Source organism: Magnolia sinica, chromosome 13, assembly GCF_029962835.1.
Source record: "Magnolia sinica isolate HGM2019 chromosome 13, MsV1, whole genome shotgun sequence".
Classification (NCBI taxonomy): domain Eukaryota; kingdom Viridiplantae; phylum Streptophyta; class Magnoliopsida; order Magnoliales; family Magnoliaceae; genus Magnolia; species Magnolia sinica.
In genome coordinates this window covers 11,580,018-11,652,106 of record NC_080585.1, presented here as the reverse complement: position 1 = coordinate 11,652,106, position 72,089 = coordinate 11,580,018, and the positions used below count along the sequence as shown (strand labels likewise).

General features: G+C 39.6%; 2 protein-coding genes across 3 annotated transcripts in view; both read right to left on the bottom strand.

The window, feature by feature from the left end:
- The window catches only part of LOC131222803 (mitochondrial dicarboxylate/tricarboxylate transporter DTC-like), a 9,833-nt gene extending 3,668 nt beyond the window's left edge, over positions 1-6,165 (bottom strand). The window contains exons 1-3 of the mRNA XM_058218002.1: positions 5,941-6,165; positions 5,474-5,557; positions 4,060-4,121 (exon numbers count right to left, since the gene is read on the bottom strand). Coding sequence (XP_058073985.1) covers positions 4,060-4,121; positions 5,474-5,557; positions 5,941-6,057 — 263 coding nt within the window. The 5' untranslated portion in view covers positions 6,058-6,165. The remainder of the gene's footprint in view (positions 1-4,059; positions 4,122-5,473; positions 5,558-5,940) is intronic.
- Positions 6,166-17,736: 11,571 nt separating this feature from the next.
- LOC131222802 (THO complex subunit 6) lies at positions 17,737-48,441 on the bottom strand. Of its 2 annotated transcripts, XM_058218000.1 has the most exons (13): positions 48,236-48,441; positions 47,390-47,421; positions 47,136-47,246; positions 45,903-45,979; positions 43,772-43,817; positions 35,155-35,215; positions 34,298-34,351; positions 34,072-34,152; positions 27,958-27,997; positions 25,363-25,475; positions 21,583-21,693; positions 20,551-20,667; positions 17,737-18,034 (listed from the first exon to the last, which is right to left on the bottom strand). In XM_058218000.1, the coding sequence occupies exons 1-13, from the start codon at positions 48,431-48,433 to the stop codon at positions 17,945-17,947; spliced, it is 1,131 nt and encodes a 376-aa protein (XP_058073983.1). In that variant the 5' UTR covers positions 48,434-48,441; the 3' UTR covers positions 17,737-17,944. The 2 variants fall into 2 exon arrangements, with proteins under 2 accessions (XP_058073983.1, XP_058073984.1); XM_058218001.1 differs by lacking the exon at positions 21,583-21,693.
- Positions 48,442-72,089: the final 23,648 nt, after the last annotated feature.

Genomic DNA, 72,089 nt, shown 5'->3' with positions numbered 1-72,089 from the left:
TCCTGGGACCATGAAGCTACTTTTATAGAAAGGTTTGCAAAGTTTATAAAAAGAGAGGCAGGACGATCAATGAATACACATGAATCAATTAGAGAAGAAGAGATAACTAAAGAGAACATTAGAACTAGAATAGAAAAAACTAGAATTTAAGTTTACCTAAACTAGTTCTCACCCAATTATGCCCATCCTTGCCTTCATTTGATCACCTTCTCGTCTGTGTGCTCCTCAGAATCAGGGTTTTATTTTAACCCCCCCCTCCCCCACCAAAAAATAAAATAAAAGAAAAGAAAAGAAAAAAGATTTTTAATGTGTTTTTTAGTATGGGGAAAAAGATATAGCTAGGGTTTGGGCGGCGTCACTTTTACTGCGGCGCTATCTGCACAGAAAATCAGCACCAGTGCTTCTGGCACCGCCTGCCCACTCAAAAGAATTGACTGTGTAAGAAGGTCAGTGTTAGAGTCCTTGGCACCAAACTTCATTTCTAAGGATTAGCGTCAATGCCTCTGATGCCGATTGTCAGCATAGTTTGATAAGCTTTCCAACACATGCATCAATGTCCAAACGGCCATAGTTGGGGTGCACGACACACGCAACAACCTAAAATGCGATGCATGGTTTGACCTATACGTGACCCAATGTCTCTTGAAGGGGGGCTTTCCTTGATGCATTTTATGGCCTATGATCAAGGTGTGCTGTAACGACCGTCATGAGGCCACAACGGCAATCACGTAACAGTAATGGTGACAATTGCTACATGTTATGAGATCGTAACGATCTACTGCAGGTTTTTTCTATTTTAAAAAGAAAAAAAGAAAAAAGAAGAAGACATTAGCGACCATTATGGCCCGTATCGTAACAGTAACGGAGGTGGCCATTACAACCATTGTTACTGTTACGGAATACCAAGCCTATGATGATGCATGGAAATTTGGGGTTATACATGTGAGGGGTATGGAAGCAATTTAAAGAAGTGAAAAACATCAAAAATTAGAGTTCATCAGCACCGAAATTCAACGAAACTACATACTGTAAGTGATGCTCATTTTTTTCGTTGTAGGATGCCAAAACAGGAGTCTATAGCCCTTTGGCTCTATCTGGAAGTGCAGTCAGAGTTGATATACACTACAAGAGTGGCCATTTAAATTCGGGGACATTCTACTCAAAACTCTTGCATCTTATATGAGGCAGAACTGATACAAGGACATGTGATGACCTAATCCTAGATGCATATATAATTAGGTTAAAGAATGTTCAAATAAATACACCAATTAACTAACCGTTTTCAGTCAAAGGGATTAGGTAAACTTCAAAACAAAGATGAGGTTATTCCGTCAGGATCATGCACCTTCGCATAAAATCGTGTAAACGGTAAAAAAGGAGGACCTAAGGATATGATAATATCCCAGATCTAGCATAAGTCAGTCTACAGTCAAGTTTGGATCTGATTTTATTGACTAACCATCCATCTTTTCCGTTCAAAGTAGAAAGGGGATATCTAGAGAGGAACGAAAGGGGTGAAGAATGAAGGGTTCGACATGAAGAAAGTACAGGTTCTTTTGTCATCAAAAGAAAAGGAGGATAATTCTTACCTTTTCCTGCACCTCGAAGATCTAGAAAGAAGGAAACATAAAATCGAGGTAGAATCCTCAACACCCAAGGGTCAATCCTGAAACTCCAATCTCTTGAATAAAGAGGAAGAAAAGAGACAAATTTCTATTCATTTAATAATAATGAAAATAGGGTTTCTCACAACATATATATAAGCTATGGAAAAAGTAAAAGTGCACTAAAGCTCCTGAAAACAAGAAAAATAACAAAAAAAAAAAAAAAAAGACGAAACATAAAGAAAGTGCAATAAAGGCCCTGAAATAAGGAAAAGAATAAAAACGCCTAAAACTAAAATACCCGTGTGGTAGGATGTGAAATCCGATCCATTGATCTATGGTCAGGGTGCGGTCATGCCGCTCCTGCACTCATAGCGCACGTCCATCCACATCAACTCCTCCACTCCGGTACTCTGTTAGCGATGGTACACTCTAAATGATGCACCACTGATGTCTGCATCAAGAACTTATCATAAAGACAACAATCCAATCATGTTCGGCCCGTTCATTAAAAAAGCGGCATGTTCAACCTTCTTCGGTGTTGTGTTCGTGTTTATTCCACTCCACTAACCGATGATTCAAGCTATTGTTAACAGTCAACCATCACCTTTTATCTGGTTTGAGGTAGCCCGCCACCCATTGGTTCCATAGTCTAAACTATAAATGTAGCACAATCCCCACTGGATCACCCAACAAAAGGAGAAGGATAACCCAATCGAAGTAGATGATAATTGCCCAAATCATCCAAAAAAAGCATAACCCATTTTATAATTGAAAGGTGTGAAAAACTACCAATGGATCTCAACATTTTGTAAAAGGAAGCTTGATCTATCTTTTGTTATTAAAGAAGAATTGGAAGAAAATAAGGTCGCTCATTGAAACTATAATACCTACAAGGAAATAATGAAGTGCAAGTATTAATGAGGGTGTGGAGAGAGAAAGAGGGACAAAGAAGGTGATCTAGGGAGCCACAAATACAGAACTCTTTCTCCATAGAGGGTGCAGCTATCTTCGATGAAGACGACGGCATTGTACCCAATTTTGAGATGTCCGGTGTCTGTAACATGCATGATGACGCAGGGATGAACGTGATGAGGATAACTACTCCGAATCCACGGAGCTTCTCTGGACTCCTCACAGAGACTTCTCGAATCCACGAGGAAAGAAAGTAGAAAATAGAAATAAATTCTAATAAATTCGAAATTGATTAATTAATAATTGATGATGCTATAATGTGTGTCCTTACACCATTAATATAGAAAAAAAATAAACTAAAATTCGTAATTACTAAAAATAGTAAAATTCTAACTCTAATAAAAATCCTAATTCTAATAAAACTCTTCTAAGGCCTAATTTCTATAAAAAAAAAATTGCAAATAAACTTTCTTTAGAAGAGTCCTAGTATAACTAAAAGTTATTTCTAAAAGGAAAGAAAATCTAAAACTCTAAAAAATATTAAAAAATTCGGAATTATTAAAAATAGTAAAATTTTTCTAAAAATTCGTTTTTAAGCTGAAAGCGCATGTTTTCTGACGAAACGGACAAATGCGACCCACTTTGTGGGTCGGTTCACCTCGGATGGCCTGTTTCAGTAAAGATTGATAGGTTGTACGCCCCATAACGATACCCGGATCAAAGTTATGGTTAATTCACTGTCCATCTTCTGTTGGCTCAACCATGCTGGGAACGTATCTGTGATACGTTCTACATCACATGAGAAGGCAGTAGCATATGTGGGGGATCTTTTGGGCCCGCAATCCGCATCTGGGTCATGCTCAAGGCAATTTTGTCTTCTGATGCAGTTTCGGTACTTGGAAATGAAATAACTCATGAGATCTTTTTTAGATGGTCTGTAAAAGTGTTCTTTAACAATCACTTATAAGGAACACTAAAAAGCATCAAAACAACTGTTAAGAGACTCAAGATTACATTCAGATGAGCAATGCAGCAACAAAGTAGAGAGCCCACAGTTGCAACTATTTATTTTTGACAAAAATGTAGGAGAAGGTTTTCATAATCGTATAGATGAATCATTTCCAGGGCTTTTGTATTTATATCAATGAATCATTTCAGCAACAGCAACAAGTACCCAGTGTTCATACAGCTGTTTCAAACATAACCATGTCCACTAAATTATATCAAGAATAATTTGGAATAGAACAATGGTAAAGACGAGGAAATAGTACAGTTTATACTACACCGGGATTGTCAAACATGTTACAAAAAAAAAAAAAAAGAAGCGAAAACCTATAAGAAATTCCCTTACTAATGTCCACTTGCCTTACAATGAAGGCTCAAACAGGCCAGGCCTGAGCTGGTTTGGGCCTGAATTTTGAAAGGATCTGGCCATCTAGCTGGACCTATCCAAATTTTGTACCTTCCTGATCCCAGGCATGATCCATTTACCACCCAACTTATAACCACTTTATATACTTTGAAAAGAAGAAAATCTTACCTAAAAGACCCAAGTCGTGCAGTTGTGTAAGTAGCTTGGCGTAGTAACCCTGCTGATAAACCCTGTTCCAGGAAAATACCATTTTACAGACAAGAACAACTTTCTTCAACTGCTATATCAAAGGTTACTAAAAACTAGAAAGAATGAGCATGCTAATAAAATAAAGAAATCCTTATACTAGAAGAGTTAAAAATGTTGCAGCATGTTCCCATATTTCATAGAGTGATCATTTTGCCTGAATCATGATATCCGTAAACATGGCAGGTTGGGGCGGTGGATCCAGTCTGTCCACCTAATAGGTCTTATCCATGGAAAACACAGTGATTGGGTGATCCCAACAATCACCTTTCTGATTGGTTGTTGATTGTTAACCACCTCTATTACATAGTGTGTGGTTGAAGGCCACCAAAAGGATGGTCAGGATCGTCTTATATTGATTTTTTGCCAATTGCAGGCCATACAAGGATAGGACCCACTAGATCCAGATCATGCTCCATTCGCCACATGTAAGTTAGTGTGTGAATTAGTGCAAGTTGCAAGTGAAGCAATACAAGATCTTTAGGTCTTCATATAAATGTCGCTTTTTTTTTTTTTCCTTCTATGTTTTGTTCTTCAAAATAACAACCAAAGATGAAAATATACGAGCAGTGATAAAAGGATACCTCCACCACATAACATAAAACCACACTGTGACATTTGGACAATCCTAACCCTTCAATATGTGGATTATTTTCTGAAATAAAGGGATGGTCTATGTAACTTTGCCATCTTTTTAGAACCACCATGTTTCCTTCCCTGTAATGGTTAGGATTGTTTGATTGGTATTATATTTTGGTAAATGACCTATCCAAGTTAGGGTCTGCCCGATCATCAGCTGGATCATGTTAATATTTCTCACGTGCACAAGAATCTAGTCACTAATACCTTGTACAAATAAAATCCACAAAGTTTGTGGGAGATCCAAGCTTCCCATCTTGGTAGGCTGCATTGTATAGATCTTCAGGTCTAAAAATTAAGGCTGTTTGCCAGGCTTGAGTTCCCAGTTCCTGGGCCAGACTTGATTTTCCTGGCCCCAGTCAGAGAATATATTACAGAGGCATATTTGCTGCTCTCGGGATTCAAACACTTGATCTTCCACTCTAATACCATGTCAAATCACAACTTGCTCTAAAAGCTAAGGCTGTTAGAGGATGGTGATGGTGTATCAATGTATATTGAGGGACTTTAACAGTTAAGGCTGTCTGTAATGTTTATTTGTACACTGTAACCCATCTGATGATGGTAATGGCCTGATTTTGGAGGCAGAAGATTTAAACGTGTGGCCCACCTGATGGAAACCTCAGATCTATGCGTGCCATACACATGTCCTTGCATGCGAGCGACTGTGTGTGTGTGAAGAAATTGAGAAGCAGACCTTGTAAAAAGCCCCAGGGCCTTCTTCGCGCAGCATGGTTTTTGCCACGTGCAGTCCCGACCCCTGGCCCAGTTGAATCCGAACCTGATACAATCAAACGAATTGAGGTGAAACACATCGAAATGAAATTCTTGCAAAATAACAATCTCCATCAACAGCAATCCTTCAACAACGAAACCGCTCTCTCGAAACCAAATCCCTCTGTCAATTCCAAATCTAGCCATTCATTATCAAATCAAACTCATCCAAAATACACAACATCCGTAAACATCCAAACGCAAACAAAAGATAATCAAATCTTGCATCGGAGAATCACATCGAAGCTTCAGACCCGGAGAAATCAGAAACTAACGAAACCCAATTCGACTAGAACCATTTGAAGAAAACCCAACAACCCACATCAAGATTTCACAAACTGAACAAAATCAGAATACGAAAATGCCGGAAAAAGGAGTAAAGAAAGAGACCTTGATCATATCAACGGGTTGGATGACGCACGTGGCCAGCATTCCAGACAATCCACCGTTCGCGAATGGCTTCACGGTCGGCCAAACGGCTAGAGACTTGGGTTTTTCTTCTCCCATTTACTCAAAAGGATCTGATCGAAGAAAATCGGAGAGAGAAATGGAAGAAGGAAAAACCAAAGAGAGGGAGAGAGAGAAAACAGAGCAATGTGAAATGCATCTACTGATATTATAACAGGAGAGCGTTTGGACAGAGCATTTGGTTGGCGGAAGAAAATTTCCGACAATGCCCTTGGCAAAGGGAAAAGCAGGTACACTGCGGGAGCACTCTCAAATATGCTCCTTAAGATCTTAGACACGTGTCTGTAATGATCGGAACCGATCAAGAGGTGGGCCATCATTTTTATAATGCAAGAAGAAATTTCCTATTGTTTTATTGAACTCACCGTTCCATAAACGGAGTCAATCCATTGTAGACTTGCTAGTTGCACTCATTTGCCACACATGTGGAAATGAGTGATACGTGTGTAAGATCAGAACGGCTCATTGTTCTACCCTCTCTCGGTAGATTCTATGCATCTAAAGTAAGGAAATAAGACGATCTTAGGGGCCACACAAGTACAGAGAATTTAAAACCATCGGTAAATTTCTCTTACTTTTCATTTTATTTCTACGGACATGGATACAGAATACATGATCCGGCTTCTGAAGTATCGGCCTGTTTCTTTCTAGATATGTCATCTACGGTGTGGATCCTCTAACAAACATATCTGCTATTGCACGAGTGTGCCTCGTTCCTACGTGCGAGGCTGGACCAGTTGACATTTGGCATTTTTTGGTTCTGACCTCTGCTTCTTTTTAAGGGCCAGGAGCGTCCAGAGTCAGATAATTTTGGCCGGAACGTACAATTTTTGGTGTACCTGAGGTGTATGGTAATGGTTTGCAAGAAGTTAGATGTCAACAATCTACGGTACCCCACCGAAAATGACAAATTTACCACCGTGTATGGTTAATCTCGGGCAAATAGTGGTGAATCGTCCTCCTAACGTGTGGCACCGATGATCTGCTATCCATACCATCCAAATTGTAGTTACCACCGTCGATGGTAAATATCTCTAAAATCACACTGATAAAGCAATCTCCCCCATCCAATTAATCGTTATATAGTTGATGGTTAAAATTAAAATAGAGAGTGTTCCGCGGAAAATCCGATGCTTAGTTTTATAATATCTGTGCAATTTTTAGCTCATGTAATTTGGACGGCCTAGATTGCGGAAAACTACATGTGTCAACTTGAAGAGTCGACGCTAGCTTTTCCTTTCCAGATTCCAATGAAAAGTGTAGCAGAAAGTTTAGGATCTGGTCTCATGTTTCAATGATCCAATCCGTTTATATGATGGACCCCACCGTGAATGAGGGATACCAAAAGGAAGAAGAAAAAAATAACCTCAGAATGGATTATTTTGAATACCTTAATCATTTAACTACGGGCCATCTTGGTAACCGTTGTTTTCTCAGGTATTGATGGACGGTACAAGACATTCCAATCTTGAAGGTTTTTCAAGGCCGCCACCACGAGCTGTGTATCTCATCACATCAACAACTTGGATTAGCAGATATAGCCCCAGATCCAACGGCTATAGTTCCAACCTGTCATGCAACAATAAGTCGGGAGGTGTTGTACCAAACCCCAAGCAATGAGAAGAGAAGGATCAACAAACACGACTGCGGAACACCCAACCACTCGCCCACGTTTTCTACATTTGGTAATGCAACGTAAGCGGATTGCGTGGTGTGCCACACACTGTCGACCTCAGTGGTGTGTTGACATGGCAAAGTTAGGCTCCACCCCGATGTATATGTTATGTTCACCCGTCCTTCCATTCTGAGATGTCAGTTCAAAAATAAGCCTATAAATAAAGCAGACCCAAACCTCAAGTGGGGCCATACCACATAAAGCAATGGAAACTTTTTAGGGCCCATCTAACCTGTTCATACCATGTGACCTACGAAGGGAAAACACAAATATAAGTTTGATATAAAACCTCACTGGCTGGCGTTCAATCGGTTTGGTCAACTTAAGGTTTGGATCTGCTTCGGTTTTGAGCTCTTGCTTAAAATGATCTTGCAAAATAAATAAATAGTGTAGATATAATACATATAACATAGTAGGGCCACAAAATTTTGTGATGTCAATACACCGCCGAGCTGGGCTTCCATGCAACATCTTATCACGTGGGTGTAACTAGGGCCATACATGAGTCGAGCTAGCTCGAAAAGCTTGCTCGACTCAGCTTGGATTGATTCGGCTTGAATGGCCAACTCAGAGCGAGTCAAGCTAGTTTTAAAAAGTTTGAGTTGAGTTTGAGCCGAGTTTGAGCATGGTGCATATCAACTTGACTCGAAACTCGAAACTCGAACTCGAGCTGGACTTGGCTCGAGTAATAAATATTATATATATATATATATATATATATATATATATATATTTTTAAAGTAAAAATATTTTACAAACCCTACGTGACTCTACCTGACTCCCCATTCCTCTCTTTCCCTTAACCAACCCAACCCGCCAGTCACCATCTCTGCCCACCCGAGGAGCTCTCTATCCCTCTCTATCTCTCTCTTTCTCTCATTCTCCTGGATCTCCTCTCTCTGATCCCCGCCCAAGTCCCAACCTGATTCGAATTAGCCCACTCAGTGACTTCTCTCAACCTTGCGCCCGATCCTGACTTATATCAGGCTCAACCCATTCAGCCACCACAAAGGTATGTGATTAATATTTTTTAAAAAAAAAAAAAAAATTATATATACATATATCATGGATTAGTATGAGTTGGGTTGGGTTGGGTTGGGTTGTGTCGGGTTGGGTGCTAGGTTGAGTCGGGTGCAAGTTTGGGTCGGGTTGGATGTTGGGTTGGGTTGGGTCGGGTTAGGCGCTGGGTTGACATATGAACAAGCTCAACTCGACTATAACTACTAACTTGACTTGAGATCGACTCGAAAGCTTTAGCAAACAATTCAAGCTTCAATATTGAGCTCGAGTATAACACGAACGAGTCAAGCCAAGCTTGGCCCAGCACGACTCGACTCGATGTACAGCCCTAGGTGTAACTCACTTGGATCCAGCTCCTCCCATCCTGAAGGGAAATGGACCGGCTACTCCCCTTGCCACCAACCAATGGATGGTGGTCCGTGCTCTATGGGCCGTCATGATGTATGTGTTTCATTCATGTCGTCCATCTATTTTTCTAGATCATTTTATGATAGGAGACCAAAAATTAGGTATATGCCAATCTCAAGTGGACCACATTACATGAAATAGTGTTGAATAAACGTTGACCATTAAAAACTTTTTGGGGCCATAAAAGTTATGGATCAAACATGATCTTTGTTTTTTCCTTTCATTTGGGTCTATATGACCTAATCAACAAATTGGATGTCAAATAAACAATACAGTGGGCCTTAGGAGGATTTCAATGGTGGATATCCAATCACTATTGTTTTCCTATGGTGTGGTCCACCTGAGATTTATATCCCGCTCATTTTTGGGATCAAAACCTAAAATGATCCGTAAAAATGGATGAACAGAATGGATGAAACACATACATAATAGTGGGGCCCACAGAGCACCAAACACCAGCCACTCGGTTGGTGGCAAGGGAAGCAGCCAATCCATTTCCATCCTGAAGCTGCCTTTGCTGCCACCTATCCCTGATGTGTCTCAAGCCATGTCAGTAATAAATATTCAAATGGGTTTCTCCACACCTCTCTAACGTGTCCCGGTCGAAATAGCCAATAGCCAGACTCACTTATTTTTTAATTTAAACTATTGAGGAATGGACATGTTGCTGATGTGTTGTATTAGTCGAAATAACGAATAGCCAAATTCACTCATTTTTTTAGTTAAAAATAGGGAGGGATTAATGAATTACCCGCCGAATCAATAGAAATGGGAATTTAGTGACTTGCTTGAAAATCCTGGCACCTCTAATATTGTCTTTGTTTATTAGAAAGGTTCAAACAATGTTTAGTGACTTGCTTGAAATCCTTGCACCTCTAATGTTGTCTTTGTTTATCAGAAAGATGCAAACTGTTGCGGGAAAATAGTACAAGTGTAAAGACTTGGCTATGGAATGGACCAACTCTACTGACACGGCCCAGGATCCCGAGGCAACAAGCCTGACCGAGGCACGCATACCCAAAGCCTAAAGGAGAGACTTAGCCCGAATTTCAAGGAACCAATCCAGACCGAGGCTTACAAAGTCCTGAGCCATAAGTTGTCTCGACAAACGAGGCAGCGGCATCCAAATAGGCCGACTAAGGCCCAATGCTCGGAAGCCATACGACCAGCATAAAACCGACCTCTCCTTGGGTCGGTTACAGAGTCGGCTATCGGATTAGGAAGGCGCGCTGATTATATATTGGTCTCGTCTCATCCAACAGAAGGCAGTAGTAGTTCAACCTTCTATAGCTAGCCGAGACTCGCTTATCAATAGAGTCGGTCAGGCCCGATTCAATCGGTAAAATCTACCAAGAAATGGAGAAAATGTGTAAAGTAAAACACCTTCCCGAAAATTCAGGAAGAATATCCTCAATCCCAAGGATCTCGGAATCAGCTAGAGTCCTAAATTGGATTGGCATTGAATCTCCAAAATATCAGAAAAGAATCCTGACATAATGGGATCCTCCCCCTCCTATAAATATAAAAGACTTCAAGGGTAAAAGGTATGCAAAAAACTCTCTCTAAAACCCTTCAATACGATCCTAGCCTTGACTTTGGCATCAGAGGGTCCCCGACTCTGGCCAGGGTCTCCATTGTCTTCTTCCTATGCAGGTAAAGGGTCCAAGGAGAGCATACCAAATTTTTGCATCAACACAAACACTCCACTCATTTTGAGAATAAATTACTCTAGTCATACTTCGATAAAAACGTCTTGAAAAAAAAATCAACACTTATTGAAAAATCATACAAATTGGGTTAAATGCATTTTTAGCAAGTAAAATAATTGGTGAACAGAGCCATAGATTAGGAGCCTAACCAATTTGGTCCTAATCAAATTGCTCGACCTTTTGGAGACTTAGAACGTGCATTACTCTGATAAAATCATCTTCTGGCCTTAAAAATTAAGATGGATAGAACAAAAGAAAGTGCTTAGCCTAACTTGGAAATGACTATAAAACCAAATTGGCAAGTTCATATAACTCATGAAATTAGATATCAATTGATTGTCCAAAATACCTAAAAATTTTAGCCGCACACACCTTGTAATCGGGCCACATTTGCCAGACTCCAGAGATCAGAAAATTCGAATGAATCAAGCCAAAAGGATCCCTAATGCCTGGCAGAAACGATTACCAAATCCAATCCATGTATGTCAAATATAATCAACAGCAAATCAAGGTTATTCATCTTAGCTCTCAAAACCTTGAAATTAAATCTCTCATACCTAGTAGTTAATGCGCAAAAAAAGGTAGAACTGACAGGAACCCTTTAAGGGCTACCTATCCAGAATAGCTACTCCATGGCCACGTGACCTCTTTATCGGACTATCAAAGCCAAGAGTAGGAAAAAGTAAGCCTATAGCCTATACGTGACCTTCAATGGCTGCTTATCTAAGTCTACGTAAACCAGACAACAACAGGGCTTAAGAGGGGGATTTTGGCAGTTAACATTTGCTGACAATAGGCATATAAGGTATGTGTTTGTGTGTGTGTGTGAGAGAGAGAGAGCACTGCATAAAGGGGTTTCTCATGATTTTGGTGTGTAGGGTGCACATGCGGTACCTGAATGAAGTCTTAACTGCAATGAAATTTAGTCTAACTCAGGAGACAACTATTAAATAAGCACCTGAATGAAGTCTTAACTGCAATGAAATTTAGTCTAACTCAGGAGACAACTATTAAATAAGCCGTTAAAAGACTAGAGTATGGTTAAAATCAAGAACATCTAATCATCCATTTTGTAGCAAAAAAATATAATGATCGTTGTCCTTTTTTATTTCTACATCTCGAATTAACACGTACACATTTCAATAATGTTTGCAGCACCACACACTCCGTTTATTTATTTCTACAATCATTCTCTCGTATTTTCATTTTAATTAACTAACCAAAGGTTTAAACCCTACGTAATAGGACCAAAAATCATTTATTACCTTTTTACTTGGGTTCTTAAACCCCTAGGCAGTAAGACTAGGTATCAATTATTTCCTTTTTATCTATCTAAAATTTTAAATCCTGTAAAATAAAACTAGATATGATATTGCTAAAGTCCCACTACATTTCCTAAATGATTCAAACCAATCTTATGATAAGTCTCACTTTGTATGATGGAGAGTACAAATAAAACCTTTCATTTGGATTATTTCAATATTTTGATAATTTATTTCTTTGCTTCCAACGTGAACACTCAACATAACCTCTATATAATCATTGGATTAAAGTATTTAATTTGAGAGTCATTTTTTTGGTGTCTCCCACGGGAAGGGAGAGCGCTCATCAAATAATTTTTTATTTTTTATTTTTGTCATTAAAAACAGCCCATATCCGAAGGCCAAAGGCCTGATGTTGTAATGCCTCTAAATGTATTTAAGCAAACCCCAATTTTCAAATTTATGTTTTTATTGTAGGCCAATGATACATTAGGTCATAGCCTACTGGTAGATGTTCAATGGCAAGACAGACACCGTGAATATAGAAAATTCATTTAATTAGCAAATCACCTCAGGGTTTACATGAACATTCCCTTACATGAAATGATAATTATACCCTTTTCCCTGTGGGTCCCGCAAGGACACGGATTGGCAAGGTGGGCACTGACATGCTTTGTGGGCCCTGCATGATATGTGTGTGTGTGTCTGTGTTTTATCGAAGCTATCTGTCCATTTTTCTAGATAATTATAGAGCACGAGCCCAAAAGTAAAGGAGATCTTGAGTCGACCACACCACAAGAAAACGGTGGCAACTAAATGCCCATCATTAAAAAGTTCATAGGGCTCATTGTAATGTTTATTTGCTGTCCAACTTGTTAATTAAGTTACCCACACCTAGATGAATAGAAAACACAAATATCAGCTTAATCCAAAACTTTTATGGCCATTAGGAAGTTTTTTATGGTGAGTGTTCAATCACCACTCTTTCCTGTGGTCTGGTCCATATGAGATTTGGATATGCCTTATTTTTTTTGCCCATGTCATAAAATAGTTTGAAAAATGGATGGAAGGTGTGGATAGGATACATACATCATGATAGGCCCACATAGCACTGCCAGTAGCCACCTCGTGTTGGTACGCAATCCGCGTTGGTTTCAATTCGACCACAACCATATTAAGATTGCAGCAGCCACAGGGCAGTTCACATCCAAAAATCAATAAAAAGTTTTGGAAAGATCATTTTAGACTCCACTAACCACTTTATGATTGGATGTCCACCATAAAGTGGTGGTTGGAAATAGAATCAAATATTTAATACTCTACCAAAGTGTGATGGATGAAATGCTGGCACTTGAAAATTATTTAAAACTTGTAAATGAGGCTTGTAAATCATTTAAATTTTATCCCAATTTAAATCTTATTCGACAACTTCCACTCTACGAAGGACCATATCTTAAATCATATATTATCAAGTCTTTATTTCTTTCACCATCTCCATGCATATCCTTACCCTTATTTAAAGCCTTAAACTTATACTAATCCACTCTTAACTGTCTAGTTTAGTCTCTAGTGCACATGACCAAAAAATTAAAAATATCTTGGATTGGTGGACATTGATTGGACTGTTAAAATTAAAAATATCCAACGATCATGTTTCAATAAACAAGTGTCTACAAATCAAATGTCAGAATTGTTCAATCAATCTAATTTTGAGTTTGTGATTTAGCAACAGTGACTTATATTACATATTTTGGCCATTCTAATTTGAGTTAATGAAAGCAGTATGTGCAAGTGCCTGTGCACCAAGTGTCATGCACCACCGGAGTATCAAATAACTTCCCTGAAACCAAACCATAGTCACTATCGCAAGCAAAGAAAGCATGGTATTAAAATAAGATAAGACCGAATGAATCGCTTCGCTTTCCAAGTCAGCCAGGTGTGGCCAACCTTTCTCCTTTTTCCCAAAAGCAATGCAAGTGGTGCAAAGTCGTAGAAATCAAAGTCCAAAGACGTCACCTGCACTTTGTTTTGTTCATCACGTTTATTGGGGCCTGTTTGGCTGTCACCTAACCAACCTTTTTGTCATGCATGATGGACGTACGTGACTGCACCTCGTTCTCTCCAACACATGTTGTAATTATATACAGTGCCTACAGCATCCGAGCTCTGTGGGGCCAGCGTGCTGCATGTAACATCCACGCCATCCATGAGGTGGGTCCATCCATATTAGCGTGTGGGGCCAAAAATCAGCCCGATCCACAACTCAAGTGGGGCACACCACAGGGAAAATGTGGAGGGGAGGCCAACCGTATGTTTGTATGTGGGTCCCATCATGGGGGGCGTGTGTATTCTGTCTAACCCTTTCAAAACTCAAATGGGACACAACGCAAGATCATCTGGTCATTTTCTCGACTGGGGATTCGAACCTGAGTTAACTCGGACGAGTCCGACTCCGAGTCTTAAAACTATGGTGATTTTATATTTTTCCTCGTCGTGTGGCCCACCTTAGTTTTTGGATTGAGCTAATTTTTTGGATGTACGGTGAACATGTGAAGAATCTACTAATGGATGGAGTGGATTTCAAACGCACAGCATGGCGGGCCCCATATAGGTGGGGTGTTGCACGCGCTGCAGATAAAAGGTGCTGTTGATGAGGACTTGGGTCAATTCGTAGGTAGGTCTGTTAGCCCACACGGAGAAGCTCACCAACCCTTAAATGGAGTGTCTACGTGTGAAACATCAGAGCCGTGCATAAGGTTGGCCCCACCCTGGAATGATATAGTCATGCCGCTTTGCTCATCAAGTGGGCCACGTGCGTTTTTGAATTTGGATGCTGTCAAGTTTTTCCAATCCATCAGATGTAAGGGGAACGGCTATACATGCATGGTGGGGCCCACCTCATGCACGGCTTAAATTCCAACGCACATGCATGCGCCTGGGGTAGGCCACGGTCTAGATTCCAATCAAAAGAACCCAATTTACTTTGCTGACTGTCAAACCAGATATCCCGTTTACAGCCCCGAGGTATGTATACAGAAGAGAAGTACGGCTCGCCTCGCAAGTGGAAATGAGGATCACGTGTGAAAGGTGGGAGACGCTCATCAGGCGATTTCCCACTGTTCAGATGCCATATCTTAGATCAGCACAGCTTGATCATCAGGTGGAGCGTACATGTACATAGGATTTGGACATTATTGGTAAATGTCTCTTAACATTTCATCTACTTTGTACAGGTGCGGTTCACCTGATGATCATATCAGCCTAGTTTCAAGACATGGCATATAATCGCTGGGTCTAGCCCTGATGAGCAGCTACGATATCACACACGTGTTTTATTGGTTACACGTGCCTGCACTTGTATACATTGCTCGAACTGAGAATATCCTCTGTTTGCTCGGGTTGTCAGTTTGTATGGACGACGCCTATGGTCCGGCGGTCGTTATGAGAGCGTCTAGTGCACGGACAGTTGACGTGGGCTCCACACCAGCACTGTCGTGGTACCAGTGCCATGTGACCCATTCATCTTATCTCTACTATATTATATATATATATATATATATATATATATATATATATATATATATATATATATATATATATATAGATAAGGCTAATAGCCTTTTAGACAAATTTACCCCTGTAATTAGTCTTCGCAACAGTGGTCAGAAGGTAAATTTGACCGCACCCACTTTTCCTCTTCGCCCACCTCAAGAGCGGACCGTGGAATTCTCTGTGAGGCCCACCATGTCGTATACGGAAAATCCACTCCGTCATCAGATGAGAACCATTATTTGAACCGTGCAAAAGCCTGGTTAAAAGCTTACATGGCCCGCAACAATGACAACAATGTAAAATTGCACCCAAAACCACTAAGTTTACAGTATGGCCCACCTTTATATATATATATATATATGAGTTTGATTTTTGTATATGCTCTTTGTCCTGGGTGAGTTAGACCAGACGAACAAGAATGACGAAAGATACACCACCTGGTGGCCATACACGTCATCCCATTCTCACTATTCAATGTGGTGTGACACATCTGAGCTGTGGATCTAACTGAATTTTGACGTCAGGACCCAACAGAACCTACGATGAGAAGGGAACTTGTTGGATAGAGTGGACTTTACTTTTAAAACATGGTGGACCCACGTTTTTCTCACGATTGGACGTTCCGTGTAGGATTTCTTAGCGCCTGCATATCATCCATCACACTACCAGAGTATCAAAGTTTTCCTAGTTCAAACATGCATGGACTGTATCCAGGGCAGGTGGCGCTTACCCTTTTTTTTTTCTTTTTTTTTTTTACACACCACCACACTCACGCCGTGGTGGAATTTCACCACCTATAGGTACTCGAACCCTCAATCAGGTGTTGAAACTCCTGAGAGTCTACCACCGGAGTAAGAGTATTAAGGACCCACAGGTAGCGCTTACCTTTCACTGTTCTACATCATTCATCTGGTGGGCCTCACTTTGGAAACAATGGACCCAAAAACTCGATCAAACCATTCCAGATTCCACCTATTTTATCTCTTGCATATGCAGTATTGGCTTCCCTTCTTTTTTTTTCTTGTTTTTTTTTTTAAAAGCACCCGTTTCCAAGATTTGGATGGCTGGGAGTGCCTGATATGTTGGTGTTTTTCAGTTAAACCACCATCATGCCGTAGGCTTCAAATCACATCTACATTTGGCTGACTAGGGCGCTGCTAATTCGACAACCGTTGCCCATCCACATGCTAGCACACGTGCTAATATGGAATGCGTGTGCAAGATCTACGCTTTCCATCTAGCTGGAAATAATGCATCGATCTACTGGCCCAAAAATTAAGTGGCTTCACTCATTTGGGCCACAATGTAACTGATTATTAAAACATTTTTTGTAGCCGTCCATTTGTTTAGTATGGAACGGGCTGATTTACATAGTCCACCTGGTGGAAAGATCTCATCAAGTACACGTTTTCCATCTGTTCAAAAATATTTCAACAGTCTATTCATGATAGATGCATGTCAGCAGGCCAGCCTGTAATTTTAGTGACCACAAGGGCCCTCCTGACCATTTCCACGGAGGGCTTCTGCCTCTTGAATGCTGACTGCTCAAATTTCTTAACCATCCATCCGGATCCTTATTGGGGCCATTGGATAGACGTTCCAGATTTTGTGCTGGCCTGCTGAAATGCATCAATTACGACTCTTTTGCAATATAAATCTCTGCAAACAAAAAATCATCCCTCAATATCGACAACCATGTATTTTAAAATTTTTGAGATTATTTTGTCAGCCAGAATATAACTAACTTTCAGGCCCGAAAAATAAACAAAGCCTAACGTGGACCTCCATTTCAATTTTCCTATTGAAGCCTAGCCCCAGACCAAAATCCAGGCCCCTCTACGCAAGTTTTACAGGCCAGCTGAAGAAAAACGGTCATTTCCAATCACGAGATTATGTTTTTTTTTTTTTTTTTAAATCATGGGTCTACTCAATGACTTTGATTTGTCCATGGGGTTGAATTTTACAACAGCCATGTCATGTGGCCTCTTAATATCAAGGTACTAACAGTCAATACCAACCTACTGCTTTAAACAACTATTTTCCGACTTGAAACATGAACGGGGAAAAACATACCACATCATCACACCCAATCTGAAGTTATCCTGGGCAAAACATACCTAATGGATTATCATCATCATCCCCAATTTGAATATGTTCAATCAAGCCACAGCTAGATAAAAGACCTTGTGAGTTCTAAAGTTCTCAGGATACAGACCAACACTGAAATTCCAATGGGGCTAAATTTGCAGAACATCAATAGCTATAATTTGGTGATTGACAAATCAGTTCATGATCCATACTCATATACCTCGGCAGCGGAATGTGCATAAATGGCTCCCAAACTCTGCTATGACATCCACCAGTCCTCCATAGCCCCCAACTGCAGTCACCTGGACAGTAAAAATCCATAGTTCCATATGAATATGGGAAGCATGCTCAAATCGAGTTACATAGTCAAACCCCAGTACTAAAAGGGGGCTTGATAATACTTCCATAGTCATTCAATGATAAAACATTTGAGAAACTTAGATAAATCCAATGACGTCAAATTCGTGAAGCAAAACAAGTGGATATTAGGATCTGACAATCAAAACTCAAAATAAATAATAACCTTTACTATTATAGTTTATCCAAACTCCCATACACATGCACAGCCAAAATAGAAATGGCGAAATGATGGGAAAGCAAACATCTAGAAAATTGAAGATATCTTAATGTTTGGGATGAATGTATACATGCAGAAGCCGCAGCAAAATCTGCATATATGACTAGCGTACAACTTTGCACAGTATACACAGGCTCTCAATTCTGACAAGTAGGCCCCACTGGTCTGTTGAGCCCCACCATCTAGAAAATTGAAGAGATTTTAATCTTTGAGATGAATGTACACATGCAGAAGCTGCAAGCAAAATCCACATATATGACTAGGATACGACACATGGGCACACATCTTTGCACAGTATACAGGTTCTCAATTCTGACAAGTGAGCTCCACTGTTTTGGTAATCCAGACCACTGGTCTGTTGAGTCCCACCATGGATGGAGAGTGCTCAGAAAATTTCACAGATTGGAAGGTCCCAGTGACCAATATTAGGACTTTTTCAGTTGAATGTGGACCAATACTGTATTTCTCTTTTCCAATTTTTTTTTAAATTTTTTTTCTGTTAGCTTGTTAGTACACAACACTGTCAGTTCACACTTCACTGTTAGCCACCCCCACTAGGGATCGATACCAAGACCTCAGTGTTGAAACGAGGTATCTTTCACTAAGTCTACCACTTGAGCTATGGATCAGGGTGTCTTTTTCTCTTTTCCAACTATCTCTTGGGAAAAATAATCTAAAGGTTAGATTGCCCAATCAAAAAGATTTTTCTGGCATAGCCCATCCAGAGTGGGACAAAACAGACCAATGGTCTGCATTACTAAACCAAGGGCCCCACTTGTCAGAACTGAAACCTGTGTAAACCGTGCAAAAATGTGGGCCATGTATTATATACTTCAGTGCCCATTTTGTCCTCCATGATGTAACAATAACTGGATATGAGGTCTTTGACACAGTAACTGTAGGAAACTTGACATACATAGTACATACTATCATTGTAGTTGCAGCATTATCTTTAAAGGCAAACGTATCAGAAAAAAGAGGTTTGCTAATCTCACAAACATGTATAGACAAGCCCATTACAAACTGGGATGTTTCGTAACCATCCAAGCCATTCATAAGGTAGGCTCCACCATAGATCCCCTTGCCAAGAAATCAGGCCAGTCCCCTCATCAAGTGGGCCACCATGAAAAATAAATGGAAAGCTAAACAACTTTTCTAGCCATCCATTTATTTTGTATAATGGTGTAGTCGATGAGTGGGCTGACCTAGTTTTTAGGCCCAAGCATCTACATGGTGAAGGCCCACCTGATGGATGGCTCACATCTTGCACACACGCATCAGCAGGGCATGTGTGTCAGCATGTAGATGGACTAGGCCATACGGGTATGTAGCGAACCTCCTAAAATATTCAGAAAAAGTATATTAAATAAACCTATACACAAAAAAAATAAAATCAAACCATTGTTCAGGCAATTGCCATGTCAACTTGGTCAATGACAAGAAGGAACAAAAGACAACAATATAAAGGACACTAGTAACCTCCACACAGAAAACAACTACAACATCTTTAACAAAAAGATAGCTCTGCCAAACAACGGATCGTCACACATTCCTCTGATTTATGAGAACCTTCCCAGATTTCACATGAAATGTGGGAAGCGTAAAATCTCAATCATGGCATAAGAACCTTTCCAGCTTAGAAAATAAAATGTGGATGAGACAATCTTGACCATAAGCACCACATTTGGGAATGGAGGCTGAACAATGTACCGAGGAACCCGAATCTCAAACAGATGCTTATTGTATTCAGAAACTGCTAGTGGTTGTTCATTATAGCCACTTGTATCTATAGCAATGGATAGGTATAATCAGATTGAGGGAAACAAGCAGTTTTTGTCAGCTATGGAAATGTTGGAGCAGCATTTCCTCCTTATCATATATAACACAGGCATCGATCCATCTGCATGAGCAATAGGGCTGGCAATGGGCAGGCCTCGGGCCTGGATTTTGAACTGGTTAGTACGGACTTGCCAGGCTGGGCCTATTCAGAATATCGGTTTTGCCTGGCCCAGGCACAGCCCATTGCCAGCCCTAATGAGCAACCTCAATGAAATGCAACTATTCACAACATGAGTCACATCCATGGATGCAAGAAACTTTTGAATGTAAATGCATAGAGAACATGCAAAGAAAAATGTAGTAATTCCATAGGCTGCAAAATCCATATATGGCAGAGATTCATGCTTTTACTCGATGGAAAAAAGATGCTTGATAACCAAAGAAGATGGAAACAGAACATACACCCGATGGATGTAGAGATGCAGAAAATGCTGACTGAGGAGCACATTGTATCTGTGAGAGAACGATCCCGTTAATGTTGAAACGCGTGAGAAAAGGTTCAGCTCCAACAGCTAGAATCTGAACAAAAGATGAGGACCCATGTTTACTTGGGAAGACAAGACATAAAGAAAGTCTAGAACCTCCGTATTACTGAAGGTAATATTTGAGAAGAGAATAATGGATCAAAATTTTCGAAATTGCAGGCAGTGCATATTGATTCACTTAATCCATGCGAGATATTTTCTCTAATTAAAGGATAAGAATCATCACATTGAAGGAATATTGAAACAGTCATACTGAATACATGTATTAGTTAGAGAACATGGCTGTGAGTGTACGTGCAGAGCACAATACTGATGGTGTATATCTCTTAGTTATCTTTTAGTAATTGTTGATTTGTTTTCGTTCAAATGATAATTATCTCATTATCTCTTTGTAATAAGAAGATTATTTATAAAGTGCCAAGGAGAGATATATATACTACAACTTAAGGGCCATTTTTTCTGTAACGGCTGGTACATAGTGCAATTGTTTTTGAAAGACCAACAATTTTGAGGTCCAAAAAGTCATTGAACAGAAAAACAATGGTTCTTCACTGATATTAAATCAATTTCCGATGCCATTACTTTACTATGCACTTGGAAATGGTTGCTGCCAAAACTAGAAGAATTTTGAATGAAATTTCATTTCTGATTTTTTTTTTAAAAAAAATGAGAAAGAAGAATTAAAGGCAGTTCAAATCTTCCATTGTTATTTCATAAACTTGGAGATGGTTGCTGCCAAAACTAGAAGAATTTTGAATGAAATTTCATTTCTGATATATAAAAAAATGAGAATGAAGAATTAAAGGCAGTTCGAATCTTCCATTGTTATTTTATAAACTCAAAATTTAACATTAAAGGGTCCAACTTGATTGTATCAGCTACAAATCAGCATCACTTTCAAACTGGATTAGGAGATAACTTTTGATGCAGTGCATATATTTGAACTTACATGATTATCATCAAACAACACATCTTGAGTTGGGGAATGAGTGTCTATTTTCAAAATACACTCAGATGAAGGAAGACTCCAAAACGATAAACTCCTACCACTGCCACAAACCTGAAAGAATGAGAATATGTTAACCAATAGGTCATGGTGTAGGAGTAAATAAATGAGCAATTATCATGACCAAGCAAAACACTAGGCAAAAAATTTACTTGCATAAAGTGGGCCAAATGCATCAAGGATAGGCATTTAGGTGCACTCATCCAAAATTTTATTATTAAAAGTAGGCAAAAGTGATGGTTTACCCTCTTTTTTCAAAACAAAAAAAAAATCCTATAATGGTCCATTTCGCTTCAATTTGTCAAATCCCACAAATCTTTTGTTTTAATTCCCAAAATAGACCTAGATCTAGTCTACAAGCTTCCTCTACAGTCTAAATGAAAACGAAGAGGAAATTTATAAACTAATTTTAAGTTTTGGATACCTCCTGAGAGAATGGATGATAGAAGTATGCCTTGGAAAGTCAATACGTGTGATTCGACATTGATTATCTATAACTCCTTTTCGATGAATAGAATTATCTTGTTCTATTAATCGTGTGTGAAATTTAGTGATTTATGTTTAAGGGCTAAAAAGGTTCTTTAATTGAGTTTCTTTAGAGGGCCCACGGGAAAGAGCGAAATGAACACAACACCTAATGTGGCTAAGCGAGAGTTCTGGACACAGTTCTTAAATAACCAAAAATCCATAACTACTCTAGCAGGTTTGGGCAACCTGAGATCAGTTTTGTGGTTATCTTGTGTGATGTAGAACCAACAATGAGTTGTGATGGATTAATCTCCAACATTAGGCATCTTGTTGCCTATGCCCTTCACCATATGGGAGTGCAACTATACGCTTGTATCAGTGTTTTCAGTAGCGTTGAAGTGTAGCGTGTAGCGTACATTACATAGTGTAGCATAGTGAAAACGCCACGCAGCGTAATTCCCTAGTAGCGTAAGCTACATGTTATGTAGCGTAAGCTATAGTGCATGTAGCGTACGCTACATGTAGCATAGCGTAGTGTGTAGCATGGACAGCGTAAGCTACCTGAAATCTCATTTTTTAAAAGTTTTTTTCTATGTTAGTTTAACACCTATTTTAAAATGGTCATGACTTATACCTATGACACATGGCACTACGTTAAACTAATCCAGACCATCCAAATTGTGGTCTATATAATGAATTTGTGATGTTTCAATTAAAAAGAAGAAGTCATACTTAGAGTTAGAGATGTCTAAAGGTAGAGAGAGAGAGAGAGAGAGAGAGAGAGAGATTTGTAGCACGCTACACGCTATAGAGGGCCAAACGCCACGCTATACGCTGTATGCTATTTAAAACACTGGCTTGTATACAAGCACTGATATTGGGCTTAATTGGACACTCGCATTGGAGGATCACATCAAGTCTCTCAACAAAAAGGTCGTCCATGCTCAAGATTGGATTTACTTGATCGTGCACTAGTTTCGACTAATCCTTAGACCTGAGGTTACAAAAGGACTTCATGGTCCTAGTGTGATAGCTTTGACACACTTTTCTAGGACACTTTAGTGGCCAACATATGGGTGTGCTTGAGGACATGCATTAGTATCCAGTAGAAGCTTAACACCAACATGGGATCCACTAGTCTTGACAGATTGTGGATAAATCTTGTCGATTGGACCATCCATCATCCCTAACATAGCCGGCCAGCATCTCAAAATATTTTTAAAAGGTATCCCAAACATTTTTTAAAGTGATCTATTGATTTCATTGCTGAATTGTTTTATCAAGTTTGTATGGAAATATGCTGGTTGGATCTTTTAGTGCTCTACCTCATGGACCTGCATGGGATTTTAGGCCAAGAGTAGGCACCACTGATGGTGGAAGGATTTGGATCAAATTTGTTTGGTACTAGCAAAGATTTTATTTATGCATATCAGTAAAAGAAGAGCACGAAGAGCCAATATGTACAAGCCAAAGCGTCCATAGTAACTATATTTTTTACATCTATTGGAATATTATTCGACCATTCTTAATAATGATTGGTTGCTCCGATCACTCTTAATAATGATTGGCTGCTGATGAAGCCAAAAGGTCTGCAGCAACATTAGCCGCCTTGTATATGTGGTGAGCATTCCAACCATTCATTAGTCCCGGCATGATCCCACACCTGCAAAACGAGGAGCTACTTTCGAGCTTGGGGCTATCTGTTGGGTAAGATCTTGAATAGTTGGTGATGAGTCACCTTGAGTTTCAACATGTTGAATACTCTTGTTTATGAGATGACGAATGCAGATGTATAGACCAACACTCAGCAAATAGGACTGATTTGGTGTTCAATCCTATAGAACAAGCCCCAACGCATCTGCTTAGGTGGTCCAGAACAATTGTCGCTGCACCTGCCCAATTGTGCAGTATCCACAGAACCATCAAATTTAATGTGGAATCCGAGTCCAGGAGGCATCCATTTGATTGAATAGAGAGTTGGTCAATGAAGGGTGACATTACATTGGTTCCAGCAAACAAGGCGGTGTAGGTAGGTAGGAGAACAGGCATATTTTTTAGGGAGGATATGTTTTAGAGAGAGAGAGAGAGAGAGAGAGAGAGAGAGAGACCATCCCTCCTCCCTCATCTTCCAGTCCACCTAGTGGACAACTCTCCGTGGTTCTCCAATCACATCCCCCTATTGTAACTTCCAAATGCTTCCCTTTGTTGGAAATAGATCAGGGAAAGGCCTTCATCAAAGAAGGGAAAGGCATTGGATCTACATTAGAGGACAGTCATAGGTATGATCTCAACTGTCCAATCTTAGTTTTTTGAAATTACGATTTCATCCACATTAGATATAAAGGATTAAAACATAGAAAATTTTAAAATTGTCCTAGAACTCTAGTTCCACACATCCAAACAAGGAAAACTTTTATAAGACAACTATTCAATCAACTCTGCTTTAACAGGTAGCATATTGAGGGTTAGAAGGTAACATGAGCAGAGGATGAATGGTTGCAAAGATCAGGATGTTGAGGATATGGAGGGGCTAGGAGATAGTATTAAGAATGCAATCATCCGAAGCAGCCTAAGATTAGTCCCAAAAAGAGAAAACAGTGTGGAGCATATTGAGATGGCTCAGTATGTGCAACAAAATTCGGAGATGTTTCCAGTAAGGATGAGTAATTATGATTATAGTTGGTGAGCCTGATAAGAGGATGAGAGGGAGACCTAAAAGGATTTGGAACAAGAGGATGAGAAGGAATATGATTATATGAAGGCATGTTCACTCACCAAGGACATGACCTTAGGAATGATTGGTGAAACGGGAGTATTGACTCATAAAGCAGGCCACAAATTGCTAGGACAGGGCTCTGATGATGACGGTCATAATTACTGAATAAATTTTGTTATATTTCAGTATATAACATATCATTTAATTAAAAATATATTTACAGAACAGATAATAAGGAAAATAGTTGCAAGCATGGTTAAATGACTCGGTGATTTAGATCGACTTGTTCTGTCTCAATTCGAGTCACGCCTTGCGTCAGTCAGGAATGAATCGGAGCATCAAACCAGATCAGGTCCAATGTCATCCGAATCTTAAAACCACAATTGCAGCACTAAGAATCATAACATTATAGGCCCACAAAAACAAAGCATTGACCGCTACTGGAAAAATTCCTATTAGATCAAAGGAAGGTAGAAAATATATAGTGAACATGAAACTTAATTACAAATACTGCATGTCTTAAAAAAATGAACTCTTACCAACCAGTTTTCACTTGTATCAATAGCAATGCAACTGACCCATGAGGAGGCTTTCTTCAACTTGGGATCATTTTCTGGATTTATAACTTGAATACATTTTCCACTTCTGCAATCTAACAGTTACATATCACCATAAAACACAAGGCAATAAGCAGGGCTGAAGTGAAATTAAAATATTTCACAGAAGCTACCAGACTTATAAAAAGAAGAATCAACAGCAACCTTCTTGCAGTACATAGGAAGTTTAAAGATACAACAAAACAGGAAAATGGCCACTGTCCACTGTTGAACTTTTTGTAAGTAAGAGATACAAAGTGACGCAAGCTGCTTTATTATGCACAAAAAAAACATCCATGGCAAATATTGGCAATTGCAAATGTAATAAAGAAATCGAGATTCTGGCCAGACCAAATGCAGAGGAGGTGCTAAGCGCAGGAATCTAGAATTCTTTCCCTGAATTTAGGCATCACACACCAACAGACCTTTCAACTTTCCCATATGGTTCCACATGTGCAGCATCTTTTAAGCGTCCCATATGGTTCCATATGTGCAGTACATATTGTTCAAAGATATCCAGGTAATAGCTGAAAGGAATCTGATTCTTATTGAGAAAAAGGCACCTTTGTTGCCGATATATCGAAACTTCTGTGAGGGAAAAACAACCTTGTTTATAAATAAATGAAGCTTTTGCTGTCTAAGAAATCACCAACAAAACAGTCAGTTGTCAAAGCCCACAATAAAAGGCTTATTCCAGGAAAGGTACTCGAAAGATATGGGTGGCAGCTAAGGGCTGACCCGAACCCAGCCCAAGCCCAACCCATTGACACTCCTGGAAAACTAACAAATCCATTTCTATCCATTACTTTCTTTTATTTCTGTTTACTTTCAACTCTGATACTTTTGGAACTGTGGAACTGTTGCCATTTGAACATTCTGTGATATGAGAACTGCAAACAGGACTCACTTGAGATAGAGGGTTTTCTTCGCTGCCCACATGCCTACATGGCATGCTTGTGCCAGATTTGGAACACTCATCAGGTGCATCCCACCACAAACATGCACTGGCCCAAAATTTGGGCAGTCCCTCATAAGACAGGCATGCATGTATGTTGAATATTGCTTACCAGTCACATGTTTCCAACTATTCATTTTTCTCAGACATGGCCCACCTGATCAGTGGACCGGCCGGTTTTCGGGCCATTGCATGTTCACAGTAAACCTTATTTGATGAATGACCAGATCTCACACATGTGTGCCACATCGGCACATGTATTGAAAAGAAAAGTAGAAATCCCTCATTCTCACCAAATTGCCCCATTCACATAACTCCTGATATTGGTGATACCCACTTTCTTAGGGCTTATAATGAATGGTATGGGTGACAATTTGGGACCAAATTTGGCCCTTTGCAAGGCAAGGTGATGTAGAGCAAGCCCTAGATACATTCTTAACATGGCTGGACCAAAAGAAGCCCAAATGGAAGTGGAAGTAGTCCGTCAAATCTAGGCCCAGTCCTACATAGGGCATGACGAAACTAGGCCCCAAGCATGTTCGGTTTGAAGAAATTCATTCTAGATAAGGAGAAATTTCCATTCAAAGTTTGGACCATAAATCAGTCATAACTTTTGATCCGGGCATCGTCCCAAAATGCACGACCTATCAATCTTTATATAACGGGCCATCCAGGGGTCAATCGACCCCACAGTGAGTCACGTCTGTCCATTTCACGAAAAAACGCACCCTTCCAGTTTAAAATTGTGATTTCAAGAAAATTTTATTATTTTTAGTAATTTCTATTTTTTTCGTAATCTCCTCATTTTTAGAGTTTTAGGTCTATTCATCTTTTTAGAAATTGCTTGTAAGCATGCCAGGAATACTCCGGTAAGGTTTATCTGGACTTTCTATTTTGGCAAATTAGGCTTTAGAAGAGTTTTAGTATTTTGAGTAACTTTCGAATTAGGGTTAGAATTTGCTATTTTGGGTAATTTTTGAATTAGGGTTTCACTTTATCTTTATAAGTGATATAATCGGTAAGTCTTAGCATCATATCTCAATACAATTTCAAATTTTCCTTTTTTATCTTGAGGATTCAAGGTTTTGCCTACTTTAGGAAGACGGTGATCTTCTTCTCATTGTTTCAAGCTCTTCCCTATGTCACAAGGATAAACCGAGGTGATGCTATAATATCTTAACACGTTAGAATAATCAATTCTATAATTCTAAGGATCATCTCCATCATCGTTATCACTGTCATCAAAGCCTTAGCCTAGCTATTTGAGATCCACTTAATGATCACGGTTGCTTGGCAACAATGTTACAATCAAGATTATCTTTATATGTTACATTATCTTTTACCAAATTTTATGGAGAGAGAAAATGGCATTGTAGGAGTTCCATGCACTAACAATTAAAAACCCATTGAAATCATCATTAAGTTAAGCATGCACATCTTACATATGAGCACAATCAAAGACATTTAACGTAGTTTTTGTAGAAGGCTCAACATATTTGAGAAAATAAATAAATGAAGCAACTATACAAACTTAAAAAGAAGGGATTTTCAGCCAGTGATAAGTTAATAGGTCTTGAGCTCACCCCAAATCCGTGCTGTTCCATCCTCTGAACCAGTTATAATCTAACAGCCAAAAGGTAAAAGCATGAATAAATAAATTAGCAAACAATGTAGCCATTATACCAAAAAAGATTTTCTTTTTTTATTTCTTTTTGAAAGACACTACAGTCTACAGCCACAAATTATAAACATCCAACTATGAAAAACAGGTACGACTTGTAAGAGAGCACAAAAATATAAGCAAGTAAACCAATTGAATTCCAGTAATTTCCCAACAAAAGCAACTAACCAAAGAGAGATGTGCAACACATGAGAGGTGTGCGTCATACATGGGGATTCAAAATTACAAATCAAGTCTATCTCCACTTCCAACATAGTACAATGGTTCATATAATATCAATCTTGTATCCCAAGATCCTGATCTACTTGTATGTATGGTATCGTTCTTGGATATCTATTCTCATCTCTAGGAAGCCTTGTTAAGGTGATCTTCCAGTAATTTCTCATCTTTGGTTTGAAACTTCTTAATAGATCTGATAAAATGCCAATCTGGGGTTTCTATAGACTACTGATTGTATGCCCCAATTTCGGGCCATCCTGTGACATTATATTTGGCTATAAAATTGGCAGGTTCAGATTCTGTTTGACGTGCCAAGGTATATATGCTCCACCTCATGTGTTACGGACCTAAAGCACTGCCCTAAGTTTATGATGCCATCAGAGAACAGCTTCCACAAAGTCTTTCTTCTCCATCCGCAACAAAGAAGGGCCTAAAGCATTGCCCTAGGTTTTTGGTGCCATCAAAGAACAACAGCTGAAATTCTTTCTTCTCTCACACCTACCACCCATGCTTGCTTCCATTCTCGTTATTGCAAAAAACTACTCATAAGGACTTCCTCTCACACTCTAGATTTTAGTTTATTTTTCACTATAAATACCATGACCTACATAACAAAAAAATCTGAAGCATTGGTGTTCTTTTGTTGGGGTTCGCTAATTCTTTAGGAGAATAAGTGATGTTCATACAAATTACTATTCTTAAGATGATTGCACTTGATTCCTGATGTTCCTGATTACTTGTCTTTAACATTTCCTTAATTTTATTTCATTTTTTAGTTTTATTTGTTTCATTAAAAGATTACTTATTTGTGTACAGAATTTCTAGGTCTGTTTATGTTTCTGGGAAGTGGCATTTCAATCACTGCCTAGACTTTATAAGGATCTATTTAAATCCTCATTACCGAAGCATGAACTCCAATAGTTCCCAAAAATTGGTTCCCAGTCAACAATTTGTAGTCTTATTCAACCTGTATTTTTGAAGCAGTCAAAGACCAATGTGATGGTGATAAATGGTTGCCTTGATTTTACATTTGAAAATGATGCAGCCACCTTTTCTTTTTTTTTTGGGTTAGCTTGTTAGTACACACCCATGTCAGTACACACACTACATGTTAGCCACCCCCGCTAGGGATCGATACCAAGACCTCAAGTGTTAAAACGAGGTATCTCCACTCAGTCTGCCAGTTGAGCTATGGATCTGGGTGTATGATGCAGCCACCTAGAATTCATGTCTGTGTGTAGGGATTAGACTGTGCGAACTATCACCATAGCATATTTCCATTGTTTGAATCCATGTGCAGCCATTTGGAGCCGATTCCTTTATTTGATACACTTGATTGACTATTTTGGTTGAGATTCAGTCATTTCATTGTGGCATATGAATCATCAAATTTGTTATAAAATGAAGTTCACTATATACATATATGATGTACATGAGAAATGATCACCCAAGAATTGCTGCATGTGTAGGTTGGCCCCTAACATATACAAGCCCTGCCCACTCATTAGGTGGACCACAAGAGGGAGGGAGAGAGAGAGGTATCAAGTCCAACCGGTTGAACCTCAAGTAACAGTCCACCCAGCAGATAATTTCCAACCTTTCAAGTGCATGCGACATCCAATCTGTCCAATAGGTTGGCCCTCCACTCATTAAGTGGACAACACTTGTATTTTGCTATTTATCAATGGCTATACATGTTTTCTCTGGTGTGGCCCACCTGGGGAGATGGAGCTGATTTTTGCACTAGGTGATCATCATGGTGGGACCAACCTATTGGAAGGGTTGGACGTTGAGTTCACTTAGTAGGTTGGAAGTTATCCATTGGGTGGACCATAACTTGTGGTCCAACCAGTTGGACCCTTCTCATAGAGAGAAATGATCACATCCATCTGCTTGGATGATAAGTCACCATCCACCTAGTGGATAACTTCAAACTTATCATGTACGTGCGACATCCACTCTATCCATAAGTTGGCTCCATCACCATGAGGATCACCTTGTGAAAAAATAAGCCCGTCCGCTCATCACATGGCCCACAAAATAGAAAGTAATGTATAACCACTGATCATCATCATCTAAGCCATATCCCAATTAATTGGGATCAGCTACATGAATCCCGTTCTGCCATTCCACTTTATCAAGGGCCCAGACCTTTAGTTAGACCATAGGTCAAGTCTTTTCTTACTATCTCCATCCATGTCCTTTTGGGCCTTCCCCTTGCCCTTTTAGAACCCTTCAACTTTTACCAAGTCACTCCTAACCATCGCAGTTCTTGTTCTCTGTTGCACATGACGAAACCAAGTCTACTTTCCCTCATCTTATTACCTATTAGTGCTACTCCTAAGTTCTCTTGAATGCATTCATTTCTAATTCTATCCCTCCCCGTTTTGTCACTCATCCATCTCAACATCATTATTTCAGCTACAATCATCCTATGAACATGTTGTTCCTTAATTGCTCAACATTATGTCCTATAAAGCATGACTAGTCTTATAGCTAACCTATAAAAGTTTCTCTTTCCATTTGAGTGGTACATGACAATCACATAAAACTCCAAAGACACATCTCCGTTTCTTCCACCCAGCTTGAATTCTATGGACAACATCCTTCTCAATCTCTCCACTCCCATGAATTATTGACCCGAGGTATCATATATGTCCTTAAACACATCAATATATCCTCTTAAAACTCATTTCTTTCCCAACGCCCACCAAACTAACTCTCTAGGGACCATATTGTATGCTTTTTCTCAGTCAATAAAGACCATGGGGAGATTCTTCCTCCCCTCCCTATATTTCTCCATCAGTTGTCTAAGTAGGAAATAGCTTCAATGGTAGACATTCTAGGCATGAAGCAAACTGATTTTCCAAACATTGGTCTCATAGCTTTGTCTTTGCTCAACACTTTCCTTAAGTTTCATAGTGTGGCGCATAAGTGCAATCCCATAATAGTTAGTGTAACTCTACCTCTCCTTTATTCTCATAAATATGTACCACGGTACTTTCCTCCATTCATCTAGCCTTTTTATTATCATGCAATCCTATTGAACAACTTTGTCAACCAAAATAATCAAGTGTCTCCCATACACTTCTAAACCTCTACTGGTATACCATCTAGTCTGAGGGCCTTTCTTGTTTTCATCTTTATCAAAGTTTCTTTCACTTCAGATATTCTAATCTTACAGAAATATCTACAGTTTCCGATGGCATTTGAGTTTATAGCTCCTATCCATATGCTCTCAGAGTGGTTGGCACTTAACAAGTTCTAAAAATAGCTTCTCGACATTGCATTGATCTCATTGTCTTTTACTAGTACCCTCTAGTTATCACTCCTAATGCATCTAACATAATCTAGGTCCCTACTTTCTCATTTTTGTAAGTTTGAAGACATCTTTCTCACCTTCTCGTCCCCAATCTATTATAAAGATCATCATAAGCCTTACATTTAGCCTCACTACTCTCTTAGCAATCATTTCGGCCTTTCTATATTGTTCAAAATTTTCATCATTCTAGGTGGACAATAATTTTTTGTCCAACATGTTGGATGCGAGCATTTCCCGTATATACATATATCTGTATTCAAATTTTATTAAAAAACATAAAAGGAAACAACATGGGCTCAAAAACTTACAACCCATAACAACAAAAGATACATCCAAGAAAATAAGAAGAAAAAAAAATCCCCAAACAACCAAAAAGCCACTTAGCTCCAAATACCAAGCAGACCGGAAGCAGCCAAACAAGCTCAAATCTGCCGCTACCTATCCACTATGAGGAGATCAGCCATAAGGCACCTTGTCTAGCCAACCAATTAGCAACCTCGTTGCCCAATCTAGGAATACAAGCAAATGAAACCAGCTTCCGATAACATAAGTTGTTAGCTTCATCAACCATATCAGCAACTCTCCATGGGCGTGAACTATAGCTGGCCCAAGCCATCGCATTGCTTGAGTCCCCTTCCAATATAACCTGTTAACATATGTGGATACAGCCACCTAGGCCCACCTAGCCTTTTGTCGCCTTGTTGGAGCTCTCAAATATTTCTTCATATAACTGATATGTACGAAAGATATTTTTGTTGGATGAGTACAACTCTTGTAATGCATCCCACACTTCTTTTGCAGTATCCAAAAACATGACGTTAACACCGGGTACATGGTCTCATACTATTGCACAACCATGTCATAATTTGAGCATTCTCCTAGATCCATGGATCATAAATACTAGCACCCTCATCAGGTTTCTCCATGGTCAAGTATTTTAATTTGCCCTTGGCCATTAAGAAAACTTGGATAGATTTGGACCACTGAACATAGTTTGTTACATTTAATTTGATAGAAGCTATTTGGACCCCTAAAAATCAAATGGATTCATGAATCCAGTTCTCAAATCAACTTCCATCTCAAAAAGAAACTAGAATATATACCTCAAGCTTATATGAACATGGGCTAGCCTTTCACAACCAAGGAGCACCCAACATGTAGACTTCACACGGTATGCACGCCACACTTGAAGAGAAGAACCAGCCCACACATCCATGCCAATCAGCCCATCCACACGTCCCACACATGAGAGAGTTGATTACAAACACTTCATTTACTTCTTACGCATGGGCCATCACAAAGGTTCGGTGCACCAAAGAGAAAAATGAAACCCTAGGTTTTAAAAAAAAATCAGCACAAAAGGGATGAGAAGAACAAAAGGCGAGATTTCTTGTGGGAAGGTGGGGTGTCAAAAGGCAAATTCCATCTTCTTAATTGGGTTGAGGTCTGTCCGCCTTTTGTTGAGGGGGGTGGGGGGTGCTAGGACTTGAAACCTGGAATCTGTCGAATCATCCCTTTTAGCTAAATAGATATGGAGGTTTTGGGTGGAAAAATCTTCTTTGATAATTATTATTGCTACTAAGTACAGCCTTTCTCCTATGGGCTAGTAGATCAAAAAGTCCTCCTTATACTGTGTCTCTTTTGTCTGGAAAGGGATTGCTGAAGTTGCCCCTGCTATGATGGAGGGTTTAAGTTTTGCAATGGGTGATGGATCTAGCGTTAGGTTCTTGGAAGATGTCTAGTGCGGGGATTCCTCGCTTCAGGCATCTTTCCTGAACCTAGCTAATTTATGCCCTGTGGCTAATATCTCAGTGGCCAACTGTACCTCTAGCCAAGGAGAGTGGGCTCCCCCTTGCCCTAGGAACATAAGTGATACAGAATTCAATGACTTGTTGTGCTTGTTTTCTCGTTTGTAGGGTGTGATGCTATCTCCGAAGGCTGTAGATTCTCTGGTTTCGAGGTATGGGGAGTCTGGCAAATTCAAGTCGCTCTATCAGTGACCCCACCCAATAAAATTGTCATCATCTCTCCAAACAAAATAAAAAGAAAACTAATTTAGAATCTCCATAAAGCACCCAATGTTTCTTACATGGTTTCCCAGCATACAAGTAGAATGATTCCATTATAAACATTTCTTAACACAACAATTTTCAAGTATTTTGGATAGTTTTAGCATAAATCTTTATCAGACGTCTAATGCTTGTCCTTCTAAACCTTCCAAAAAAAAAAAGATGTTTAATGCTTGTTGGAAGGATGTCTTAGTGTTTGTTCTATAGCTATCCACCATGCCTGCTTCAGGTGCCCTTTTTTGTGGAAAGAACAATAAAGTCTATTAGTACAATGGACAAGAATTCTTTAGCCAGCAGGAAATCAGATGAGCTGATTGAATGGAAACTGCATTGATTGTTAGATTATTAAGCATTCAAAATATGGATGTCTTAAAAAAAAAATAATAATAATAATAATAAAACTAACCTGATTGCTTGATTTACGTGCAACAACACAATGCAAGTAGTCTGAATGCCCTCTAAAAACCATTTTGACCTTGCTTGTTTCCTGACAGAAAAATGAACGAGAACGGTAAGAGAGCACCGGGATAACAAGTTGTGGACTCGGATGAAACCGATGTTCTTGTAGAAAGTAATACATTTCAAGTTCTTCATTGATGCATATAATGTGTTTACCTTGAAAAAATACGTACCACATCCCAACAATAAGCACAAGCATCACCAGCGGCTGAAAAAATGCATCCCCCCTATTTGAGAGGGAAAAAGAACATTATCATTCACTCACAAAGAAGCAAGTCAATGTATTGTATGCCAAAAAAAAACAAGTTTGATCGTGAAAAGACCAATATAAACATGCTTAGAGAAAACTTGTCACTTTGAAATGTGCATATCTGTTTGTTTGACTCTTTACTAGGGTCATAACTGAGTTACTTACTAGCCTCCCTTATAAACTACTTGACTTGGTCTGGAGCAATGCTTTGTTGCTTTGAAATGTTGAAGATCTGTTTGTTTGACTCTTGACTCGGTTATGACTCCACAGGTACTAGACTCCCTTATAAACCGCTTGACTGGGTCAGGAACAATACAGCGATTATCCACCAATTTATGCCTTGGTGCAGAGCATAAATTAGTTTTATCACAAGAAAGACATCACCATGGTCGTTGAGCAAGGACCAATTGACTCTAGTTGGCAGCAGATATGGGAACAATGTCAAGGAGCGTGCATGTTCATGAAATCGACTTAAGAGGCATTGTTAAGCCCAACAGACAACTAATAAGAACACAAGCAATGGAAACCTCAAACCATTAACTGAGATAAATTCTTTAATTTAGTGGGCGCAAACCATTCAGACACAATAAAAGGAGGAAGTTGAAAGTAACGTGTGTCACAAACTGCCATTCATAAAAATCTTAATAAGCAACCCATGTGCATGCCATCCACGCACCAAGGCATCCAGAATCATACCTCTCATTAAGCACGTGTCCTTCTAGAAAATACATGCATAATATTACAAATAAAAACAATAGAATGAAAAGAAAATTCAAAAACCTGTGTATCAATGGCAATGGCGTTGTTTTCAGGGATCGGAGAAAGAGCACCCCAAGGACCTCTAGATAATAAGAATGAAAAGAAATTAATATGGAAGTTAAAGAGAATAACTCACAAAAAAAAAAAAAAAAGGAAGAAGAAGAAGAAGAAGTTACAAACAGCATAATGGACATAAATGTCTCTGTGTTTCATTGAAATATTTATCATAACATGGATGTCCAACTGCAAAGACAATCCCAAATAGTTGGGACAATGCTATGATGAAGGTTGTGATGATGATGATGGTGATCATAGTGATGATCAATATACATTGTCCATTCATGATAAATATAGAAAGACAATACACAAACTGTTGAAAAACAAAAGGCACAACCAAGTTTGATGCGCTATGTGATCATTGCCAAGGTCCCTAGTAGAGCAAAAGCTTTTGACAAAACTAAATAGGACCATTCCTAAAGATGTGTAGGAGAAAGCAATCTTCTTTGTGCATGAGAGGGGGCCAGGAGGGAAGTTCCTTTGATTATGGAAGATGTTTGTTATGAGATTTCAATACTATCTCCATAAAGCTTTTCTCTGTCTCACGCACGAATATAAATATCAGTATCGTATCGGCCATATCATATCCGTATTGGCATGATATGTGATACGGGGTCGTATTGGTCCAATACAAAAAACATTGGACCCTTATCAGGCAATGCGGGGCGTATTGGCACCAATACGGGGCCAATACAGCCGTTATGCCTATAAAATCCCAAATTTGAAAATTTCTTTTCTAAATTTCACACGTCTTCTCTTCTTCTTTTCATTTAAACCATGGAAGAAGCTTAAAAACTTATTTTAGGCTAGATCTAGACCTATTTTCAGATCAAAACAAATGATTTGAATGGGATTCGACAAATCAAAGCAAAGTGGACCATTATGGGAAAAATCAGAAAGAGGGGTAAACATTTACTCTCTTTTTTTAATATTTTCATCTTCATTTTGTTGTATTTCAATGCAATGGGCCATTGTTCACCAAATCATGCTTGATTTGTGTTTAATTAAGGCCCATTTAGTTGACCTTCAACAAGTCAAATCGACAAATAGCATTCTCATCAAAGAATATTCGAATATATGAATACATGGTCAAAATACTCTTTTTTTATATATAAAAAACAAAAGATAGATCCTTGGATATCTTTTTTTCCCTATTTTTCTAATATATTTCCATATTATTTTGCTTTTAAAAAAATTCTGACCGATACGGGCCAATACGACCCCGATACCGATATGCAACACCGTATCGTATCATTTTTTTGCTAGGCCGATACGCCAACCAATACCAACATTTAGAACCAGTCTCATGCTCATGGGACACTAACTCACGACAGATGTGTTAGTGAGCAATGTGAACCAGTGGTTGTCTATGTTAGCACCTTCAACATGCAACGTGATAGATTTTTTATTTTTCTTTTGATAATTTTTTTTTTTTTTGAATAGTGATATTTTCATTAAAAGGCCTGAGCCAAAATATACAAAAGAATCAAAGAAAAAAGCAAAAGGCAAGCACCATTGCTACTAGCCCAATGGAAAAAAGAAGCACCTATCCGAACCCAAAACCCATTCTTTTACAACAGATTTTCCCCTCCTAAACACATCTAACACTTTCCCCTTCTTGTTCTTGAAGCATCGAGCATTTCTTTCTAGCCATAACACCCAAAGCCCCACTAAACCACTCCTCCATAATCTCTTCTCTGATTTTCCACAACCCCCACCTTGCCAAGATAAAAGAAAAATATCTATTAAGCCTGGGAGCACCCATAGCACCCCAGATAGTTGGAAAAAAAAAATGATCCCGTGCCTCTTACGAAAGAGCAGTGAAAAAGTTATACTCGAGGTTAGTGTAGACTGTAGAGGGACCCCCTGAGGTGAATCCGATTCTAGATGAGTTTCACGATATATTTCCAAAGGACTTACCAAATGAGCTCCCACCAATGAGGGACATCCAGCATGCCATTGATCATGTCACTTTGTCGACTCTGCCAAACCTTCCTCATTATCGAATGAACCCCGCGGAGCATGCAAAGTTGAAGAGGCAATTGGATGAGCTCCTCAGGAAGGGTTTCATTCAGGAGAGTTTGAGTCAGTGTGTCGTGCTCGCGCTTCTCACGCCTAAGAAAAACGGTACGTGGCAGATGTGTGTGGATAGTAGAGCAATCAATAAAATCACGGTCAAGTACTGGTTTTCCATACCACGTATTGATGATATGTTAGACATGATGGCGGGTGACACAATATTTTCAAAGATTGACCTCAAAAGTGGGTATTGCCAAATACGCATATGCCCAGAAGATGAGTGGAAGATGGCCTTCAAGGCGAAGGATGGGCTACACGAGTGGCTAGTCATGCTCTTTGGCTTGACTAACGCCCTGAAGACATTTAAGAGAGTGATGACCCGAGTGTTGAGACCATTTGTGGGTAAGTTCTTTGTGGTGTATTTTGATGACATTCTTATCTATAGCACATCAAAGGGACAACATCACCATCTGGCAAATTTGCGGGGTCCTCAGAACTGTAAAGCTTTATGCCAACCTTAAGTACACATTCATGTCAAAGAGCGTTATATTCTTAGGGTTCATAGTATTATCTGAGGGCATGAGAGCGGATCCCGAGAAGGTCAAGGCTATAGTTGAGTGGCTTAAATCATGCAATATTCACGAGGTGCGAAGCTTTCGTGGCTTAGCAACTTTTTATCCGCGGTTCATTAGAGTGTTTAGTTCCATCAGGGCTCCTATCACGTATTCCATAAAGAAAGGGGAATTTGTATGAACTAAAGCTGCCTCTAAAGCATTTAAAGAGATTAAGGGCAATATGAGTGAAGCTCCCGTCATGCGCCTTCCAGACTTTTCTAAAGTCTTTGAAGTTGCGTGTGATGCATCGAGGGTAGATATAGGAAGAGTGCTTAGTCATAAAGGGAACCTCGTTGCTTATTTTAGTGAGAAGTTGAATGAGGTGAAGCAATGACGTTCCACCCATGATAAAGAGTTTTATGCGGTCGTCCAATCATTGCGCCATTACGGCATTATTTACTACCGCAATAATTTGTCTTGTTTTTTGACCACAAGGCCTTATGTTACCTCAATTCCCATAAGAAACTAAACCCTAGGCATACTAAATGGGTCCAATTTCTTCAGGAAATATTCTTTCGTTCTCAAACATAAGGTTGGGGTCGAGAACAAACCTACTAAAGCCCTTACTTGTCATGTGGCACTACTCTAAAGTATGAAAGTGGATGTGACTGGGTTTGAGCGGCTGAGAGAAGAGTATCCTACATGCCCAGACTTTGGTGAGTTGTATGCGTCATTACGAGATGTTCAATCGAGCGACAATCATGGGTTTATCATCATCGATGAGTTCCTATTTAAAGGTGATAGATTCTGCATTCTGCGTACTTCCCTCCATGATTTCCTAGTTTGGGAACTTCATACAAGAGGGGTAGCCAATCATTTGGGGGAGGAACAAGACCATTGCCCTTGTGGAGGAAAGCAAGATGTCGCCAAGATAGTTAGGTAGTGTAGGACTTGTCAATTGGCGAAGCAGAGAAAGCAAAATACAGGATTGTATACGCCTTTGCCAGTGCTCTATGCTCCATGGCAGGACGTTAGTATGGATTTCGTGTTGGGCTTACCGAAAACTATCAAGAAACATGATTTCATATTCGTGATTGTGTACCGTTTTAATAAAATGGCCCATTTCATTCCGTGCTCAAAAACGTCAGATGCCTCTAATTTGGCTAAACTTTTCTTTAGAGAGGTAGTGCGTTTACACGATCTACCTAAGACCATAGTGTTTGATCGTGTGATGTACGCTTTATGAGCTATTTTAGGAAGACACTATGACACATGATGGGGACAAGGCTTCAATTTTCATCTGTTATTATCCTCAAACAAACGGTCAGAATGAGATCATCAATATGAGTCTTGGAAATTTGTTTAGATGCCTTGTTTGTGATCACATCAAAACTTGGGATACTGTTTTGCCTATAGCTGAGTTAACATATAATAGTTCCATTAATAGGCCCATAGGCATGAGTCCATTTGAGGTTATACATAGCTACAAACCTAGGAAACCTGTAAATCTCATACATATGTTTGTGTCCCATAGACCATTTGAGTCAGCACATGAATTTGCACATCACATGCATGAGTTACATAGTGAGATCAGGAAGCGGATTAACTTAAGTAATGAAACATACAAAGCATTTGTTGATTCTCATCACAGGTTTCAGGAATTCCAGGTAGGAGATTACGTCATGGTCCGCACAAGACCTAAACGGTTCCCACACGAGGCTATTAAAAAGTTGCAAGCGCATAGTGTAGGACCATACAAAATACTGTAGAAACTGGGTCTGAATGCGAATGTAGTAGACCTTCCACCTACTATGGGAATTAGTTGAATTAGTTCTACTTTTAATGTGGAAGATCTAGTAAGATACAAGGGTCATGCTACTTCGCCTACTGATCCATTTTCAGGCCCTCCCACAAACCATGATCCAGTCCCCAACCTATGGCACCCGCCTGACCAATCATCCCAGCCTTTGTCACCCTTACCCTCATCGCCTGCTCATAGTGAACAATCGAAGACATAATGTATGAGTAAGCGGTTTCCACTTGCAATAGGGGAATTTTAGAAATTCATCGTCAAGTGGAAGCATAGGCCGATTTCATATAGCACCTGAATTACAGAAGATGAATTGCAACATTTGAATCCCAACATCTTGGAGCGCTAAAGGAGTTTTAGTCCATCGGTGGTGAACTCTTCTCAACCGAGGAGAGTTGATGAGGACATAACTTCATATACACCTTTACGTACGTATCGAAGGAGGAGGCGGGCCGCACCGATTTCTCTGTGGCTAGGCGAGTACCCATGATCATATTGAAGACCCTATGTGCATGTGCAAGTATCTGGAAGACCCCACACTGGGAAGATGCACATGGGTTGCTTTATGGAGTCATTTGAACCGTCGGATTCGAGTGACATGACGATCGGGCCGTTGAATTGCTTGAATCATATGATCAGGCCATTGATCGTGGATCATTTTCATCATTATAGGACATTATTATCTTTTAGGATTTAGCTTATGATTTGTTTATGTTTTGGACACCTTATGAGTGATTTAATTTGATTTTTCATTAGACTAGGGTTATTTTGGTCAAAATTCATAAGACGGTTTAAATTGTAATTTTGAAAAGCTCTTGAGGCTATAAAAGAAGGGGAACGTGTAACATCTCATTACTTGGTTTTAAGGGAAGAGAGAGAGAGAGAGAGAGAGAGAGAGAGAGCGCTCCTTGTTTTCTTCTTCTATCTTCATGTGATGTGAGGGTGACTTCCATGTAAATTAGAATGAAGATTGATGCGAAACTTATCTTCGTCAACGGAAAGTGCGACGCTTCCTTTCATCCCCTACACTCTCATCTAGAGGTGGGCAAAATGGACCCGATCCACCCCGATTCAAACAGAACCGATGGCCTGGATTGGTCAGGTTTGGGTAGGATCGGTCAGATCTGAACGACAATCGGATCGGATTCGGATAAGTAGCAAATCCGACCGAGCAGAACCGAAATCCGATCCGTTTGGATCCGATCCAATTCGATCCGGACCGCACCGGGTGTAGTAACTAGTAAATTACAAGTTTACCCCTCCCTATATATATATATATATCTTTTATCTCCGCTTCTATTTATGGTGTGGTCCAGATGATCTTTGGATATGATTCATTTTTTGGATAATGCTCTAAAATGATCTCTGAAAAGAGATGAACGGTGTAGATATAATAAATACATCACTGTAAGGCTCATGTAACTTTGATCTCCTTTGAACCGTTCGTACAACTCAGAGCTCGAGGAGCGTCAGTGCTCGTCTTCGAGCGACACGTACCCAAAGCAGCTGTATTGCTGGTGTTAGCTAGCTACAGAGAGTGCTCGTCTTCGAGCGACACGTACCTAGAGCAGTTGTATAGGCTAGCTACAGAGAGTACTTGAAGCTTCTTCAGGAAGTCATATAGCAGGTATAAGCTTCTTCAGGAAGCTATGTAGCTGGCGTGAGCTTTACGGTTTTATCCTACTGAGTAAACTATGTGAGGCCTGTCTTGAAGTTTTTGGTTTATCCACACCGTCCATCAGTTTTTCCATATCAATTTAGGAGTTGATACTAAATTTTAAGTATATCCAATAATCAAGTAAATCACACCATAGGAAACAATGAGAATAATAATTTCCACACCGTTGAAAAAAACGAACGATCCGAACCTTGTCCAATCCGATCCGACTCGATTTTCCTGACCGAGTCGGACTTGGATCGGTTCAGGCCAGTAGAAGATCGGATCGGATTGAGTAAGATGGCCCGGACTCGATACCGGATCGGATCGAGTTCGGGTTTGACCCTGCAAATTTCTAATCGAATCGAGTTGGGCCCGATCCGATCCAACTCGGTCCGATGCGCAGCTCTACTCTCATCTCTTCATCAACAAGCAAGGTATTCTTCCACGTTCTTCGATTTTCATTCTCCTTCATCCCAAGCCATCAACATCCTCCCGATCTTCATTCCTTTTACTTCCATTGATGATCCAAACCCTAGAAAACCAAAACGCCACTTACCTAGTCCACACGTGTGGTTGCACGGCCACACGTGTGAACCCATAAGGTTAGCCGTATGGCCTCACCCTTGCTCATTTAGTTTTTCATTCCCTATATTCCCTCCATCTAAAACCCTAATTCTCTTATCCTAGTACCTAAACCCCTCAAACTTTTACCCAATTTACCTCATTATCCCTAATTCCAAGTTTTTCCTCAATTCCCATAAACCCGAATTTCACCCTAGGTAGAATTACTGAATTAGACCTTTTGCTTTTGGCTTACCCTATGATATTTGGATGTCCCAACATCCATTAGATCATAGTTTCTCTCATTTAATGGTCTCGTAGGATGATGCTTGGTAACCTGGGCTTGAATTACGCATGATCTCCTTTTCGAATTTTGGTATTTGTGATGATGGTGGCAAGTTTTGTGATTTTTTTTAATTAATTTAATTTTGTTAGTTGATCTCGCACAATATTTGAATTCATGCATCAGTCATCCATCATCAAGAATACCAAAATTCCAAAAGGAGATCGTGCATAATTCAAACGTAGGTTACCAAGCACCGTCATACAAGACCATTAAATAAGGAAAACTAAAATCTAATAGATGTAGGGACATCCAAATAGTATAGTGTGAGCCTATTTCCAAAAGGGAATGTCTAATACTACCTATGGTGAAATTAGGGTTTAGGGGAATTAGGGAAAAACTTGGAATTATGGATAATATGGTAAATTGGGTAAGGGTTTGGGGGGTTTAGGTACTAGGATAAGAGAATTAGGGTTTTGGACAGAAGAAATGTACGGATTTGGGTTCAATTGAAGGTTGTGAAAAACTAGAGTTTGGTAATTAGGGAAATATGAAGATTTGAAATTTCTAGGTTTAGGGTTAAGGTTTGGACAAGAGAATGTAAGGTTTTGTGGTATGAGTGATGGAAAATAAAGGAGCAATGGTGGGGCCGTACAGCCAACCCTATGGGTTCACACATGTAGCTGTGTGGTCACACGTGTGGACTAGGTAAGTGGGGTTTTGGTTTTCTAGGGTTTGAATCATTGATGAATGTAAAAGGGATGAATATCGGGAGAATATTAATGGCTTGGGATGAAGGAGAACGAAAATCGAAGAACGTGGAAGAATACATTAGTTTTTCATGAAGAGATGAAAGTGTGGGGGATAAAGGAAGCCTGACACTTCCGTTGATTAAAATAAGCTTCGCACCAATCTTCCTTCCAATTCACATGGAAGTCACCCTCACATCACATGAAGATGGAAGAAAAAAACAAAGAGCTTTTCTTTCTTCTTCTTCTTTTTTTTTTTTCCCTCAAAACCAAGTAATGAGAGGTCATCCCCCTCCCCTATCTTTTATTGCCTCAAGAACTTTTCAAAATTACAATTTAAACCTTATCTCATGAATTTTGACCAAAATAACCCTAGTCTAATGAAAAATCAAATAAAATTACTCATAATGTGTCCAAAATATAAATCAATCATAAACTAAATCCTAAAAGATAATAATATCCAATAATGATAAAAACGATCCACCATCAATGGCCCGATTATTTGATCCATGCGAACCAACGGCCCGATCGTCACATCCCTCAAATCTGACGATCCAAATCACTCCTTAAAGCAACTCATGTGCATCTTCCCAATGTGGGGTCTTCCAGATGCTCACACATATACATGGGGTATTCAACATGATCATGTGTACTCGCCTAGCCACAGAGAAATCGGTGCAACCCGCCTCCTCTAATACATACGCAAAGGTGTACGTGAAGTGATGTCCTCATCAATTTGGCTTTTGGAATATAGCATATTCTTTGAGGATACCCCAGATTCAAGGATACTCTCCAAACCCCTTTCCTCCATGAATCAAACAAAAAAATATATAGAACTACATACACACAAGGAGTACCATAACCATTAGTACATAAAACTTGGATAAAGAACTTTCAAAACAGTGGATAGCATACAAGAGTAAATTTCTAGTTCCGAAAACTCACTTGTGTTGAGGGTTCACCAAATTGAGTACTGGATTCAAATGGTTTACTGCAACAAGCAAAATATAGAGACAATAAGGGAAAGATGATTCATAAAACCGCATTTACTTTATTGAAAAATATTTAGTATTCTCAAAAGAAACCAAAATTGACACAAAGGGAAAACAAACATGAAAGGAAGCAGAGAAGACTGTTAATAGGGTTATTATCAAAATATTTGCAAACTTGCTTAATGGGATAGATTAAAGTTGAATTTTAGAGCAACTCCGTTCTAATGAGTTGATTCAATTTGTAATTTCACTGGTTAGGTCAAAATCGGTATCCATATGTAAAGCATTGGTCAAAGAAAACAACGGTACGAGTATTCAGAACTTCAGAAAAATACTTCGTGATTTGCTTAGATTTATCACATTGTCAATTTCTTCCTTAATTAAAAATTGAGTTATTTGCCACATGGATGAGATCTTAAAGTGAGAGAAGAAGAGGGCTTCGAGGCTTGTCGTTTGTGGAGGAAGATCAAGATGGAAATAGATATTACATGGAAAACTTGGATGATGTTGATGGCAGAGTTCACATCTAAAGAACCAATTCCATTGAACACAAAAACTCATTCAAGGTGAAAAGGTACTTGTTTAAAATGATGAGGTAATGGCATTGTTTAGAAACTTATTGAAACTACTCAGAGTAAGTGAGACTGCTTAGCACATTATTGTTATTCACTGCTGTACGGATCACAGTATATTCTACATGCTTTGTGTGGAAAGGCTCCTGGTCCTATCAAGAGTCTCCCGATTTGATTTTCTATCAAATTTTCAACACATGCATGAACTATATGATAAACATTCAGTATTTTTAACAGTAATGATGCTCGGCGGATCAAAATCTCTTCTACCCGCTTAGTGTAGGAGTCTCCTGGTCCTGTGGAGAGCCTCCAGGTCCAACTTTATGTCCTGCTATGCATCATGGTTGATGCCATCAGTAGTTGCAATTGGAAGGAAATGCCAAAAATCTTCAGTAAAAACCAATCTTAAGCCCCAACTAGGGTTGTGTGGAGAATAGTTCCAGCACAACAGAACCTTTTTAGACACCAAAAGCACCCTTCCAAATCTTTCCATTCAGAATTTGTAGAGAATTGCAGCCATAGCTCCATTCCAATGCATTTACGTTTACCAACCAGCTATATTAAATGTAATGCATTCCAAAGAAATGCAATCAAAGCCCAATGAGACTTGTTGAACAAGCTAACTAAAATACCACATCCTTGCAACCTAGTATCCATGACTTTGACTGAAAGAAGAACATTACTTAACTACCCAAACCCCCCCAAAAAAAAAGTCCAGAAAAGGTGGAAAAGACCAAAACACCCAGAATTTCTTGATTTTTACTTCACATTTGTTCCTTGAGCATTGCATCAATAACACTCAAGGAAATGAAGATTGTCTTCACTGCATCAAACCCAAAAAAACAAATGGCAAGCAGAGGAAAAGGTAACAATACCAAGCTCCAACTGCCTGCTTAGGAATTCTTCCCAGCTCTCCTATCATTATTGTTGTAAGTTTTGATTGAGATTACCTATCGCTCTGCTACCATGTAATCCCGGCAAATGAGGAAGGAAGAGAGAAAGAGACTTTTGGGGAAAGCTATCTCACAGTGTTTATTAGTTTCTACTACCTGCATGAAAAGTCTATCCTATCATTACATGTGAATACAACAATCTCTAGCTCATTATAGCAAATTGTGCACTTCAGCGAGTATTTCTTCCATGTTTCCTGCTAGCCATACCCAGATAACAGAAACGCTGAGAAAGAAACATAGGGGTTTTAATTGATTGTTGATAAAAATCTTTTAAAAAAGAAGGAAAAAAAAGAAAAAAGAAAAGAAAGAAAGAAAAGAAAAAGAAACTAATGAAAATTTACGACAAGGGAACAATAGCCAAAAGCATAATAGCATCATCAATAATGGAAAAACAAATGTAAACCATGAATTGAAACTTCTAAATAGACCCGTTCTAGAAATATCACAAAACAGTAGCCACAAAATTTAATAAACAGATGTAGAAGAGTGATGATGGAAATCTCAGAGATTGCTTGGTATTATTAATCCGGAGATGGCAGCCATTTAATACTGAAATTACCTTGCATGGGCACAAGCACCTCTGAGTCTAGAATTTCCTTCCACCTCCATCCCTGAATTCGACCATCATCTCCACAGCTACATGAGATGGGTGAGGTCAGTTTTGAACAAGGTCAAGTTCAAAAGCAATTCTCAGTTACATCAAAATTTAGCTATTCATAAAAGAATGCTTTCAAATGGAAGGGGAGAGTGGCAATCAATGGTCAGAAGAAAAGGATAATGAGCTCCTTGCATTACTCCTAGCTTTCTTGAGCACTTCATACAGTGATTGCTGAGCTCTACATCAGTTCCATGGAATTGTACAAAAGAGTTGTGCTAGGGAATCAAACGGTGCATAGCCATTCAAGACCCAAATGTGTAAATTGAAGCCCATAAGGGAGTAAGTGAGAGTCTCGGAACCCATAACAGAGTACTGCTGGAAATTGAAGAAGGCAACTGAATGTGATGCTAGAAGCATAATTATATTAAATGCTTGAAGTTCAATGACAAGCAGTAAATTTCCGCTAAACTGTCGACTATCCTACGCTTGTTAATGGGCATGTAATATATGCATGCATCGCATGTTGGATAATATTCACACGATATGAATGTTTTTTTGTTGTGATACATGTGCACTGACAGATTTTTATGCACATGGTAATACTAGATTGTAAGATATGTTAGATATCAGCCATCAACTTATACATCGCATTAACGTGCACATTATAATATGTGCGACCCTGCTTATTGATATCATGAAGAAGAAGAACATCACCTCAACTTCGCAGCATCTTAAAACCAGTGTGCAAATGACCATGACACAAATTCAAGCATCATGCATGGAAAATGAGCCCAGAAGATTGAATGAAAAAATACATTCATGAGAAGGCAAACCCGTTTCACTTAACACATACACCAGTTAAGGTGTGTTTGGAAGCTCAGTTTGACTTAATCAAAATAATACAATTAAATATGAAGGAAATGGACAAAGTGGAGGTGGGAGTGGACCATTAACCCCACAATGGTGATGAGCCCCTAAGTGCAGTTCCACACATTTCAGGTTGCACAAATTGCTATTTGCAGGGTTAGTCCCCCGTTATGAATGGGATATGGCTAATCATGCTTAAGTAATTTCCACTTCATCATATTGAATTATTGCAGCTTGGTTCCATCGAGCATCCAAACACAGCCCAAATCAACACATGACAGAATGACAAGCCAGCGAAACAATGAAAATGACAACTATAGAACAAACCTCAACAACAAAGAATCTTCCCCATCACCATAAAATTTGACATCATAGGCAGGGCCATTGTGTGCTCGAAGCAAGCAAAGTGGTTCTGCCACTGAAAAGTCAGCCAGAGACCTCCACACAAGATAGAAAAAATCAGTTGTCAATCAATGAGGGATGAGAATGAAAACCAACCTAGTATGTCTCCAAAACAATCTTTTTACATCAGTTAATGAAAATAGCAAGTGAGAAATTGAAACAAGGTTAGAAATACTTACTGTTGATGCCGACCCTTGTTAATACGCATTGGCTGCAAAATAATAAATATGTAAGTAAACAGTAAAAGCTTGCAATGGGTTACAAAGTCACAATTCTGCAAGGAGTAAATCACTGAAGTGCGGGTGACACCAGATTAGTTCATAATAATGACTAAGCCCAAAATTGCAATTCGATATGTTTTAAGCGAGACTTGAAGTTATATACATGGAAATTTGGAGGCAAGTCTCACACTATTAATGAAATGGGGCAGGCCAACATTGGTCATTGCCTCTTTATCAAATTGAATTACTGCAAATCAGTTCCATTGAGCACTCAAACGCACCCTGGAGCAAATCCATATTAGCATACTCACATTACAACAATCGATTGCTGAAGGCATTACACAGCCTGAGAGGAATACATGATCCTTGAACTGAGGATATGCATACAATCATCAGGTAGTGGCAGTGCCCATGGTTCAGTCATCCAAACAATTGATATGATAGGACAGCAATTGATTAAAAATTCCCTAAAATCCTACCGGAGCAGAAGATCCAAGCCATCAATCTTCGGTCGAATGTAGACTCTTGTTGTGTGCTATTTCCTAATCATCCATTTTTCGGGACAAAAATCAAAGGACTGTGATTGTTTCACTATAGACAATTTAAGGATATGGACTACCCACTGCAGTTCAGATCATATCACAGCCCGATAGCCCAATTGCAGGGGGGGCATGTATACAAGCTAACGACAGAAAACACTACAATCATCGAAAGCAAACGCAGTTCGTGATGATTTTTGTGCATTTCCCTTTTCTCTTTGAAGGATGATACAATCATGAGATGGACGGTCGGGATCGAACTCACCTGTGTGGAGATGCAGGAGGAGATGGAATAGGGGGCAATGGAGCCGTCGCTGGAGGCAACGACGAGGATGTCGGGGTTAGGGTTTTGAGAAGGGGCGAAAGCAGTCCTGAAGACGGTTTGAGACTGGAGCTCTCTCTCCTGCAGGATGGTGCGCCTGTAGCTATCCTCGTCCCAGTTCGTCGCATCTCCTCCTCCCATTTCCGGCAAGAGCGTGGAATCCCAGAACTACCCGATATCTCTACTCCTGATATCCAACGGGGCCGGAGGGAAGCAGTCTGGGCACTTAGTTACGTGCTGAGTAAACTCTGTGGGGCCCAAAGTGACGTACGTGTATTATCCACACCGTTCATCCGTTTTCCCAGATCATTTTAGATCCAAACAAAAAAATTGAAGCAAATCCAAATCTAAGTGGACCACATCAAAGGAAATATTGTAAATTGAACGCCTGCCATTGAAAACTTCTTATGGCCACAAAAGTTTTGTATCAGGCTGATATTTGTTTTTACCCCTCATCCATGTCCGTGTGACCTTATGAACAGGTTAGATGCCAAATAAACATCACTGTGAGAAGGTTTCAACGGTGGACATCATATTCCCCTGTTTCCTGTGGTGTGGGGTCCACTTAAGCTTTGGATGTGCTTCAATTGTCTACTCGTGCCATAAAATGAGCTGATAAAACGGATGGACAGCGTGGATAAAACAAATACATCACGGTGGGCCCCACAGTAGCATTGTGAGCTACTTGGTACACGTTCCGGGTCCCTCTCAGCTGTTGCTTGTGTCTGGCCCACTTAAGTTTCAAACTGAATTTTTGGCGCGAAGGATTGGGGAGAAGTTGAGGGGCGCACGTAATGGATGGATTGGATCTCCTTCGCACGTCAAGCTGTAGGTTAAGCTTATCCTACAAAGCTTTGCAGTGATCAGGCTTGATGCCCGATGATCTAATCATCCCATGAGGCAGGCATTCATTTAAAATACCGGTCAGCGTTTGGATGCGTAATACTACCAAATAAGTAGTTTTTTTAAAAAAAGAAAGTTTATTATTATACCTTATATAAATTAATAAAATATTTTTCTTAAATAAATTACTTTGGTTATTAAATTTAAATAAAAAAAATTTGTAAGTAATTTATTTTCACTGGTTAAGTTTTATTGTTTTTGGGCTTTCAACTTGGGAAATTATCTTAGGGAATACAATCCATGGCTATGAGCTCCTAAGTTCATAAGTTTGGAAAATCATACAATGAGGGGTAGATGATCTAGTGACCCTACATGGTTATGGCCCATATAGATGCCGTCTCATATGATAATGATCCACATCAAATGCCTGCCCCTGATGATAAATGACCCACATTTAAGGCAAGCTCAACATGATGGGCCAACCCACATTAAAGGTGGGGTTGGGTGACCCACATTGAAAGGGGGGCACGACGTGATGGGCAATTAATAATGGTGGTCCCACATGATGAATGATCCACATCAAGGTGGTCCCCACATGATGGACAATCCACATTAAATATCGCCCTAATGACGAGTAGCTCATATCCAAGGTGGGACCCACGTGATAGACGACCCATATCGGAGGTGGGGTCATATGATGGACAATCTATGTCAAAGGTAAGCTCCACATGATAGGCAGTAGATATTGAAGATGGGTCTCACATGATGGACAATAACATTGATGGTGGGCCCCACATGATGGATGGCTAACATCAAAGGTGAGCCCGACCTAATGTGGGGCCTGACCTAATGATTGTGTCTGTGAAAGGGTCTAATGATAAATGGCCCACAACCAAGGTGGGCCCTGCATGATGGACAACCCACATCGGAGGTAGGGCCCACACAATGAATGATTTGCATCTAAGGTTGGCCCCACATGATGAGCAATGGATGTAAAGGGGACCAAGCATACTTTTGAGATACTTGTGATGTTGAAAACCAAATATGCTTTTTATACTTTTTGAAGAATATGTATGTTATATAACAAACATGCTTATAGGATGATTAAGTATAGATAAGATAAGCTACTTATGACATTAGCCGCTTATCTAAGATAACTTATGATCCAAACGCCCCCTAAGTAGTAATCAGCTGGGATGGGTAGATGACACTGGTGGCCATGGCCTCGCCATTCATTGGGCAAGTCCCACCATGAACCAGCCATGACTTGTGATAAAGTTAATCTGCACTTGCTAGGATGTTTTTTTTATATATATAATTATTTTTATATTGTTATTATTATTTATTTTATTTTTGTTTGGTTTCTATAAACTCTGACAGGTCTCAACTGTTTTGTTGGGTTCCCTGGGAATTTCTTAATTTTCCCTGTATAAATTGACTTGGAGAATGGAAAACCTAAGGAGCCTCGAATGAATTTTAGACTTTTCAAATGTTTACCTATAAAGTTTAATGTGTTAACTAAACAAAATTTAATCATTCCTTCAAAAATAAATTTTCCAAACACTTATAGGCGTATCACATGGCATTTTTAGAAGAAAAACTTCGTTATCATGGCCGGGTATGATGGATGATAAGGAGACACTTATAAATTACCTAAAAGCTACGTATATGAAATGTAAGTAATCCCAATCAATTTGTTCAAATTCTCAAATTATAGATGTGTCATGGACTAAAATTATTGCTTATTTGATTAACTGACTATTCAATTGGTGGACATTTATTAGAATATTGTTAGAGATGAAAATATCCAGCGGTCCCATTTTGAACATGTGTCTACAAATCGATGTTTGACCAATTAGATTTTGAGATTGTGAGCTAGAAACAGCCATTTGCACAATATCGAGCGACTACAAATGAGTCTCTTAGCTTAAATATCAAATAACTCCTTAGGTAAGATGTCCTTATCCATGAATAGGACTGTCAACGGACCAGGTCTGAGGTTGGCTACGGCCCAGATTTTGAATGGCTTGAACCGGGCCGTTGACAGTCGTAGCATGAGTTTTGTGTGGCTCCGAAAAAAGCCCATCATACATACCAGCTCATGTTATTTTTCCTAAAGTATGGTAATGGCCGCTAATAGTATCATATTTACAGGATGCCGGGAAATCTACACTTCATAAAATCTGGGCAGTAGTGGACAATTTTACCCCTGCATTTAGTTGGCAAAGAGTCTTGAACTGTACTTTTAGAAAGGACATGATGAGGTTTTAAATAAAGTTAGGGCTAATTGGGTTCATTTAGATGAATGAGGTTGATTGCAACATCCGGCTTATATTTTATCCATAAAAATTCTCACAATAAAAATTACACTATATTTCATTACTTGATTATTGAATTGGCTCACATTTGCCAAATGGTTGAATGAAAACTATTGAATGCTCCCATTTCAACAAACAGTCTATGATCTAAGGTTAAAAGTCTTCTGCCAATTTAATATTGCGACTGTGACCTAGTTATGGTGACTTCCATGGTTTCACCGGCTTAGTTTATTTTGGATTTTTACGGAGTATTCAATTTATGTGTGCCAGAGCACCAACCACCACACTTTAATAGAATCAAATGGGAAAACCTCGCACTGTGTACCTATTGGGTTAATTTAAATAGTGTGTAGAAACGACTTAAGGGGCCCATTTAGATACAACCAAATTAGTTACTTCTTTTGCTTATGTACAACAGTAAATAAGTAACTTATTTCAGATAAGTAAATTTGGTTTATGATTAGTTATAAAAGTTTTTTTACTTAAAATTACTTGATCACTTTTGTTGTACCATATATTATAACCGATCTTAAAAATAGCTAATCAGAGAATAACAAATGTAATTGCACAGGAAAAAAATAGCATATAAAAGATATATGAAAAATATTTGGAGTGCTTTTTAGGGAAGTACAAGTGATGTTGAGCTGAATGATACATGTCATCTAATGATGTGCACGCAATTGAAGAGCTCTCGGTTGAGAGGAGAGGAATAATTAGAAGAATACAAAGAAACATAAGAATTTGAAAGACTGACGTGATAATGATTCAACTACTTTAAATGGTTGAAATAAAGAAAATGAACGGATGCAAAGTATCTGCATAATAGGAGAGCTCATAAGTAAAAGTGAAAATCAATTGAACAAGTTATCTCATACCAACTAAACAAACTAAATCAATTTATCATTTTTTATCATAGCTTTAGGTTGATCTTATGAGCAACAATAATATGTAGCAGTAATCTTTAACTCGAATCTAAGTATATGCTCTTGCACCGGACTAGTTCCATTTCAACACAAATAGTCCTTCGTTAAGAAAGGCTTACTGCAATTCTACCATGCAGTTAATTGTGAGTTTTGCTTCTTTTTTTTTCTTTTTTTTTTCTTTTTTGTGATTCTTTTTTATTACTTGGTATACCAAAAGTCTTTTTATACAGAAGTCAAAGTGCAACCCATATTCGAATAAAGAACCTTACCTTCTCACAATCACCTAGTCATCTTGTAATAATTATGTGCGAGTGATTGAATAAGCGACCAATCTTCTTGGGTATCGATCATATACGATCGCATTCAATGTATATGCTTATATTGATGCTTGAGGTCAAATTTATTCGGTTTGAATCGAGCTGCACAATCAATTATGACACACCTGCACACATCACACGTGACAAATAATAAATTGAAAGCCAACACACTTCAATTATTTTTATTTAGCTTTTCTACTTTTCATAAGCTGTTGAAGAGAGGCATCAAAAGAGATGAAAGAGATGCGAAACTGTTAAATATGTTGTTTATCAAACATACTTATCTGCTTAATAAGTAAGAACTAAGATAAGCCAGCTTATCTTAAGCAACTTACAATCCAAATGCCCCTTAATGCACATGAAATTCATGCTTGTCTATAGAGGTGCACATTTTTTACCCGATCCGCCGGATCCGACCCGATCAGACCCGATCAGGCCCGTTCCGAACAGAACCGACGGTCAAGATCGGGCCTGATCGGGTTAGAATTTCCAGATCCGTTTATTTTCGGATCGGGTCCGGATAGCCCTATGTCCGGACCGACCCGACCCGTATACCCGACCCGAATGTACCTGCTATAAAACATCTTTTTCAGTTTTTTTACCCTAACATTTCTAACCTCATTTTTTTTCACTGCCTCTCCATTTCCCCTCTTTTCTTACCCTAACCGCACCCGAATGACGGACGACGGGACGAGCGCTGCTGCCCGACGATCTGCTGCCTGCCCGTTCTCCTCTTCTTCGGTTCTTCCTCTCCGTTCCCCTCTTTTCTTACCCTAACCGCACCCGAACGAAGGACGACGGGACGATTCTTCTCTGTTCCCATTCCCTTCTTCTTTACTACCTACGGCCGAGCTCTCCAGGTTCTCTACTTTCCATCCAATCTCTCTCTCTCTCTCTCTTATTAAAAAGAAAAAAAATTATCTTTAGGAGAACAAAATGTGGGGCCCACATGTTGCGTACGAAAAATCGTTACACACACAGCCCTTTCTTTCCAGCGAATGTGTCACATTGTGTGATATCTGGACCGTCCAAAAGGTGGCCGACACCATGATGATCGCCTGGTGCGAAAATCAGCCCTATCCACTCATCGGGCAAGGCACGACGCCAAAATCAATGGACGGCCAATGGTATGACCCAGATCTATAATTGCGTCCCACCGAATGAATGCATGGCTGCGATCTTCGTGGTGGTGCTCACCTAACGGAAGGATTGGATTTCCTTCAACTGATCGTTTGCTTCTGATCTTCTGGATTCATTGAAATTGGAAAGTGGAAAATTGATTTTCCTTGACAATAATATTTCCAGGAGAATTAGTGGAAATGAAATATTATTTCTGCTGTTAGTTATTTAAAAGTTTTTGGGTGGAAATTCGTCTCAATTTCCATAAAAATTGGCCTCATCTACTCTCAAAGGGGATGTATGCAATCATGTTCCAATGGTAATTTTTATAATTATCAGCTTTACTAGTTCATGTGTCCTGGTGAACCCTACCATGAATTTTCTGAAGCTTTAAAACTAATACTGATTTGATGGCACTGATCATCCCATCACATTAACTTTTGGGTGGAAGAAAATGAGGATCTATGTGTGATTTGAAGATTAGGATTGTTGATTGGCTAACTGAATGGACCGGATTCTTGGACATCCCTATCATATGTGCCAATCACCACAAGTGTCATCTTCCAATTGTACACGTGTCATGCATCTATGCCAATCAAGGCGGAACATGATGTTGATTGAAAATCAAACTGATCGCCTGGGCATATTATTATATGAGTGGCTGTCAAATTGCTGGATAGGTAGATATGTTCGGTGGACTGGTATTAATGGCCCACATCAGATGGTTAGAATCGTTCCTTTGGTATGATTTCAAGCTATGGACCACTGCGTGTGACCCATGATTTGGATGGTTTTGATTGACTTGCATGCATTTCATGGATATGGTACATGAGTTGGCACTGTTTAGTGAGTGGCAGTTATTTTTACACCATAGTCAGTCCCCTTTATGGGTACAAGAAAATTGAATTTACTCATTTCTTCATGGGATCAAACAAAATTTGTTAAGTTATTTCACATTTTTTACCACAAGCTCATTCATTTAAACTTGATTTTGTAAATTCTATTACTAAAATTTAAGGATAGTGTTGTAAAACCTCGACCAAAACCACCCACCAAAAAAATGACTCGATTTGCAAAAGGAAATATTTGAACTTATGCTCAACAGGTCCATTTGCCTGGTTCATGTGGTTCGTCTGGTATAACCATCTGGCCAACTGGTCCAATGTTTATTTATTCATTTATCAACATCATGGTGTTGTCATATGTTAGGCTGGCAGTTGGACTAGTTTGTTCAGAGCTGCATGAAAATTAGTTGGGGTCTGCCCGGGGTTAGACCATAAGTTAGTACTGAGGAATTATTTCTAAACCAACACAGTAAAATACAAAAGCCATTATCAGCATGTCCAAGACTACTGAAATGAAAGAAAGTAATGAAACTACTTACATGGTATAAGGTCTTGGTTGTTGAAATCTATGATTTAGGTAAAAGAAACTGACGGTAAGGTTTTCCTTTTCTTTTTATTTTTTTGAGTGGCAATGGAAACTTCATTGAAAGCCAAACAAAAGTAGAACAACACAAACGTTTATCTTGCCTAAATAGAGGACCCGCTTGATTTTTGCATGTGCTTGTTGTGGGAGCCACCTTATGCACTATATGCTTAAATACTGAGAATGTGTCAAACAATCTTTATCATGACTACATTACCCTCCCAATGTAGATATTATAGTTCCCTACATACAAAGTTGAAGCAAAATAAAAAAATAAAAAAATGGCAATGAAATACTACTTATGATTTAGATACATGAGAGCAAGAGTGAAGAGAACATTGAAAAGGATGATGAATCCAAAAATGTATTATATAGTTAGCTTTTCTCATTATACAGTTAGCTTAATATGTATTATATTTTTTCTTCTTAAATTATTATTGTGACTTGTTGGTTTATAGTTGTGACTTGTGATTGTTATTCGTAAGTTAGATAATTAGTTACCCGTTTGAGGATTTCTATGTGGCCACACATAGATATGGTATGTTTTTGGTGGCACAGAAATTGCTTAAATTGTCCCTTTTTTGGACAGTTCAAGGTTAAATGGATAGTATGCTTTCATATAACCTATTTAAATGTTCATTCTAATCCGCGGTCCATCTCCTCGTTTCTCTCTGGATATATTTCTTTCGTTTCGTATCCAATGCCAAATATCTTTACATTGCTTTAGATATTTGACATTAGAATGTAACGTAAGATCAACTTATCTGGAGAGGCATGGGGAGATGCTGCTGGATTTTCGGCGTGGATGTTTAAATGGGAATATGAAAGTATTGCAATATATCTAACCTTGAATGGGTAATTAATTTAGGATTTAATTGTTACTTATAAGTTAGATAATTAGTTATCCATTTGACGATTTCTATGTGGCCATACATAGATATAGTGTGTTTTTGGTGACATAGAAATCGTTCAAATTGTCCCTTTTTGGACAGTTCAAGGTTAGATAGATAGTATGCTTTCATATAACCTATTTAAATGTTCATGCCTGATCCGCAGTCCATCTCCTCGTTTCTCTCTAGATATGTTTCTTTCGTTTCATATTCAATGCCAAATATCTTTACATTGCTTTAGATATTTGGCATCGGAATGTAACGTAAGATTAACTTATCTGGAGAGGCATGGGGAGATGCTGCCGAATTTTCGGCGTGGATGTTTAAATGGGAATATGAAAGTATTACAATCTATCCAACCTTGGATGGGTAACTAATTTAGGATTTAGTATAACTCTGTTAGCATTAGATTGCTAATGCTAATATGATTTAGTATATTTCAACTATCAGATGGAAAGCGAGGGTCTTTCTAATACCCTGTCCCCGGCCCCTGCTGGTCGATCAATTACATCACCGATGATCCTTGAAGATGAAAGATTAGGTGTTGGACATGAAGAGGTGCCCGTCGACATGGTTGATACTAGTACCACACAGTCACATGTTGCGGGAAATACGAAAAAGAGGTCGGTAGTATGGGAAGATTTTGAAGAAGTAACCCTGAAGAACGGCCAAGTGAAGATACAATGCAAACACTGCAAGAGTCAGTACGCTAAGCAAGCAGATGGTTCGACCACAACATTGAAAAAACATCTAGCAAAGTGTCTTAAAAAAGCAAGAGGTGGGGTAAGGCAACAAACACTTTCATTTTCGTAATCTGCGGGGGGTCCATCAGTGTCCATGTACAAGTATGACAAAGAGTTAGTGAATGAGTGGACGAATAAGTTAATTATTTCAGATGAAAGACCATTTCAGATGGTAGAGAGTGCTGCTTTTATTGGACTACTCAAATGCCTTAACCCCAGATACGAGAAGGTCTCTCGTACAACAATTAGGAGGGTGTGTATGAAGATGTATGAAGGTGAGAAGGTCAAGTTGAAAGGAGAGTTAGCCACGATTTCCCAAATTAGCTTGACATCAGATTTGTGGACGGCATCCAATCAACGAAAGGGGTATATGTCCCTAACTGCTCACTACGTTGATGCTGAATGGAGGCTTTATAAGAGAATAATAAACTTCCGTTATCTTGCGTCTCCCCATAGTGGTTTGATGATTTCAGACTGCATACACAGATGTCTAATGGAGTGAGGAATTGAAAAGAAGATCTCGACAATTACACTAGACAATGCCTCTGCAAATGATGCCGTGATAATGAATTTACGCAACTAGTTTAAGGCCACCGGTGACCTGTGTTTTGGTGGAAAGATATTTCATGTTAGGTGTTGTACCCACATCCTAAATTTGATTATACAAGAAGGCCTTACAACAACCGATCCCATGATCGAAAGCATAAGAGAGAGTGTGAAGTACATATAGGGGTCCCCTTTACGATTAAATACATGGAATGAGATTGTGAAGTGGTTGAATTTGTCAACTCAGAGAACGATGAAATTGGACGTCACGACACGTTGAAATTCAACTTTTGAAATGTTGGATTCAGCGATAAATTTGAGACTTGCCTTCTCTCACTATGTGGAGCGTGATAGTGCGTATGTTTGGCTGTCTTCTGAAAATGATTTGTTAAGAGTTGAATCAATTCGTAAATTCCTTTCTATTTTTTACAACAACACGAAGAAACTTTCAGGCTACAAGTATCCAACTGCCTGAACTTTGGAAGGTAAAAGATGCTTGCGAAAAAGCAGTAGTGGACAAGACATTTTACACTTCATGACCATGTGTATGCAGGTAAAGTTTGGTAAGTATTGGTCTAAGTGTAGTCTGATAATGGGTGTTGCGGTCGTTCTTGATCCTCGATACAAGATGATTATGGTTAGCTTCATATGTAATAAGTTATATGGTGTGATAGGTGTTGCTGAGGCCGAAAAGATTTCTGTTGCAACCAGTGAATTGTACAATTTGTATGCGTGTGCCGCAAAAGAACAATCTCCTCATGTGGGTTCTAGTTCTGCTGTTGATGAATCGCAAGAAGACACGACAGATGATTTCATGTCTTACTATACACAGCTGAAAGGGACTTAAGTACGGATGCATAGATCAGAACTTGAAGAGTATCTCAAGGAGGATATTCTAGTTCTAAACAAGGGCGATGATTTTGACATTTTGGAGTGGTGGAGGACGAGATCTGGTAAGTTGCAGTACCCTGTGCTCTCGTTAATGGCACGCGATATATTATCAATTCCAATTTCAACTGTGGCTTCAGAATCCGCTTTTAGTACGGGGAGTAGGGTCGTAAGCAAGTATAGAAGCTCACTTACACCTGAATCGGTTGAAGCGCTCATTTGTACTCAGGATTGGCTGCGTCCGATGTGGGGGAAAGAGACCTCTATTGATGAGGAGTTCGATGAAGAGGAGAGTGACAAGATAGAAGAGACAGTGCCTGCAGCTGCAATATGATTTTAATGTCTTCTAATTTTGTTATATCATGTTATTTGTAATTTTGTTAAAACAGTTACATTGAAGTTTTATGGTTATGTTTCATGGGTGGATGAATATTTCTCTTTTTTCATTAGTACTATTCAATTAGATAATGTTGTTTAAATCTTTTATTATATTGTTAGGTAATTGCGTTCATTCATAACTCTTTTTTTTGTCCTAAGCTAACCAGATATACAGTAGATATGTCATCGGAAGATGATGCATCGGCGGATATTTGGGATTATGGAGTCCAAACCTACTCCCAGGATGGAAAGATAAAGTTGAAATGTAAGTTGTGTGGAAAACAGTTTGTCAACAAAACAAATCGACTCAAATTACATTTGGCTTGTCGGGGAGGAGATGCCGCACCTTGTAGCAAAGCTTCTCAGGAGGTTCGAGATTTATTTGGAGCCATTCTCGATTCTAATACAAAGACTTCTCACAACCCTCACCCTGTAACTACAACCAATACAACTAACTAAAGAATATATAGAAGTAGACCTCTTATAAATGAAGAAGGGTTTAGCAGAGGAACTGCAACTGGCTCCAGCTCTAGTTCCACGCCTTCCACAACCACCATTAGTAGAGAAGAGGAACAAGATAAAATTTTAAGGGAGCAAGAAGAACGAGATTATAAAGAGGCCATCAAAGAAAGTATGCAAATGACATACAGATCAAGAAGTACCAGACAACAACATCCACCTCCGAGACAACATGATGCTGAAGCAGGCACAAGTAGACCATCAAAGTTTGTTAAAAGTCTTGCAGCATTTTATAGGCTATTGGGAATCCCGTACAAATCGGATCATAAAAAGCGTCTAAAAAAAGTTCTTGCATCTGTGAATGACGACGATGGGAAGGGATCCCCACCATCCGATTCAGCAGAGGTGAACGACCATTTTTTGGACACATCCAGCTCGGAGTCGCCCAAGAGTTCTCCTGCAGTTGAATCAGTAAAAAGAGAACCGAAGGATGAATCTGGCGACGAAGGTGGAGGTGGAGGAGGGGGTTACTATTATGGACAAGGTTCATTTAGTTACATGCCACAAAGGCATTCATCATATAGAGGGTTTTGAATGTATGAAAGTTTTACCTAATCTATATGTCAGTATGTACTTGTTAGGTTTTTTAACTTTTGATTTTGGACATGATGTTGGACATGGTTTATGTTAGTATGTGCATGTTACCTAATCTTTTTCTTTTTCTTTCTTTCTTTCTTTCTAATGTGGCACAAAATATCATGATATTTACATGAAATAATGGTGCAATCTAACACATTGTCTCAATAACTTTTGTTTTGTGAGCTATTGATGGTGATTTTCAAGGTAGCCACCATCAACTTCTAGGAAATAATGGATCTGCTTTATTTTGGGGTTCATGCCCTAAAATGAATTAGAAAAATAGATGGATAATGTAGATATAAATCACATACATCACGTTGGACCCCACAATGACCAACACATCAACAGACCACCTAGTTAATTCAGGTCCCTCTCTCATGAGCCTTCCAATGGGAAGCAGATTGGGTAGTGACCCAACACCCCCAACTACGTGGTGTTGGGTGTTGTGGGGCCCACCGTAATGTGTGTTATTTATCCATGTTGTCCATCTATTTTTCCAGCTCATTTCAAGGCATGATCCAAAAAATAAGCAAACAGAAGCTCAATTAAGTGGGCTGCACCACAAGAAACAACGGGTATAATGCCATTCACAGTTGAAATCTTCATAAGCCACTACAATATTTTTTAGATATCCAACAAGCAGACTTGAATGTAGAAAACACAAATATAAGCTTGATCCAAAACTTTGGTAGCCCTGATGAAGTTTTTATTGATGGGCATTCAATCACCACTACTATTTCCTGTGTTGTGGTCAACTTGAGCTTTTGACATCTTGGTGTTCATCTAGTTGGATTATTTCCTATTATAGATTTGTCCGACCTGTTTTAGTTGTTTAAATAATTTGTTCAAGGTATGACTCCATGGTTGATTTTGGAATTATGCTTCAAGATGCTCAGATCTTTACATGTGCTTCTTTTGGATCCTCCATGCAGGGAAATGACGATAAAAGAAGTTGGGCATGTTTTCAAGAGCGCATTGCTAAGGCCCCTGAGCAAGTATCAAGGTTAGTGCTCCCTTGTATTCTGATACTGCTAGTCACTTTATTTTAAATTGATTTGAAGAAGGGCAAAGTAAAATCAGGCAAACTAGTTCCCTCTCTGGTCCAGCAACTCATCTTCTGTGCATGTGGAATACATGCATGCCAATCTGGCTTGTCCAAATCATGGGTCCCAATGTCTAAATTACATAGATTGTACGATCCTAACCATTCAAATGATAACCATCAAATTGATGGTAAAAGAAAATGTTCTATGGTCCAAATTCAGCAGTTAAATCAGATGGTTAAGAATGTCTGAGTGTGATTTAGATAATTTGTGCAAGGTTCTTTGTCATTCCAAGGTGGTATCTGGGCAAAATGTGGACATTCAGCAAAGGAAATTGCTGGGTTATCAGCTGAGCAAAGAAATATGTCTTTCCTAGGTTTTCAGATGTAAACCACAAACTTCCTTCTGCTTATCTCAGACTCCCTCTTTGCATCAGTAAGCCAGCCAATCATTTATTGGACATGATTGTGGGAAGAATTAAGTGTAAATTATGAAGTTCGATATACCAACTGATGCTAAAACTACAAATAAAGAATAAAGCACTTGCCGATTGTGGATATACCAGCTGACGGTAAAACTGTTGAGAACTGCTGACCAGATTTTCCATGCAAAATTACATGGAGGAGCATATGTGGGGTTTTTCTTCTTAGCTATAGAAAATTGAAAGGTGGCCAGGAGTGCAGCAGTCATCAACAAGCCTGAGTGCAGCAGTCATCTCGTCAGAGAAATTTACGTGGCCAGGAGTGTCCATGATATTACAAAGATAGGATTTTGCATTGCTATCTTCGAGAACTAGAGACATGGGCACTGCCTTGATCAAAATCCTCCTCTCTTGCTCGTCAATCCTTGTATCCGTATACCTCATGTGCTTTTCACTATTTTGATCAAAGGTGGAGATGTGGTGTGTCTGCTCGACCAGCATGTCCATGAAAACAATCTTGCCATGCTGGAGGTTCCCAATCAACGCAACATTGCGAACGAAGGTGGGATTTGACATTAGACCAAGAAGAAATTGGGTTGAGACGTATGTGGACGAATCCTTCACGCCCACCTCAAAGCTTCCTTTTCATATCACATTTTGTTTTTTTAATCCCTCCATTTTCTTTTAATATTTTTCTCCTGTGGTAAATGCAGGTTTAGCCCAGAAGCTCTGAGCCTACAGTTCACAAAGGGAGTAAGGGACTGCTCGGATGGTTCTTGCAGGTCGCCTTGCTCAAAGTCCTGCTGTATTCATTGGGGAGCGGTGAAGCTCCACTGCTGGACATTATCGCATATGCAGGGTATGCTTTTATAGGGATGTCGGTAGCCGTTCTTGCTTGGATCTTCTGGAGCTATGCGTATTACTTCATGATGCCATTTGTCATATCAAGGTACAAAATCTCTCTATCTCTCTCTCTCTCTCTCCCTCCTCTTTTTTTTTTTTTTTTTTGGATCGGATCCGAAACTGGGCCAATCTGATCCGACTCGGTTTTCCTGACCGAGTCAAACTCGGATCGGTCCAGGGCCACATGGGTTAGGATCGGATTGGGTCAGAGGACCAGGACTCGGTCCCGGTTCTGACCGAGTTCGGGTCAGGCCATGCAGAACTCGGATCTAGTCGAGTTGGGCCCAATCCGATTCGACTCGGTCCGATGCCCAGCTCTACTTGTCTATCACGCAAACTGTCCATTTTTTGGGCCTTGAATCAAGGTGTAAGGGCCAAGCGCCCTTTTTTGGCATAATTTTTTGGATTAACCACTCCATTTTTAAATTCTATTCCATTAAATTCCTCTTATTCCTCAATTGTTTACTAGTTAGATTTATTTTTCTCTCTTCCTAATTTTGTCATTCACTCTCCAAACCGGATATGTATAGTCATCTCTTGCCCCAACACATGCCAATATGATGTATGAATAAGTCTACCACGACACCTTCGTCATAACCACTCCAGCTATCTGATGGGCTAACTCATGTAAGGACCTAATCTCAAGAATCAGGCAGGCTCACAATTCAAGCTTGCCCTGCCCTAACCATAATAAACATCGGGGATTGAATGCACAGTATTAAAATCTTCCTAGGGCCCACAAATTTTGTCTCAGGCAAGCTCTGTACTTTCCCTTTCATATTGATGGTAATTTCCTTGCAAACAGGTTGGATGGTATATAAGCATCATGGCCAGCCCTATGAAAGTTTATGATGGATGATCCATACCCATCATTTCTTGTGGCGTGGTCCACTTGAGTTTTAGATCTGCCTCGATTTTTTAATCTCTTAACACAAGCTAATGAAATTGGATAGATCATAGATATCATGCATGAATCATGCCCGGCCCATCAAAGATTCCGGCTACACGTGCTTGCTCCCTAGGGGTTGTAGGAGACTCATCCTTTGGGTTTTGATAGGATGTCCTAAATAACATATGGAGTGAATTTACAGTTTTTCACCACCCATATTGCATTTTAGATTGGGATTTCAACCATTCATATTGTCATTACTCCTTGCATAAAAAAAAGGCCTTATATGTGCTTCACTGACCATCCTAACCATTATATTTGAAAACAAACCATTCAAGCTCTACCTCTAAATGCTCTCAATTACCTTTATATGCGATCATTCATTCAACGAAATGTTTATTGGGACGACCCATTATCTAAAATGCAATCCAGCGTGGAAAACTATCTCGGTCACCCTACCATATCAAAACCCATTCAAACCCTACCTTATCATCTCCTATTATAAGAGGCCAGCTTCTTTTGCAAGTATGCAGATTGGAATTAGCGCATTAAAAACCCAATTACATGGAGCCCACTACTTTGTAAATATAAAATCTATTCTGTCCATTGGGTTTCATACTATATGTTAATCCTGGAGGAGGATTAAAGTCAGCTGGAAGACAATGTAGATGAGATGGCCACCATAGGTTTGTGTGTGCAGCCACTAGGGTGTATATCTTCCAGGCGTAAGATAAGATACAGAAATCAGCTCAATTAAAACTCTGGTGGGATGCATCATGTGAACTCTGCAATTTTACATTACACCTGTTGGTTTGGCCCACATGACTTTTAATTAGGGTTATCTTTGTATGTATGATTAAAATAATGGTTCTCTTGATGGACAGGTGGATTTTATGTATGGACACCGCAACAAAGGGTGTTTTATACGCTTTGACAATTTTGATCTCGAGTGCACTACATGTGGGCCCACTAGATGTGAGTATTGAAATCATCTTGCCCAAAAGATCCTCTATCAATAAAGCCGAACTAACAATCTTATGAGACACCATGTGAATTTAGATTCTTTTTCCCCTATGGTATGGCTCGCTCAGTATTATATAGGCTTTATTTTTTAGTCATCCCATTATTACGGTGGAACTCATGCAATACATAGCTAGATGTTATATACATAGAAAGGCTGGAAAAAATAATGGACAACTATCCAAAAACCTCTTAATTCTAAGGGTGAGTTAAACTTTTATGATTTTTAGGGTGTTCAAATTTCACAATGGGGCTAGATTGATGGAGAGATTGGATGCAATTACACACTTGAGGCTCAATAAGATGGAGACTTATAAAATGATAAGAAGGGTAGAATGAGAATAAACATAAATACTACTAGGGCTTGTTTGGGAGTGTGGATTTGGAACCCCCTGGATTCAAACCCCCTTATTTGAAATCCTCCTAACGTGGTTGGCACCTTGGATTGGGAATCAACTTTAATCCAAAAGTAGTTATGCATGGTATATTTATAGAGGTTTGAATTTAATTATTAAATCAACTTTAATAGCTCTTATTAGTAACATATGTAATGTTTGACACAATGGTTATAATAAGTCTACTGAAATATATGCTTTGCTTGAAAATGATGAAATTTCAAGTCTTGGACGGGCCACAAGCACAAGATCATGTTCAAGTAACTAACTAACGTTTTTAATCGTTGATTTACATGGACAATGTTTAGATGGTGCTAATCATCATACTAAAGCAATTAATGGTAATGTCATTAATAATCTAATTATTTTTTTATATCATTAGTGGGTCATGTGCCCAATAAAATAATAGTATAGTGACACATGTTACACATGCAACTATTGAAATGATTTTAGGTGTAATCTAAGCACTCACCATGGATTTGAAACCCTCAGTTGCTTTATGCTACCAAACAAACGGGAAATTTGAAACCCTCTCAAATCCCCTCAAATTCTCCCAAATCCAAGCTGCCAAATCACCCCTTATTGTCCATTCTCATATGGTGAAAAAGATAAGATTAATCAGAAAGATTTAGATAGGTATCAAGTGAAAATAAAGAATAGGAATTTAGATACGTATCAAATGAAAATAAAGAAAAGGAATCAAGTAGTCAGAGATGAGGGGTTTTGGTCCTTGTACATGATGAATAATAAGGTAAAACCTCTCATGAGTGTTGAAATTCTGTGAACATCCAACACAGTGGATGAATGGATTGGATGGCATATCCACGCCACGGTGGGTCCTACACAAAATTAAGGGCAGGCATTCCATACCAACCAGTTCCTGTGGTCATGTGTATCTAAGTTTTGGACGATTATGGTTTTCTGGTTCAATGGTTTAAATGGGTTATCATACCTGATGGACGGGGTGGATGGATCTATGCCTGTGAAAGTAACACCGGATCCGGAAGGTAAACAGCGCGAGTTACCCTGGCGCGTCTCTATCAAATAACTCATTGTGAGGGTAGGCTCCCGTATAAGTTTAGTACCATTTTGAAAAGGTGTCATGTCATCCTCTTCACTCGCGACGATGATGTACAGCTATCCAGGCCATCTAAATTGTTGGTCAGGTTAGATGGATCTTATCTCTAAAATCACACTCAATCAATCCTGACCATTAATTAGTAGTTGTAGTATGGACGGTTAAGAGTATAATAGTAACGGTCAAAGTTGGAAAGGTAGTTAATATTATCTTTGTCAATGTCACTTTCCTCTTACGTACAAAGCTGGGTTAACAATTTGAGGGGTCTGGATTTCCCAAAAACTATGCCACGTGTGTGGATTAAATTCACCACTATTTTTATAAATGGTGGTAAACTAACATAGGAGTCTATTCCAAAACGCACCTCGAGGGGGAAGCGGATTAGCTGGTGTACCACACCACCGACATGGCTGATGTGTACACGTGGCCCTCGAAGAAGATCCCTTCATCTCCTCGAGCCGCGGAATATACGAACCGTGGGTAGGAGATCAAAGTTACGTGGGACCCAAAATGATGTATTTTACCATATCCACACCGTCCATATAATTGGATAGATCATTTTAGTGCATGATCTCAAAATTGAATTGTATTCAAAGCTTAGGAGGACCACATCACAAATAGCACTGTAACAAGTATCATCACGGTTAAAACAATCATAGGGTCTATCATAATATTTATTTTCCATCCAATCTGTTCATAAGGTCACAGAGACCTGGATGAGGAGAAAAATCAAATATATCCAAAACTTCCGTGACCCCAAGAGGATGTCAATGGTAGACGTTCAATCCCCACTCCTTTTTTCTGTGTGGTTCACTTAATCTTTGTATATATCTTATTTTTGAAGTAGTACCTTAAAACGATCTCTCCAAGCGGATTGACGGTTTTGATATAGAAAATACCTCATGGTGGGGCCCACAGAACCTGGTGACGTCAACACACCACCGAGGTCGGTGGTGTGTGGTACACCAGCTAATTCTTCCAAGGGAATGGCTTTTTACGCAATTCAAACCAAAACAAAGCCCAGTTTAAAAGTAACAAAGCGTGTGCACGCCCTTCGCGAATCTCAGAGCCCGACCCTTTACGCATGACTCATGAGAGAAAAAGAGGAGAAAAACTTCGTTGCTCTGGCAGAGTGTGGTAGATAATATGCAGGCCCTGGAAACTTATTTAAAATTGCAAACGTGTCATATAAGTCAATTAAATTGTCCAAAGCATGTTTCACAGTTTAGATTCATCATAAACCAAAAGTTATGCCTTTTTGATTATATGACAACCTGATTGGTCAATATTTATTGGACGGTTAAAAATGAAAAATCCAATGGTCATGTGTGAAGGGACAATAGTCCAGCAATCAAACGTTAGGATTGTTCAACTAATATGCCTCTGTGGCTATAACTTTAAAACAGCGGGTTTTTCAATACAGTCGGTTTAATTTGAATTAACTTTTGTCACATGTACATTTTATAAGGGTCTGTGTATAAAGTGTAGTATGCTAGCCGAGTATCATATTTCCTCATAAAAAAGAGGAATATTTTGAAATGAGAAAAGCTTTGATTCTTTGGCAGGGTGATAGATGACAGGCATGCACCTGGAAATTGACCGCAGGTTGCTTACGTGGAATATAAGTTAAGCCACAACAAAGTGTATAAATTACATTTTCCAATAGAGGTAGCATGGACCAAAAGTTAGGATTCTGATTGGGTGAGGCTGGGGAAACCCAGGTTGAGTGAGCCCACTTACATGGTTAGATTCTATACCGACTTTCAATAGAAATGAGGCCATGAAAAGCACATTAGAAAGTAAGGAAGTGGATTCGCTGATACTAGGGTATTATTTAGTTAGCAGGTTGGTTAAGTGGAATCCCCACCGGTACCTTCTTAAAGACGGATGGTACTATCATGAGTTACGTGGGCCAATGTGATGTATATGTTTTATTTATGTGATTTAACTATTTTGACAAATCATTTTAAGACCTGACTTAAAAAAGAGATAGGTCGAAGACCCACATAATACACTCTATAAGAAAAAGTGAGGATTTTCCTTCATTTATGTCCATGTGAGCTTATGTACACGTTAACCGATTGACATCATGATCGGCACCGAGAAGTTTTCAATGGCAGGAGTCCAATTTCCACAACTTTCTCGTGTGGTGTAGTAAACTTGGAGCTTTCAATCTGCCTCTTAAAATGACCTATTAGGATAAATGAAAAATATGAATAAAGCATATGCATCATAAGGGCTCTGTAAGGCACCTTACACAGGACCATCCGCCTCTAGGGGAAGGGGATTGGCTGGTGGCTGGTGCGTGGTAACTGTCGTGCTAAGACGGGGTGCGGATCAGGTACTACCCCGCCTGTTCCCAGCTCCGGACAAGCAGAGGCCATCCATTTTTTCATATCATTTTAGAATGTTGGACCAAAACTAAAGCATATTAAAGTTTTAAATGGACCACAGAGTGAAGATTAAATTCCTACTGTTGAAAAATTCTCAGCGACCAAAGAAGTTATGAATCATCATGAGATTTATTTTTTCAGTTCATCCAGGTGTATATGACCATGTCAACAGGTTGGATGGAAAATAAATGCCACGGTGGACTCTAAGAAGGTTTCAATGGTGGGTGTCCTTAGCACTGATACTTCCTGTAGTGTGATCCAATTGAGCCTTGTATCAGCCTTATTTTTGGTAAAGCATTTAAAAATGACATGGAAAAATGGATGGACGGTGTGGATAAAGTTAATACATCACGGTGGCCCCTTAGTGGCTGGTCGGGCCTCCGCCTGCACCAAGCTCGGAACAGGCGGGGTAGTACCCAATCCACCCCCGCCAAGAAGAGGGTTGACGCTCGCTTCGAGTTATAAGAACGGTTAAAAGGAGATCGGAGTTAAATGCCCCGCAATGATGTATTTCTAATTTTCACACCGTTCATTCGTTCGGCGAGATCATTTTAGAGCATGAGACGAAAAATGAGTCATCTCTAAAGCTCAAGTGGACCACAATACAAATAATAGTGGGACAATGATTCTCACCGTTCCAACATTGGTAGGGCCACCATAACCTTTATTTCTCATCGATTCTATTCATAAGTTCACATAGACCTTGATGAAGAGGAAAAACAAATATCATATTGATCCAAAACTTATACCCAAAAGGGTTTCAAAGGTTCATGTTCAATCCCCAACTACTTTTTTGCACCGTGGTCTACTCGATCTTTATATCTATTTTATTTTTAAGCTCAAGCGTTACTATAAGCTCACGAAATGGATGGACGGTTTGGATATAACACATACTCATGGTGGCACCCACATGACTTAGTAATGTTGATACACTGGCAAGGTCGGTGGTGTGTGGTACCAGCCAATCCGCTTCCGCCTCTAGCCTAGGTAAGTCCCAGAGGGAAACGGATTGACTACTCCCCCTGCCACCATTCCCTAGGCTGATGGTCGGTGCCTTGTGGGCCCTACCCTGGTGTGTGTGTTTTATCGATTCCGTTCATCCATTTTTGAAGATCAGGCTTGATCCCAAAAATTAGATATATAGAAATCTCAGGTGGTCCACACCACATGAAAACATAGTGATTAGATATCCATCATTAAAATCCTCCTAAGGCCCAATGTACTGTTGATTTGATATCCAATCTATTGATTAGGTCATACAGGTCCAGATGAAGGGAAAAAACAAAAATCAGCTTGATCCAAAACTTTTAAGACCCCCAAAATGTTTTTAATGGTGGATGCTCATTCAACACTGTTTCCGGTAATGTGGTCCACTTAAGGATATACCTCATTTTTGGTCTCATGCTGTAAAATGATCCATAAAAATGGATAGACAGCATGGATGAAACACATACATCATGGTGGGGCCCACAGAGCACAGACCACCAGCCATCGGCTGGTGTAGGGGAAGTAGCCAATCCGTTTCCGTCCCAGTGGGGATAGTACCCAAATCTGCATGAGACGATGCCATTTCGCTGACCTGTACAGTATAGTGAGTTAGTACTCGGCCCAACAACTGTTTGAAAATTGGTGGGCCCTTTTTTGACGAGTATTTGGTGGGCCAAGGAAATGATCCAGAGCTCAATTTTACCTTAGCTTGGCCGAATCCACTTCTTAGAATTTGACGAATCAAAACCCGCCAGGTCAGGCCTCACTCATTGTTTCCAAGGCCTCATGGAGTCCGGTTATGATGGCTTATTTGATATCCGACTGTTCAATTGGTAGATCCAACGGTTCTGTATCAACAAACAAGTGTCCACTAATCAACGGTTAGGTTGTTCTAGCATACCGAATTTGGGCTGTCACCAGTCGGTTTAATTTGAGGGCATGCACTCCGTGTGTACAGTTTTTGAGTGCCTGCGTATCAAGCGTCATAGTCTGCCAGAGTATCAATTAATCACGCTTTGGAAATTCCTCTTTGGCGGACCGTCCAAAAATTCCTCTAGCGTCTCTTTTCTCCGTCACCTCCTTTTAAACCCTAGAAATTCCCCATTTCTGAGATCTCTCTCTTCCTCTCTCTCTCTCTCTCACCGTAAAACCAGAGGCCAGAATGAAACGCTAATTTCTCTTCTACGGACCGCCACAGTTACAAGATTCAAGACGAGATTAAGGTTTCAAGGGCCACGCCTTTCCGAAGGTAATCCCACCGATCTCGTTAATTTTCACTGATTCTCTTCTATTTCTTCGTGAATTCTTGCTCGAAATAGTGTTCTTGAACTAGGGTTTTGCTGGATCTTGTGAAATTTACGAAATCGAATTAGGCAATCGTGATAAGTTGCTGATATCTAGATTCCTGAGACATCTATTTTATATATCGCTCGATCTCGACCGTTGGTTCTCTTTTCTCGATCAATCGAAGTGAAAATCGGTTCTGAGTCGGACGTAAAATACCCATTTTTAAATTTGCCCGTGGAGATGGTCGGTAGCAATTCGGCGCCACGTTCCCCTGACGAGGACCCGAAATCCAACGCGGATGCGGATGCGGATGCGAATGCGAATGCCAGTGTGAATCCACCATCCGAAAGCGATGGAGCGTCAATACAAAACATTACACGGAGGATGCAAGAATCGCTATCGGTTGGAAAGAAACACAAGTTCTGGGAGACCCAACCCGTTGGCCAGTTCAAGGATCTCGGTGACACGAGCTTGCCCGAAGGCCCGATCGAATCGCCAATCCCCTCATCTGAGGTGAAACAGGAGCCGTACAATCTCCCGGGCCCATATGAGTGGGTTACATGTGATATCGACTCGGAAGAGACCTGCACTGAGGTGTACAATCTCCTTACCAATAACTATGTTGAGGATGATGAGAATATGTTCCGTTTCAATTATTCTAAGGAGTTTCTCAGGTGGGCCCTCCGCCCACCTGGCTACTCCAGGAGCTGGCACATTGGCGTCCGTGTCAAGGCCTCCAAAAGGCTGGTCGCGTTCATTACGGGTGTGCCTGCGAGGATCCGGGTCAGCAATGACGTTGTGAAGATGGCAGAGATCAATTTCCTCTGTGTCCATAAGAAGCTTCGATCGAAGAGGCTCGCGCCGGTTATGATTAAGGAGGTTACAAGGAGGGTTCATTTGGAGAATATGTGGCAAGCGGCTTATACAGCTGGGGTGGTTCTCCCAACGCCAATCGCCACTTGCCAATATTGGCATCGATCATTGAACCCGAAGAAGCTTATCGATGTTGGGTTTTCTAGGCTCGGGGCCCGCATGACAATGAGCCGCACCATCAAGCTCTATAAGTTGCCAGAATCAACAGCTACTCCTGGTTTCCGGAAGATGGAGTTACGAGATGTTCCAGCTGTGACACGGCTGCTTAGGAATTACTTGAGCCAGTTTGTTGTGGCTCCTGATTTTGATGAAGACGATGTGGAGCATTGGCTTCTCCCAACTGAGAATGTTGTCAATAGTTACTTGGTCGAGAGCCCTGAGACTCACGAGATCACTGACTTCTGCAGCTTCTACACTCTTCCTTCGACAATCCTCGGGAATCAGAACCACTCAGTCTTGAAAGCAGCTTATTCGTATTACAATGTGTCTACTGTGACGCCTTTGCTGCAGCTGGCGAATGATATGCTTATCGTGGCCAAACAGAATGATTATGACGTCTTCAACGCATTGGATGTAATGCAGAATGAGTCTTTTTTGAAAGAGCTGAAATTCGGTCCCGGTGATGGACAACTTCATTATTATCTTTATAATTATCGGCTAAGAAATGCCTTGAAACCGTCAGAGCTTGGGCTTGTTCTTTTGTAGTTCGAGCTCATCCAAACTTGGGCAGAGGGTTCTGATGTTTGTGACTCGTTTATGGTTAACTCTGAAAATCACACACTGCTGGGCAACAGATTGTTTGTGGTCCTCCTTTTTTATGTCGATGCATTTATCATTCATCGGATATCAGACATCAAATATGTGTGGTTGTGATTGAAAGTTGGAGTACTGAAATTCTATTTCAGTCTACTTGATTTCTTGGTTCCAGTTTGATATTTTCCCCTCTTATATTGCAGTCAATGGCTCAAGCAAGATGTATGTGTAAACGCTGAATAATATATGCATCTATCATCATGC

Bases quoted from the DNA above. Each gene is read 5' to 3' on its own strand.
- LOC131222802 (XM_058218000.1), bottom strand. From the start codon at position 48,433: ATGGGAGGAGGAGATGCGACGAACTGGGACGAGGATAGCTACAGGCGC. The intron at 35,216-43,771 runs GTGAGTTTTCGG...CTTATTATCTAG, and splicing joins TTGGTGAACCCTCAACACAA to AGGTCCTTGGGGTGCTCTTT. The intron at 21,694-25,362 runs GTAAGAGTTCAT...TCATTCTTTCAG, and splicing joins ATACAAGTGAAAACTGGTTG to GTTTGTGGCAGTGGTAGGAG.